Here is a 72089-nt window from a genome sequence, read left to right as displayed (position 1 = left end):
GATGATAATCCTGAGGTCAGGCCCTTTTTGGAGGCTGCTGAGGGCGGCGAGCCGGTCCCCAGTCTTCACGAAGGGGACACGACTCGCCACTCTGGGATGAGCCTGGGTGGCCGACAGCCCATCCACCTGAGAACAGCGAGGAAGGAGTCATCACTGTGATTTGGAGAGAGAGCGAGCGATAGAGACGGACCGTCTCCCGCTCCTCAGCCAGATCCATATGAGAGCCCTACGATGGCAGAGTGGGTGCTGGTCCTCGGAAGTAAGCGAGACAAGCGTGTAGAACTTTCACTGGGAAACTCTCACAGTGCTCACACTCGTCCTGGTCAAACACGAGGGCAGCATGTTCTTACCCCAAACAAACGAAGCAAAACTAGTGTGAATCGCATTCAGGCATGGGCCGTGAACACGGAGACACACACCGATTACATCAAAAAACAATCTCGCATGACCAACCTAGCCCAGGTGAGAAAAAGTAATGGAAAAGTAAAGTAATGCATTACTTTCCATAAAAAGTAACTAAGTAACCCAATTAGTTACTTTTTAGGGAGTAACGCAACATTGTAACGCATTACTTTTAAAAGTAACTTTCCCCAACACTGCTCAATTAGCCAAAAAGCCCCCAACGAGGTCCAACTAGTGCTGACGCATAAACTGGGCCGGCCAACGGCTGACCGTTGGCTTGGTGTGTCAAGGCCTTTACTTATAGTCAGTAAAATATCTAAAGTTGATATCTAATATCTAATGAATATCTAATGAAAAAAGTGTTATCAAAAACAACACTGATATATTTTTTAATATTTTCATTTGTGTTGCACAGAAGAAAGAAAGTCATAGGTTTGGGATGAAATGAGGGTGATGATGACAATGATGAATGATTTTTGGATGAACTTTCCCTTTCATGCACAAGCGCAAAACACAAGCGGAGTGATGCAGTGAAAAACCCAAGTGCTGTAGACTGTCACCACTCTTGGAACACAATTTGTGTATATTGCAAACTGTTAGGTTTTCTTTTCCTTCATATTTCACTATGTGTGGAAATAGTGTTTTTCTTGTTAGCAGAAATTTGTCAATATTTGCTTTAAACATAAATGAAAAAGTACTGGGAAGTTAAATCATTTAATAAGAGTTTAAACTGTGATATTTTTGCAAAGACAATGACAGAGATTAACGCCTCAGTAATATATTATTTGCAGAGTTGATAGAATGCTCAAAAAGTCTTGACCTGTGTTTGAAGTGTTTGTCATCTAGAAAAACACTGGTGCAATCTTGGCTGTGTGAAAGGTACGCTCACATATAATGATGTAGCTTTTTGCAGGTACAAGGTGATTTAATTTAAGGAAAATATTTCTGTAGCACCTATAATGGTCTCACAGCAAATGAGGCAGGAAAACTAATCAGTCCAAACAATATGATTTTGTGACTACAAAGTAATTTCAAAATCCATTTTATTCTCTCTGGCTGTGGAAGAAAGGTGTATAGAGTGACATGTTTTCCAAAATAGATTTACATATACATTGGGTCAAAGTCTATTTTGAGGTTGTGAAAGGAAGGACAGGACATTATGTTAAAAAGAACAGTGATAAATAAGAAAAATATCCTTGATAGTGTTTACAGACTGCAGATGTAGGATTTAAACACTCATATTCACCTGACAATGCATTTTAAAAGAAGAAGTGGTCATTTAAATTTTATAAAAAAAAAAAGAAATCACTCATTGTCACAAATTTGACAAACCAATGCTTACTATTATATATATATATATATATATATATATATATATATATATATATATATATACACTGAACAAAATTATAAACGCAACACTTTTGTTTTTGCCCCCATTTTTCATGAGCTGAACTCAAAGATCTAAGACTTTCTATGTACACAAAAGGCCTATTTCTCTCAAATATTGTTCACAAATCTGTCTAAATCTGTGTTAGTGAGCACTTCTCCTTTGCCGAGATAATCCATCCACCTAACAGGTGTGGCATATCAAGATGTTGATTAGACAGCATGATTATTGCCCAGGTGTGCCGCAGTATTGGGGGGGGGGGGGGGGTCACGAAAACCAGTCAGTATCTGGTGTGACCACTATTTGCCTCACACAGTGCAACACATCTCCTTCGCATAGAGTTGATCAGGTTGTTGATTGTGGCCTGTGGAATATTGGTTCACTCCTCTTCAATGGCTGTGCAAAGTTGCTGGATATTGGCAGGACCTGGAACACGCTGTCGTATACACCGATCCAGTGAGTATGCTGGCCATGCAAGAACTGGGATGTTTTCAGCTTCCAGGAATTGTGTACAGATCCTTGCGACATGGGGCCGTGCATTATAATGCTGCAACATGAGGAGATGGTCGTGGATGAATGGCACAGCAATGGGCCTCAGGATCTCGTCACGGTATCTCTGTGCGTTCAAAATGCCATCAATAAAATGCACCTGTGTTCATTGTCCATAACATACGCCTGCCCATACCATAACCCCACCACCACCATGGGCCACTCGATCCACAATGTTGACATCAGCAAACCGCTCACCCACACAACGCCATACACGCTGTCTGCCATCTGCCCTGTACAGTGAAAACCTCTCCAAAGTGCCAGACGCCATCGAATGTGAGCATTTGCCCATTCAAGTCGGTTACGATGACAAATTGCAGTCAGGTCGAGACCCAGATGAGGACGACGAGCATGCAGATGAGCTTCCCTGAGACGGTTTCTGACAGTTTATATAGAAATTCTTTGGTTAAGCAAATCGATTGTTGCAGCAGCTGTCCGGGTGGCTGGTCAAAGACGATCTTGCAGGTGAAGATGCTGGATGTGGAGGTCCTGGGCTGGTGTGGTTACACGTGGTCTGCGGTTGTGAGGCCGGTTGGATGTACTGCCAAATTCTCTGAAACGCCTTTGGAGACGGCTTATGGTAGAGAAATGAACATTCAATTCACGGGCAACAGCTCTGGTGGACATTCCTGCAGTCAGCATGTTAATTGCACGCTCCCTCAAAATATGCGACACCTGTGGCATTGTGCTGTGTGATAAAACTGCACATTTTAGAGTGGCCTTTTATTGTGGCCAGCCTAAGGCACACCTGTGCAATAATAATGCTGTCTAATCAGCATCTTGATATCCCACATCTGTGAGGTGGATGGAGAAGGAGCGGTTTATCTGGCCCGTGCTAGTTAAGCGTTTTTCATTGGATATTATATTTTTTGTGTGTTAGTTCACCCAAAAATGAAAATTCTGTCAGTAATTACTCACCCTCATGTTGTTATAACCCCTTAAGACTTTCGTTCATCTTCGGAAAACAAATTAGAATATTTTTTATAAAATCTGAGAGCTGTCTCACTCCTCCATAGGCTTCTATGTTATTGAAACTTGCCGGCCCAGAAAAGTTAGTAAAAACATTGTTAAAATAGTCCAAGTGACTACAGTGGCTCAACCATAAGTTTATCAAGCGACAAGAATACTTTTTTGTGCGCAAAAAACAAAGACTTTATTCAACTATTCATTTTCTTCTCTGTGGGCCTCTGAGTGAGTTCACGTAGTGTAACATGTAATGTAGTCTACATTCTGACGTACAACACAGAAGCGGTGAGGAAACGCTGCCTTCTGAGAAGCTCAACATTGAGTGGCCTGACGAGCCTCGCGATTCTCCGTCCTCCAAACTCGACGAGCGTTTTCTGAGGTGCCAATCTAATTCTCTCCCCATTAGAAGTTGGAGCAGCTATACTAGCTTTCCAGTGGTTGAGGACACGCTGGCCGCTCACCTTTCACCTTCTTCTGCTCCTTTTTGGAAGTCCCACCCTCTTCTCCCTTCTAAGTACTGTAGGACCACTTTCGCCCTCATGGGCAAATCCTACATGGCTGCTGGACAGGCAGGTGTGGCGCTTCATACCATGGCCATTCTTCAGGCCTACAAAGCGGACGTCCTTAAGGGAATGGAAGAGGGTGGGGTCCTGATACCGGAAGCATTCAAGGAGCTCCGCAGAGATACTAGAAGCTTCTGTTCTACAGCAGGAAGTGACGTCGCTGCTCCTGAAGGGAGAGATAGAGGAGGTTTACTCCTTCGGACTTGAACCGTGGCTTTTTCAGGTGCTACTTCCTCGAACCATGGCTTTTTCTTTCATTTTTTCTTCTACAAAGGAAAGTTCAAGATGCTGATGTTTAAAACTGAAGGACGCCTATTTCCACATCCAAGTCATTCCCTGGCACAGGAGGTTCCTCAGGTTCGCCTTTGGGGGAAAGGCATACCAATATCGGGTCCTTCCATTTGGTCAGGCTTTGGCTCCAAGGACGTTCTCCAAGTTCATGGATGCAGCTCTGACCCATTTGATGCTCCAGGGCATACATGTGTACTAAATTACCAAGACAACTGACCGCTTGGCCCCTGCTCGAGTTTCCAGTCTCCGTGCGTGCTCTGTGCAGGCTTGGCCATCGCGTTGCAGTGGGCACATGTCGCAGATTTCTCGGGCTCATGGCAGCAGCCTGTCCTGTGCTGCCTTTGGGACTGCTTCATACGAGGCCATTCATGTGGTGGACGAAGCTTGGGGGGGATCTCCACTTCTTGGTCAGCCTTCTGTCTACTGAGAGTATCGCGCAGTTGCCTTTGTGCACCCTGGAGGTGGAAAGTCCCTCTCTTTTTGCTTCAAGGGGTCAAGATGGGTGTGGTCTGCCACCGTGCCTTGGGCTCAGGACAGGTTTCTTTCGCTGAATGCAGTTCATGTTCCAGGAGCCTTGAATGTCGCAGCGGACTTGCTGTTGAGACATAAACTCTGGGTCTGGGGAGTGGATGCTGCACTGCCAAATGGTTGATCAGATTTGGAGCCTTTTCTGTGAGGCAGTGGTGGACCTCTTTGCTTCGCAAGACTCAACTCAATGCCCCCTGTGGTTTTCCCTTTAAGACTATATGCATTCTCTCTGCTCAAGTTGATGCCTGCAGTCCTTTGCAGGGTGAGGGAGTGCGGAATTCGTCTCCTGTTGGTAGCCCCATTATAGCCATCCCAGATGTGTTTTTTTTGTCAGAGCTGAGCTCCCTGGTGGAGGGGTCCCCGTGGGAAAATTCCAATCAGGAGATCTCTGTTGTCTCAGCTCCAGGGCAGGATTTGGCATCCTTGACCCATGATATGGAGACTGTGGGTGTGGCCGATCAGGGGCGGTCGCTAATGGCTTCTGGTCTTCCCGTTAATGTTCGAGAGACCATTGATAATGCTCGTGCACCTTCTACTAGATGGCTGTATTTTTCTAAGTGGAAGGTCTTTGAGTCTTGTTGTACGACTCGTGCAGTGGACCCAATCAGCTACCCGGTTGGTTCACTGCTGGAATTCCTGCAGGATAAGTTGGTGGCCAGAGCGGCTGGGAGTCAGATGAGGTCCCCTTAGGTAGACAACATCTGGTCTCTTTGTTTATATGTGGAATTATATGCTTGAGGCCTACACGTCATGTTAGGGTCCCCACCTGGGATTTATTGATTGTTTTGGAGGGGTTATTGGTACCTCGTCTCGAACCTCGAACCTTAATTCCTCTCAGTTGTTTGCATGCTTTGGGGCTCGCCACCTCTAAGCACAGGATCTCTCACTGTGTGGAAGCTTCCTTCACATCTGGGCATTAGAGCTCACTCTACTAGGAGTGTCGCATCTTCCCAGGCTCTATTTAGAGGAGATCCATTGGAAGATATTTGTGTGGCAGCTGGTTGGTCCTCTCCACACACTTTTATCAATTTTTATAACCTGAAATTGGATGCGGCCCCTGGTTCCCAGGTTCTTTTCGCATGAATTGAATTTGAGTTTCGCCTAGCTCAAAAAAAAAAAAAAAAGAGAGAGAGAGAGAGAGAGAGAAGTTAGTTATTGGGCCAGATCTGGCAGCGCTTACCTTGGCGTGTGGTATATCATTCCCATTGCGCAATCGCTATTCAGTGTTGAGTGAACCTATGAAAGAGAACATCTCAGGTTACCCGTGTTACCCATGTTCTCTGAATAGGGAACGAAATGCTGCGTTCACTGCCAAGCTCCTCTCGCTGCCGAGGGGGGCTTCTTCTGTTGAAAATCTGAGGAGCAGATGTTGCGTTTGCTGTATTAAGTGTGAGTGATGTAGTGCCACTGAGGAGGCGCCTGTGTCATCAGACAATGAAATGCTGTGATTCTATACAGGTTCAGACAATCAGCACCACCCAAGGGCGTTTCCCATTGCATTATAGGCAGTGTCTCAATCCCTATTCAGAGAATATGGATTACACAGGTAACCCGAGACGTTTTCTTAAAATTGTAACCACTGTCATAACAGTCTCATAACCACTCATATGTGACATGTGAATATGTAAGAAATTGATGACGGGCCGTTGAATTATTAGAAAATAATGCACACCCGAGGTGGTGATGTGGCCATGGAGTGAAGCTGAGTTAGATTTTGTTATTTATAAATATTTACCAATATACAATAAGTAGTTTTTAATTTACAAGCTTCACCTAATCAAGTCTCTCAGATTCCACATATGATCTGCAAATCACCTTGACCGTGTATCTCTCTCTCTCTCTCTCTCTCTCTCTCTCTCTCTCTCTCTCTCTCTCTCTCTCTCTCTCTCTCTCTCTCTCTAAGTGAGGTCTGTGCTGTTGGTGATTGTATAGTGGTATGTTCCTCTCATCAGGGCCTCTTGAGTTCAGGCAATCAACAGCGCCCCTTACCTGTGTTACCTGGCCCATTTCCATAGCAACAATCCTCTCTCGATCAAACTTCTATTCATCGAATGACACTCCAGTGACCTATTAGTGCATCAGTGAAATACGGACTCCTGCGTAAAAAAAGTAGTAATGGTACTTATAATGTCCACTTTATAGGCTTCAGCCACTCTAACATGGTGAAACTGAGTGGATACTATACAAAAGGCATAAAATCTGTAAATACAGGACAATTAGACCAGATCATTCCTATTGAAGATAAGTTGTTTAACTGCATTCATTGTTCTGTGTGTTCCACTATCACGCAAAAGCTTAAAGGGGTCATATAATGCCATTTTTGTACAAGTTAATATGAATGTTTAGGGTCTAAATGAAAACTTTGTAATATACTTTTATAAAAAAATTAAGAAAACACAAATTTTACCTGGTCAAAAACAGCTCTGTTTTCAGCACGCCGTTTCAGTGCATATGCCTTTAAATAATAATGAGCTTTGCTCACTCCGCCCCTCTGTTCTGCTGGCGTTTTGATACAACGCCTGTGGTGTTGCCTTGACAACAGTTGAGGTATTATTTTGGAGAAAGAATGGCAGCGGGAGTCTCTGAGGACCATGCTGAGGACACATCTGTGCAATCGTATCAGTTTGAACCGGAGTCGGACCGGAACAAGATGACGGCCGCAAAAAAGTTCGACAATTAAGGCTCGAACTGGACGTTTCTGGATGGTTGGTTAACGTAATGTTACTTTGATCTATTTTTGTATGCACTGGCAGGGTAGAGTAGCGATACGAACGCTATGACTGATGTATACGTTAGTTCATTGACAGATTGACGTTACAAATAATGGTCATGAAAAACTTTTTTCGCGATTTGCAAAGATTAATATAAAGGTTAATAAAACTTTACACTTACTTCTTCAGGAGGTGCAGCAGGAACATGAATAGTTGCCACCGATTCTTTTTTCAGGAGGAGCTTCTTAGCAAAAAACAGCTTTATACTGACCCTCGTTTATAAGCAGTCTGGTGAGAAATGATTCGCGCAAACATGAACGCATTGACGTTGCTCGTGGGGAATATTCCCTTCGAAAACAAACTCAGCCACTGCGTCTTCGGCGGTTCGGATTTAGGAACATTAAAATGACCGCTGTGTTTGTTATTACACCCAAGAACAGAACAACACAATCGCTTAGACGCCATTCTGCTCCAGCGTATCAACAATGACGGACTATGATGACAGCTCGCTCAGGCGTCTGTGTTGAAACGCTGCTGTCAATCAACAATTGTGGGAGGGGCGTCCGTTTTATTGACGTCACAAAAACGAACAGCTCAATTTGAGGCAGGGGAAAACATATAAGGAGATTAAAACAAAAACACTAGATGGATTTTCATCATTATATGATGGTTGTGTACAGGCACTGCCAACACACATTTCAGTACAATCACCTTGTAAAAGTGCATGTACCATTATATGACCCCTTTAAACATTTTTAAAGGGGTGGTATAATGCCCTTTTCACAAGATGTAAAATAAATCTCTGATGTCCCCAGAGTGTGTATGTGAAGTTTTAGCTCAAAATACCCCACAAATATTTTTATATAGCATGTTAAAGTTGCCACTTTTTGAGGGTTAGCAAAAACGCACCGTTTTGTGTCTGGCCCTTTAAATGCAAATGAGCTGCAGCTCCGACACAGTGGGCGGAGCTTCAAGAGTGTGTGTGTTAGCATCTCCGATTACCTCACGCAGACACTCGCTAAAATGCAGAGGTGGGTAGTACTAGTAACGAAGTACATTTACTTCGTTACATTTACTTGAGTATTTTTTGGGAATTTTTTTACTTTTAAGAGTAGATTTAATTGTGGGTACTTTTACTTTAACTCGAGTACATTTCTAACGAAAAAACTGTAATTTTACTTCGTTACATTGGGCGACGTTCCTCTTGTTACTTTATTTTAATGCAATATGTTGTTAAAAGCGTAGTTTATTCTAAGCGCGCGCTTTCTCTTTTTTTCTGGGCATGAGCGATGCTCAATTCACAAATGAATCACTCTTTTGAGTCGATTCTGTTCAAAGACTTCATCAAACAAGTTGGGCAGATCTGTCTAAATCGGTTCGCGAATCAGTTTGAATGATCTGTTCAGTTTCCTGCACGCACTGAATCGTCTCGGAGTCGTAACAGGAAGATTTAAGAACATCAAGAGCGTTTATGAAGTGGCGGTCCACAGTCTACAGTACAGTCTAGAAAGTAAATCTGCAAATGCATCATATTTTTTTGCCAGCGATGAAGATCTTTATTAGTTGAACATCTTCGTATGTTACTTCGTAAGCTGTCTGTGAATGAATTATTCCACACGACACATTCGATTTCATTTCATTCAGGTAATACATTTTTCAACCAAACAGATTATTACGCCATATAGCACTACTACAAAGTATGGCATTACCCTTTTTTGGACATATAAATTACTTTATACATTAAATAAGCTATCATCGTCCAGTTTATGAATGTGTGTACACACACAATGTGTGTGTATTGCGCAGTGGCGTGCGAACTCGACTTGAAAACGAATGTCTTTGCCTGCCTTATTAGACTCAGTTAAAAGATGCTTTCATAAATATAGCCTACATTTAAATACATTTTGGAGAACAGACAGAAGAAGATCCGTGTATTTGATCGTTGTTTGTGTTGGGCATGACATGACTGCGAGCATGTGAAGAGTTTTAACACTTTCTAATCCAATGGTTCCCATCCCTTTACATATGAATGCAAAACTCCATAAAGTCACTTTATTCCGACATTGTCTAATAATCCAAATGTAGTTGTATAAGTTACTATACTATTATACAAACCAAAGGACAGGCAATGGTTTTCGGGCTACAGATATACAGAAATAATGTTTGTCTCTTCTGTTTTTGTTGCAAATATAGCTTATCTAATTATGATGATAATAGTCATTTAAATGAAAAAAATATCATATCATGTTATATATATATATATATAGGTCTATGTGATCCAAAGTAACTAGTAACTAACTACTTGAGTAGTTTTTTCATTGGATACTTTTTTACTCTTACTCAAGTAACTTTTAAGATTATTACTTTTACTTTTACTTTGAGTAAATATTTCTATAAGTACTTGTACTTTTACTTGAGGACAGTTTTTGGATACTCTACCCACCTCTGCTAAAATGTCAGAAACTGTTCTGCCTTTTATGTTTAAACCGGAGTCAGACAAAGATGGAGAGACTAAGAAGAAGTGACAACATGTAGAATCCAACAGGACATCTCTGAATGGTTAGTTGATGAATTTATGTAGCTGATGTGGAGTTAACTATCTTCAATTAGCATATTCTGTCAGGATAATCTATAAATCGCTAGTATAGGAACTGTTGTGAGATGCACACAGAGTGACTTTCTATTGCATGTGAAAAGACGGATGCTACAGTTTGAGCTGACTCACAAATGTGCTCGACTACAACAGCTCTTCCTGTTCTGAACATGGACTGCGTGTTCCCGGGGGTGGGGTTTATGTAAATGTTAGGGTTAGTGATGTCACTAACCCGGGAGGAAGCTTGTGTAGTTCCTACCAGCCGTTTGTTGTAGTCCTTAAAAAACGGTTTCTTTAAAAGCAAATATCTCCCTTTGCTTTGAACTTTGAGCGTTGTAACTTTGCAGATGTTGTTTATGCTCAAACAGCAACATTACACACTAACTACAGTTAGAAAAGTGGAATCATAATCAACCACCTCTTTAATGTTTTTTAAAGAAGCTTCTTTTGCTCACCAAAGCTGCATTAAGATTTATGTTTCTTTTTTTTTTAATTCTGCAAGAACATTTAGCAGAATAAATAATTATTTGAACCGTTATTAATAATTGAGCAGCATATCAGGTATTAGAATGATTTCTGAAGGACCATGTGACACTGAAGACTGGAGTAATGATGCTGAAATTTCAGCTTTGATCACAGGAATAAATTAAGCTTTAACATACATTCACATAGAAAACAGCTATTTTAAATGGGAATAATATTTAAAAAAAGTACTGTATTTTTAATCAAATAAATGCAGCCTTGGTGAGCAGAAGAGACGTCTTTCAAAAACATCTTACCGACCCCAAATGCTATGACTGCTATATAAACATCTTTACTTCTCAGGACCTGTAGAAACAAAATGGTTTGTCAAAAAAAGTAATATGCAGTTCCTTTCTCATCAGATGCAGTTTACCCATAAGATTCCAAACATAAAAGTTAATCCTAAGAGCAAAATTATTGTTAATGCGAATGTATATGCATTTCAATTACCATGAGCTCCAAAGTGATGGTATTTTCGTCTCACAGTGAAACTTATTCACAAATTATCATTACCATTTTTTTCTGATAAAGTTGCGTAGAAGCAAAATGCAGTTCTGTTTTTTAAAGAGGACCTATTATGCTTTTTGACATGTTCAATAGTGTGTAATGTTGCTGTTTGAGCATGAAAAAGCTCTGTAAAGTTCCAAAGTCCCTCCAGCTTTAGTTATTCTCTATATCAGTGTCAGTGTTTCTGAACTCCTGAAACGCCTCCATTGTAGTCTTGAGTTTCTTCCGGGAACGAACACGTCACAAAATTCCTCATTTAAATAATTAATATGCAGAATAAAGGGGCGGGGCCTGGTTGAGTTAGTTAGTAGTGTGTTGAAACTGGCGGTTATGGAAAGGGGCGGGACATTTCCCAAACACACTCGAAGCGCTCGACCAATCACAACACACTTCTCCAGCCGACCAATCAGAGCACAGTGTGCTTTTCAGAAGGAGGGGCTTCATAGAGACAGGAAGTAAACAGAGCGTTACTGACAGACTGGGAAGAGAGGAGCCGCAACAATGGAGAATATGAGGAAAATAATCAACATTCAAGCAGGAAAACCTGTTCTAGTAGAGCCAAAAAACAATATCAAGACATTGGCATAATAGGTCCTCTTTAAATAATGAACCCGTAAACTATGCTATAGTCCGAGACTGCTGTAAAAAAAAAAAAAAAAAAAAAAAAAATCACCATGCACGGGTTTAGCTTGATGCCTTGTTCTCATTACTTATGCTATTATTTCCTTAGCATCTTGTCCTGCTAACAGATTTGTATTATGACCACACTGGTGTACCCTTCCTTCAAGACAAATGCATAAAAGAAGAAAGACAAACAGCGCCTTTTATCTCTCTACACCCCCCTGGGAAAGGAAGAGAGAGTTGGTGTCAGACCTTCATCATCTGAGGACTCAGGGGCCGGGAGGGGCCCCGCAGGAGGGACACACGTGTGTGTGTGTGTGTGTCTGTGTGTGTGTGTGTGTGTGTGTGAGAGAGAGAGACGAGACGCTGCCTGGAGCTTCAGTGTGGCGTCTCACTCACCAGAAGAGCAGTTGCCACTGTCACAGGAAGCAGCGACGCATCACTTCCCCCTCCGGCTAGCAGCTGGTCAGACCACCGGCGGTGACCCTGGCGGCAGAGATTGAGAACACCATACACTGACCTGACTGCACTGACACATTCATTACCTTCACAAATTGTGCTGCCAGAGAAATCCATAGCGTGTGTGATTGATCATTCATCACTCCATCTGTTTATCTGCAGCGCGGGCGAGATGATGCCCGATGTTCTGGCAATGTGTGTTGGGGGCAATAATGTGGAGTGGACACCATATCTTCTATAATAGCCTCTGTGGGCAGAGATGCAGCTCTAATGGGAACGGTTTGGCTAAATTCTGCAGATGCTAAAATCAAAGTCACTAATATGTACGTTTAGATTAGACAATTATAATAAAATAAACATATTAAAACTTTTAAAAACTTAAGTTTACTTAAGAAACAGTAATGAAATTGTATTCTCTTTAAAGCTACAATATGTAATTTTTTGCTGCCAGGGGTCGTATTTTCAAAACAATAACAAAGACGAAGCTTGATGACGCTGTGATGTGGAGCGATGGGAGATGTCCTTTTCACCATCCACAGATGTATGGTATAATTTGTATAATTCACAAATCATGTTCACGGATGAGGTTATACATTAGTTTTTGTATACCCGCAAGTTTGATCACACTATTTTTTTTGTCATCGTAATGAATTATCTGGAAAGAAAGGTTAAATGTAATGCTATATTATCCTTTTACTAATATGTGACTATTTGTCAAATGATTTGGTGGGTTAATGCTGCGCAGTTTTACACGTTTAAAACAATCGTACAAAAAGTAAATTTGAACGAAACCACAGTATTTGCAAGTAATGACTAAATATTTTTGTGCAAAACATACTGTATTTAATTTCACTGCCAGAGACTTGGTCGCCAGACTTGATAAAAAGCGTTACTGAAGTACAAACAAAGTGCAATATAACTGTATGTGTACATTTGCTTACCTGTCTATTAAAACACATGCGAGAGCAGTCTCTGTCAAGTCCAAGTTTGTCACGAAGTTTTCCATCCTGAAAACGCCAGGCCGATATTGATCCTTGTTTTATTTCTCTGTTTTTCCCAAAGCCTGCTTGCCTCTGTTGATCTACGTTTACGTTTTGTTTTTTCTGTACTCCCAATCAATAATCGTGAACCCTGATGACTGAACGAGACAACAGCGGTGTGCGAGATACTATATCATAGATGTATATACATATACCTCATTGATGGCTTATGTATAGCGGCCCATTGAAATGACCACTAATGAGGCATCTATGGTTTATAAGCGGAAACCGAGGATAGCGCAGATATTACGTCATTGATAGGCGTCAATGACAAGGGACGAGACATTATTTAAAAGTGGAATTTCCCTGGATTTACAAATCCTTTGGAACGTTTGGGATAATGTAAGTACACAACTGCATGAAATATATCACACTTTGAAAGTGTTTTTTTGAATATTTTTTTATAAAAATCATACAAATACCTTTAAGTGCACCTAATTGGCCTTTTTGTTTGTTATTGTTACAGGTCGAGTATATATATATATATATATATATAGTTGACTATATATATTTTTTTTATTTATTTTTTTTATTTTGGGTTAATTGAAACATCTTGATTGATTCCCAAGTAATTATACATTTTGCTTGATTGTCAACACTGAGCACATAACGCAACTGCAAACATAACCTACTGTACCTTGCAGATGTTTAATTTATGTATCCTTGTCTGTCTTGATGGCAGCATGAATTCAAAAGTCAAGTCAAGTCACCTTTATTTAGTGCTTTTTACATTACAGATTGATTCAAAGCAGCTTTACAGAGATAACAGGAAAATAATGCAACAACATTTGTTTCCAGAAGAAAATAGCATCACAGTCCAGCTTAAGGAAGTTCAGTGATGGTTCATTTTTGTTGTAAAAAAGTTATTAACTTAGTTCATTTATATATAGCCGCTGGGGATAAAACCGTGATGTCATCGTCCAGCTCAGTTCTGTTCTCATATAATGCTGTCAGTGCAGGCAGATCAATAATACTGTTGAATATTAAATGTCCCCAACAAAGCAAGCCAAAAGCCAAAGGCGAAAAAGGCGCCAGTGGCGAGGAACCAAAACTCCATCAGTAGCAGTTGCTCAGTTCTCTTCTGGCCAACGAACGAACAGTGTATGATTATGATTCAGGCAGCTTTACAGGTCAAAACAAAGCTAGACTCACACTGGGGTCTTTCTTTCCAATGACAACAGCCTGTGTCCTGGTTCATGCACAAACATGCACCACCACCAGACAGAAGAGTGAATCACAGCACAGGAGTCTCACTCTTAAAGCAGAGGTAATGCGATATGACACATGCGTTCCTCAGCAGCCCCGCAGGTCACATGTGTGTGCTGTGCCACTCCACAGTCCCTCTCATTCACCTCGCTCCTGCTGTCTGTTCAGGTCACCTATCAGTCCACCTCGGCTGGGTGTTTTAGCCCACAGTCAGGCCCGAAACCCCCCGTGACCCGTCCCAACAGGCCTCCTGACCACACTCACCATCCCAGCCCTTACCCACCAATCCAGTGTGACAGAATAAGGACCTGAGCCTGTACGAGTGCCTGTTTGTGCATGAACAAGCCCCGACAGCGCTGCTGACTAACAGAACACGTCTTCATGTAAAACCACGAGCATGGCTATTTTTGACAACGGTAAACATGGCCAGTTGACATACACTGGAGAGGCAATATTGCAAGCAAATTAAAGCAGCTCTATAATACAACTGGGAAATCACTCCTGACTTCAACTAAACTATGCAACTCGGATCCAACAATATGCTGGTGCCACAGTCGCTGCTCAATCTGGCTCCATGCCGCACATTTCCACTAAGAAGTTTTGGTTTCACTTTATTTTGATGGTCCCTTTAAAACATTCTGTTGACTATAAGTAACTTTGCAACTTTGTCAACTAACTCTCATTGAAGTGTTAGTAGAGTATTAGTAGACCGGTAGTGTTAGGGTTAGAATAAGTTGACATGTAGTTGCAAAGTTACTTATAGTCAGTGAATGTCTGTTGAGGAGCATCACAATAAAGAGTTAGCAGATATAAAGCAGACAGTCTACTAATACTCTACTGAGAGTTAGTTGACATGTAGTCACAAAGTTACTTATAGTTAACAGTTCAATGTTCAAAGGGGACCATCAAAATAAAGTGTTACCGAAGTTTTAGTGTATTTGGAAAGAGTTTTCTGTCACCTCAAAGGCAGTTGCTGGTCTGGTACATGCAAACGGGGAAAAACCTTTGCGGGAAAGTGTGGTGAAACATCTACAGTAGCCGGGTTTCCATTACAGATTTGCGCAAAACTTTCGCGATATTTTCTAAATGTCGATAAAAACTGTTGCGATATGACGGCGTTTCCATGAACTGATGTTATGCGACTAAAACGTAATTTTTTCCTCTCGCCATAAGTCATTCCAAAAATCATGGCGATGGATATTGGTAGGTTTACGTATATCCCAGTCATCGCACTAGCCATTATTTTTAATGGAAGGAGACGTAGGCGTTTTATCCAAGCATTAATGGTAAGGAAAGCCCCTTATACTTGTGAGCGGCACATATGAGCTGTTTCTCTGTGTTTCTCCCTCAATTCTGCTTCAAGCTCTTGATAAATTGTGGTATTTCTTTGTGGTTTAGAATCCAGTATTCCTGTAATCCTTTTTTCTTTTATGAATTTAATGCTGAACTCTGTCTCGTCTTCTGTCCAAACATACCGCGCCTCCTTTAAAGAATGATCGTCTTTTACGTATTTTTTTCCCGAATTGCCTTAAAAATCCCCTCATGCGAGCGTAAAACCTTTTTTGTGATATATGGGAGTTTTTGCAAAATTTACGTGTTTCCATGCGGCTTATGACACAATTACATTTTTTTTTTGCACCCTTTAATAAAATAGTTCACCCCAAAATGAGAATTCTGCCATGATTTACTCACCATCATGTTGTCAAGCCTGTTCGACTGACTCTCATCTGTGTTACACAAAAGAAGATATTTTGACGTATGCTTCATTCGTCTATATTATGAAAGTCAATGGGACCCAAAACTGTCAAGCTCCAAAAAGGAAATACTGTAAAAGTGGAAGTATGAAATTAATCAATGCGATTTATTTTATTATTTTATTTATTTATTTATTTATTTATTTATTTATTTAAGTCTTCTGAAGCAACACGATCACTTTGAAATATTTTCAATGTCAAATACAAAGACTAGGCCTACTTGTTCAGAAACAAATTTGAAATATTACTACCTACTTTGTACCCCTAACAGGTTTGTTCCTTACAGGTCCATTCACACCAAGAACAATAAATATAAAGATAACGATGACTATATTAGCATTCACACCAAGAGTTTTCTATTATAAATTCTATTATATTATGTGCTGCAGTTATGTTATGTACAAAACTACAAATCTACAGGGAGACTTTTTTTGACACTGCAAAACTACTCCAACCTGTTTGAAATCAAATTATATTGAAAACCATTATATATGTGCGTCTTGATTACAATGACTTATATTGGTTATATATTTAACTTTTGAACGTTTCATCCGAGCATGCTTGTGATGGCATAAAGATGCTGGATTCAATTGTCCTGAATGTTAAAATACTCTCAAAAGTGTAGGACTACGACTACGATGGCTAAGTCTGATTGTAAAACAAATGATGTAGTAGAATAGTTAGTTGTGTCATCGTTTGGATCTAAAGTTTAGTTTTGAGAGAGTTCAATCAGATCCTGGACTTAGAATTGAATCTGCTTATGCATTTGTACCATTTCTAAGCAAACAAACAAACAAAGAAACAGGGATCGGATGCAGATACTGCTGTGGTATATAAACTGAACACTCATATCGTACTTGGTTACTAACGTAACCTCTGTTCTCTCTAGAGAGGGAACCGCTATGGGGAAAAACTTCTTTTCCACGAGATATCGTGAAGCCAAAAATTATCCTTAATTTTTAATCAATGTAAAACGCTTTGCGGCAGCATGCAGACATAGGCGAGGCAGCTCGCGGCAAAAGCAGCACCCTATCGAGAGCGGCTCTGTGTGACGTCATGACCAATGGGGGCACTTCGCGCGCACTTCGTCACGTCCCGCCAGAAAGGGTGTGGTTTCGCCCTATAAAAGCAGGTCGATAGGCTGATACAAACTGGTTTTCATCGCCGAAGCGAACCAGAGCGTATTGTAAGCACGGCAAGATACGCAGTACTCGTTCCCTCTCTAGAGAGAACAGAGGTTACGTTAGTAACCGAGTACGTTCTCTTACGAGAGTATCTCTCGTACTGCGTAATATCTTACGCTATGGGGAACACAGTGTAACACGCCGTGCATACAGGGATCCAACACCAAAGTCCCAAGGGCAGAAGCCCGGGGCGCATGTAGTGCATAATCACCATAGACTCACAGAGAGTGAAGGAAGAGGGGCTAGAAGCATCATTCCTTATAAAGTAGCATCCAGAGGAGCTAATCATATAAATATTATACCACGCAGCCAGGGTGAAAGCTTTCAGCCTAAACCGGGTGGCCATACGTGTGTCAACACTCTTGGAGCTGCTGTATCGGTCAGTGAGCGATACACAGGCCAAACTCAGCATCTGGGCCGGCACAGCGGGGCAGATAGCACTTAATTCTAGACAGCCAAAAGCTTAGCTTGTAAGGCGGGAACCTCCAGGTTATAGTATTTTATAAATGTAGACGGCGAGGCCCAGCCCGCGGCCGTACAGATATCTTGCAGGGTAATCCCGCTAGACCATGCCCACGAAGAGGACACTCCAGAGGCCACCTCTCGTGGAGTGCGCTCTGACACCCAAGGGGCACTGCAGGCCCTTAGAGGTGTAAGCCAGCGCTATGGCATCGACTATCCATCCGTCCGCCAAACAAAACGAAAAGCTGCTCAGTCTGTCTAAAACCAGACGAGCGGGACACATAAGCTCTTAGTGCCCTGACAGGCCAAAGGAGACTCGCGTCCTTCTCCTCATTGAGAACCGGAAGGGCGGACAGGGAAATCACCTGGGCCCTAAACGGTGTGTTGAGGGATTTCGGCACGTACCCGTGCCTAGGTTTGAGTATGACCTTTGAGTCATTAGGCCCAAACTCCATACACGACGCGCTTACCGAAAGCGCTTGTAAGTCCCTTACGCGCTTCATTGAAGCGAGAGCCATAAGAAACACTGTTTTGAAAGACAGATGTTTCGTGTCTGACAAATGGATTGGCTCGAATGGGGCACCTTTCATGGCTTCCAAAACCGTGGAAAGGTCCCACATCGGGACTGAAGGGGGCCTGGGAGGGTTCAATCTCCGAGCTCCCCTGAGGAAACGCACGACTAAGTCGTTCTTCCCCAGTGACTGGCCAGACACCGGTTTTGCAAACGTTGCTATGGCCGCCACGTATACTTTGAACGTGGATGGGGTTCTGCCCTTATCCAGCAGTTCTTGAAGGAAGGAAAGCACTTCCGTAACCCTGCAGTCTATGGGTGAAAAGTCCTGAGCTTGACACCAAGCAGAGAACACAGACCATTTTGAGGAGTAGAGCCGTCTAGTAGACGGAGCTCTAGCCTGCGTGATCGTGTTTAACACTCCCTCCGGGAGGTTAGCGGGTACCCGTTGATGGCCCATGCGTGCAGGGACCACAGATCCGGGCGAGGATGCCAAATCGAGCCCCCTGCCTGAGAGAGGAGGTCTCTCCTCAGTGGTAAAGGCCCAGGGGCAGTGCTGGTCAGCTGCATCAGGACTGGGAACCAGGTCTGGTTTGTCCAGAGCGGAGCCACGAGCAGCATCCTTGCTCTTCGAGAAAAAATTCGGACAATGAGCGTTTTCGTGGGACGCGAACAGGTCCACCTGCGCTCTGCCGAACGTTTCCCACAGCAGTTGGATCGTCTGCGGGTGCAGCGACCATTCCCCTGCTGGGACATTGTTTCTGGACAGTCTGTCTGGTCCCACATTCAGGTGACCAGGCACATGCGCTGCTCTCAGCGAGAGCAGGTTGTGCTGAGCCCAGACCAGAAGGCGTTCCGTCAACCTGTAAAGGTTTCGGGACCTGATGCCGCCCTGGCGATTTATGTATGCCACCACTGACATGTTGTCCGACCGGACCAGGACGTGGTGACCTTTTATCTGGGGACAGAAGCACCGTAGCGCTTTGTCGACTGCTATCATTTCCAAGCAGTTTATGTGAAGGAGCTTTTCCCGTTCTGACCACAGGCCAGCGAACGGTCTGCCCTTGAGCAGCGCTCCCCATCCCGAGGTGGAGGCGTCCGTTGACACCACCTGCACACTCGAGGAGGTCCCCAGACTCACACCTGACTGATACCAGTCGGTTACTTTCCAAAGTTTCAGGGCTGAGACGCACTTTAGATCGACCCTGAGGCGAAACAGACCAGCGGTCCATGCCCGGGGTGAAACTCGCGCTTTCAACCACATCTGCAGCGGGCGCATGCGAAGCAGGCCCAGCTGGAGTACAGAGGCTGCTGAGGCCATCAGGCCCAGCATTTTCTGAAACCTTTTGAGCGGGACTATAGAGCCGTGGCGGAAGGATTTCGCGACTGTTCCCAGAAAATAAATTTTCTGACTGGGGGACAGTGAGCTCTTCGCCCAATTGACTGTGAGGCCCAGATTCTCGAGGTGCTCGAGTAATGTGGCCCTGTGTTCTATGAGCTCTGAGTGAGATCGAGCTAGAATCAGCCAATCGTCCAAGTAGTTCAAAACTCGCATGCCCCGGAGTCTTAGGGGTGCGAGAGCCGCATCCATGCACTTCGTGAATGTACAGGGTGCTAGGGACAGGCCGAACGGCAGGACTGTGTATTGATATGCCTGGTACTCGAAGGCGAATCTCAAGAATCGCCTGTGATGGGACGCTATTTGTATCTGGAAATAGGCGTCTTTCAGATCTATTGACATAAACCAGTGCTCTTGGCAAACTTGCGCGAGGATTTTCCTGGTTGTAAGCATTTTGAACTGGCGCTTCACAAGCGCTCTGTTCAGCTGTCGCAGATCTAAAATGGGTTTGAGACCCCCATCTTTTTTCGGTACCAGAAAATATCTGCTGTGTAGGCCCCCTTCGCTCTGAGCCTGAGATAAAGGTTCTAAAGCACCTTTGCTCAGTAGTTTCGCTATCTCGGCTCGAAGTAGATGAGATACTTCATTTTTCACCGTCGTTTCGACGCACACCGTATAACGGCGGGGACGACGAGCGAATTGTAGTGAATAGCCTCTCTTTATAGTGTTCAGCACCCATTCTGATACCCCGGGGAGCTTTGACCACGCATCTGCGTGAATAGCTAGAGGTAGAATGAAATATGGGCTCTGGCCGCGGTATGACGGCGGCTCGAGAGCCTCGGTGTGCTGAGAACTCAACGCTGTGTTTACAGCGTGTGAGGCGGGGGGCGCGCCGATCACAGCGGGCAGCCTGGCCACGCTCAGCTTCTCTATGACTGGTAGTGCAGAGAAAGCGAGCGGGGCGAACCCCTTGGGATTCGGCGTGTCTGTGAGAGAATGTGGGCGCGGGATGGCGGGCACATTTACTGCACTGAGAACACTATCGGCTCGCGCTGATTGAATGTGTGTTAGTTTCGTTTTTACAGAAACCAAGGGACACGCATCGTGTAGTGTAAGCGGGCACTGTGATATGCACGTTCACTACATTGTTTGCACAATCGACATGAGTCGATTTTATTTGTGCTAGCCCTGCACCGTGGCGGGCTGTGTCTGGGTGTGGGAATGGGCACTGGGACGTGGGCATTCTTACAACACTCATAACACCATCGGCCGTGGCTGGAACACCAGAAAATGCACTCTTTATTGGATTTATCTGGGTAGCCGTAAAAACGGCCTTTGTGTGCAGGCAAGCGGGCTCTGGAGCTGGCTTGGCCACTGCAAAATACACTGGAACAGTCACATTGCTTGGAACTGAACGAGCGAGAAGTTTTGGTGGAAAACCGGCCGCAGCGGGATTTGAACACCGTCGCTTTCCTAGAGAGGCTACGAAGGCTTTGAGACAGGCTTTGAGAACATAGAGCGCTCAGCTTCCGCTATCTCGGACAGCGTCAGCCACAAATGTCTCTAAGCCACAGTGAGAGAGGCCATATTCCACCCAACGGCCTGTGAGGCGGCTTTTGCAGCGCGTAGAGCCAGGTCTGTAGCGCTTCTTAAGTCCGCCACGCAGATCGCCTCCAGTCCTTCCTTGTCCAATTTTTGGAGAAGGTCGGCTTGGAAGATCTGCAGGACAGCCATTGTGTGTAGCGCTGAAACTGCTTGCCCGGCGGCGGTGTAAGCGCTTCAGACTCAAGGGCTCGTCCCGCTGAAAGGCTTGCGTCGACGGCGCGGCTTCTCACTCTGGATCCAGCGATGCGTGAGCTTCGCTGAAGAGATGAAAATCAGTTTGTATCAGCCTATCGACCTGCTTTTATAGGGCGAGACCACGCCCTTTCTGGCGGGACGTGACGAAGTGGGCGCGAAGTGCCCCCATTGGTCATGACGTCACGCAGAGCCGCTCTCGATAGGCTGCTGCTTTTGCCGCAGGGCAGCCAATAGGTGCGCGAGCTGCCTCGGCTATGTCTGCATGCTGCCGCAAAGCGTTTTACATTGATTAAAAATTAAGGATAATTTTTGGCTTCAATATCTCGTGGAAAAGAGGTTTTTCCCCATAGCGTACGATATTACGCATTACGAGAGATACTCTCGTAAGAGAACTGACCGTAACACACGAGATCTGCTGAGAAATCTTGAGGTGAGACACATGCAGTGAGAGATTGACACAAGGTCTTTTCTGACGAAACTGAAACAAACAAAAAATAAGAACGTTATGCACTCGTGGGTAATAGAGCAATGCAAAGAGGCAATGGATTAGGAAAATGACTTGTTTTCATCTCCTCACAGTTCATTATTTCAAAGAGAATAAGGCATTAGGACAGTTTTTCCTAATAAACAAATTCTGATTAATTTCCTTGGTAAACAAAGCCTTACAGCTCTGTTCGCTGTGAGATTATTTTAGAATTTCTGTACAATTGAACAAACCAACGAGTGATTTGTTTCTCATCTTTAAGGAAAAATAATCATTGAACTACAAAGCGACTTGAAGCGAAGGAGAAAAGAGGAAACGCCATGAATCAGAAGATGAGCGGTAAGAAGACTATGAGTGCGAACTCGCTCTGCCATTCATGGGTAATTAACAGGGTTTCAAACTGAAAAATTAAACATTTAATGCAGTGTCTTAAACACACACACACACACACACACGAGTCACAAAAGCACACCATTTTAGTTACATGCTATAGACCTTAGAGTAGAGCCATATGTTATATGACGTGAACAACAACAAGGCTGTGAGCGATGGATTCAATGTGTTCTCAGATGAAGATGTTATTGCTATGATGTTGCTTTTTCAGGAGACCTAACCTTGTGAAAAAGAAGTACACTTAAGCATACTTTTAAAGAGAAAAACATATAGTTTTGAGATTTGAAGTACACTACAATTTCATCCCAAGGACTCAGAAGAGATTTCACATATGAGGGATTTTCTTATGAGACACTTTGGGGAAACTTTGAGTCTCCTTTTACTCTCCATTTTTGTTGTCTAGTTGAACAAAAAAAAAAAAAAAAAAATCAATATTAAAGAGAAATGTCATTTGCAATATTTCTTTCTTATGGGTTCAGCCCCCAAGTAACACTGAAAACATGTCCAGGTTGAGAAAATTAGATGTGACCTTTGACATTAAGACGCTATGACATTCACGTGTTCTCTGACTAGTCTCATCTTATGAATGTCTTTGGTGTATGCAAAGCTGGCACTAAACATTGTTGAATGTCTGTGCCTTCCAGTTTCCACAGGAGCATAACATGTTCTCCACCTGTGTCTGTGTGGTCTAGAGAGAGAATATATTAAAATTTAATCGGCACACAGGACTCTTCATGCTCACAGAACTATTAAAGGATCAGACAGGTAAGGTGCAGACGAGTCAGACTCACTTCTTGATAAATTAATAAGAATGAGCCCTGTACATGTGTTCGCTGACTGAGGGCAGCTCAAACATCCTCCTGCCAAATTGATTTAATGGCATATATTAGCATCTCATCTTCTGAGGAGCTCCCGTGTTTAGGAAAGCTCAAACCTGTTCATCTCAACTCTTTGTAAAGATCGTTAAAAGGATTTGTGGAGTATTGTTAAGAATAAAAAAAAATCTAATTGGCTAATCTTAAACATGAGTATTGCAACATTGACAAAAAACTGAGTTTAAAGAACATTGAACTAACTTGAGCTGAATAATGACACTATTGTTTCCTGAGTGGCTTTACAGCTGAAATTTAATTACTTTCATAATTGGTGAACACTGTTCTCTTACGAGAGTATCTCTCGTACTGCGTAATAGCTTACGCTAGGGGAAAAACTCTTTTCCACGAGATATTGAAGCCAAAAATTATCCTTAATTTTTTATTAATGTAAAACGCTTTGCAGCAGCAAGCAGACATAGGCAAAACAGCTCGCGCGCCTATTGGTTGCTCTGCAGCAAATGCAGCAGCCTATCGAGAGAGACTCTGCGTGACGTAATGACCAATGGGGGCAATTCGCGCACATATCGTCACGTCCCGCCAGAAGGGGCGTGGTCTCACCCTATAAATATGCTCGTTAGGCTGGTACAAGCTGATTTTTATCTCTTCAGCGACGCACACGCATCGCTGGATCCGGAGTGAGAAGCCGCGCCGTCGAAGCAAGCCTTTCAGCAGGACGAGCTCTGGAGTCGCTGGCCTCGCCGCCTTCAACTGCCGTACCTGCTGCGCTTTCTGGCGTTCTATATCCTTTTATACTCTGTGTGTATTTACTCTGTTGAGAGTGTTTGCTCGCTTACTTGACGCGACTCACACTTCTCTCACAAAAGAGCTGCGTCTTTTTAAAGATGCCTTCCTGTGGCTCGTGCCGCGCCCCGCTCAGCGATGGAGACCGGCACGTCATCTGTGTTTCCTGCCTGGATGAGGATCACGCGGCTCTCGCGCTCGCTGACGGCGGATGCCCTCATTGCGAGCTTTTGCCTTTGGTGACTCTGAGGACTCGTCTGGCATCATTCTCCGAGCCTTCACCGCAGCCCGCCGTGGTGCCGCGCCGCAAGAAGCGCCGCGCCCAGCGCGCTCCCGAGCTTTCTCCAGCCCGCCAAAGCTCGCCGGTTCGCCCGCCAGTTTCGCCGGCTTCGCTCGAGTCGCTCACTGACGGACAACGGCCGCCGCCTGCCGCCGCGTCCATCCACGAGTTTGACGAACCCACCGAGGCGTGTTCTCTTCTGGCATCCGATAGCGAGGATTGGGCGAGCTCCGTGGACCTCCCCTCCGCTAGCGTTTCCCGCCAGACCACTGGTAAGAGAGCCGGCATTGAGACTGAGCTGATGCGTCTGCTCTCTCAGGCCGTGGAAAGCATCGGCCTCGATCGGGAGGCGCCCGCGCAACAGGCGAGCTCTGTGGACCTCCGCCTTCTGTCCGCGAGTCGTCAAGGAAACGGGCCAGCATCAAGACCGCGAGCCCTAAAACCGCGGCTAGCTTTCTTTACGTTATAAGAAATCTACCCCGCCCCCCATGGGCGTGCGTCACCGGCAAATGAGAAAAGAGTGTGTTTTAGTCCCCGTCGAGGCCGGACCAATCTCCATTTCTTAAACATTTCTCAGCTCCTAGTTTGAGCGGCTGAAAATGTCATTATTGCAGCAATGAGCCTCTAGTGTAGTTCTCCCTGTGGCCCAGTGGCGGAACCCGTCGCTTTCACGCGAGAGACCCGTGTTCGATCCCGGCTCTCGCAGCAGATAAAAATTTAGTCTCGCCGCGGCCACACTTCCACCAAAAACTTTTCGCTCGTTCAGTTCCAGAAAATGCGACTGTTCCAGTGTATTTTGCAGTAAACAAGCTGGTACCACGGCCCGCTTGCCTGCACATAAAGGCCGTTTCCACGGCGACCCAGAAAAATCATGTAATCATTGTATTTCTGGTTTTCCGGCCACAGCCGATGGTGTTATAAGTGTAATAAAATGCTCACAGCCCAGTGTTCATTTCTACACACAAACACAGCCCGCCACGGTACAGGGCTCGCACAAATGAAATCGACGCATGTCAATTGTGCATTAAATGTAGTAAATGTGCCCACAACCCAGTGCCCACAAACACTACCACGGTTTCTGTAAAACGAAACCAACACAAGTCTTCCTAGCCTCCTAGGAAATCGACGGTGTTTCAGTCTCGCCGTGGCCAGACTTCCACTGAAATTTTCGCTCGCTCAGTTCCAGAAAATGTGACTGTTCCAGTGTATTTTGCAGTAAGCAAGCCAGTACCATGCCCGCTTGCCTGCACACAAATGCTGTTCCCACGGCGACCCAGATAAATCACATAAATGGTGTATTTTCTGGTATTCCGGCCACAGCCGATGGTGTTATGAGTGTATTCAAAATGCCTACAACCCAGGGCTCATTTCTACACACAAACACAGCCCGCAAAAATGCAGGGCTCGCACAAACAAAATCGCCTCATGTCGATTGTGCACTAAATGTAGTGAATGTGCCTACGTCTCAGTGCCCACAAACACTACACACCACATGTCCCACGGGTTCTGTGAAAACGAAACCAACAGTAGATGAGTATCTCATCTACTTCGAGCCGAGATAGCGAAACTACTGAGCAAAGGTGCTATAGAACCTTTATCTCAAGCTCAGAGCAAAGGGGGCCTACACAGCATATATTTTCTGGTACCGAAAAAAGATGGAGGTCTCAGACCCATTTTAGATCTGCGACAGCTGAACAGAGCGCTTGTGAAGCGCCAGTTCAGAATGCTTACGACCAGGAAAATCCTCGCGCAAGTGCGCCACGGGGACTGGTTTATGTCAATAGATCTGAAAGACGCCTATTTCCAAATACAAATGGCGTCCCATCACAGGCGATTCTTGAGATTCGCTTTCGAGGGCCAGGCATATCAATACACAGTCCTGCCGTTCGGCCTGTCCCTAGCACCTCGTACATTTACGAAGTGCATGGACGCGGCGCTCGCACCCCTGAGACTTCAGGGCATGCGAGTCCTGAACTACTTGGACGATTGGCTGATTCTAGCTCGATCACGATCGGAGCTCATAGAACACAGGGCCGCATTACTCGAGCACCTCGAGGAGCTGGGCCTCACAGTCAATTGGGCGAAGAGCTCACTGTCTCCCAGTCAGAAAATTTCCTTTCTGGGAACCGTGTTGGACTCGCTGTCCATGACAGCACGCCTGTCACCAGAGCGCGGGCTAAATATTCAGCGCGGCGCGAAATCCTTCCGCCACGGCGCGATAGTTCCGCTCAAAAGGTTTCAGAAAATGCTGGGGCTGATGGCCTCAGCAGCCTCTGTACTCCAGTTGGGCTTGCTCCGCATGCGGCCACTGCAGATGTGGCTGAAAGTGCGGGTTCCACCCAGGGCATGGACAGCGGGTCTGTTTCGCCTCAGGGTCGACCTTCAGTGTGTTTCAGCTCTGGAACCTTGGAAAATAACCGACTGGTATCAGTCAGGTGTGAGTCTGGGGACCGCTTCGAGTGTGAAGGTGGTGTCTACGGACGCCTCCACCTCGGGGTGGGGAGCGCTGCTCGAGGGCAGACCGCTAGCTGGCCTGTGGTCAGAATGGGAAAAGCTCCTTCACATAAACTGCTTGGAGATGATAGCAGTCGACAAAGCGCTACGGCGTTTTTGTCCCCAGGTAACAGGCCACCACGTCTCGGTCCGGTCGGACAACATGTCAGTGGTGGCATACATAAATCGCCAGGGCGGCGTCAGGTCACGAAACCTTCACAGGCTGACGGAACGCCTCCTGGTCTGGGCTCAGCACAACCTGCTCTCACTGAGAGCAGCGCACGTGCCTGGTCACCTGAATGTGGGACCAGACAGACTGTCCAGGAACAATGTTCCAGCAGGGGAATGGTCGCTGCACCCGCAGACGGTCCAGCTGCTGTGGAAAACGTTCGGCAGAGCACAGGTGGACCTATTCGCGTCCCACGAAAACGCTCATTGCCCGGAGTTTTTCTCGAAAAGCAAGGACGCACTGGCTCATGCTTGGCCCCGCTGCCCCCTATATGCTTTTCCTCCTGTCTCGCTCCTGCCTCAGGTGTTGGAACGAATCAGGGAGAACGGATGCCCAGTGCTGCTCGTAGCTCCGCTCTGGACAAACCAGACGTGGTTCCCTGCCCTGATGCAGCTGACCAGCACTGCCCCATGGCCTGTACCATTGAGGAGAGACCTCCTCTCTCAGGCGGAGGGCTCGATTTGGCACCCTCGCCCGGAGTTGTGGTCCCTGCACGCATGGGCCATCAACGGGTACCCGCTAGCCTCCCAGAAGGAGTGTTAAACACGATCGCGCAGGCTAGAGCTCCGTCTACCAGGCGGCTCTACTCCTCGAAATGGTCTGTTTTCTCTGCATGGTGTCAAGCCCAGAGCTTTTCACCTGTGGAATGCGGGGTTTCGGAAGTGCTTTCCTTCCTTCAAGAGCTACTGGATAAGGGCAGGACCCCATCCACGCTCAAAGTATATGTGGCGGCCATAGCAACGTTTGCAAAACCGGTGTCTGGCCAGTCGCTGGGGAAAAACGACTTAGTCGTGCGTTTCCTTAGGGGAGCTCGGAGGCTGAACCCTCCCAGGCCCCCTTCAGTCCCGACGTGGGACCTTTCCACGGTCCTGGAGGCCATGAAAGGCGCCCCGTTCGAGCCAATCCAGCTGGTGGACATGAAACACCTGTCGTTCAAAACAGTGTTTCTCATGGCTCTCGCTTCAGTGAAGCGCATAGGGGACTTACAGGCGCTTTCAGTAAGCGCGTCGTGTATGGAGTTTGGGCCTAATGACTCGAAGGTCATTCTCAAACCAAAGCACGGGTATGTCCCGAAATCCCTCAATACACCGTTCAGGGCCCAGGTAATTTCCCTGTCCGCCCTTCCGGTTCTCAGTGAGGAGGAGGATGCGAGTCTCCTTTGCCCCGTCAGGGCATTGAGAGCTTATGTGTCACGCTCGTCTGTTTTCAGACAGACGGAGCAGCTTTTTGTTTTGTTTGGCGGGCGTTCCAAGGGACTCGCCGCCTCAAAACAGAGCCGATGGATAGTGGATGCCATTGCGCTCGCTTACTCTGCGAAGGGCCTACAGTGCCCCTTGGGTGTCAGAGCGCACTCCACGAGAGGCGTGGCCTCTTCGTGGGCGTGGTCGAGCGGGGTTTCCCTGCAAGATATCTGTACGGCCGCGGGCTGGGCCTCGCCGTCTACATTTATAAAATACTATAACCTGGAGGTACCCGCCTTACAAGCTAAGCTTTTGGCGGTCTAAAATTCAGTGCTATCTGCCCCGCTGTGCGGCCCAGATGCTGAGTTTACTGCAGCCCCATGAGTGTTGACACACGTATGGCCACCCAGATCAGGCTGAAAGCTTTCACCCTGGCTGCGCGTTTTATTGTCATATGATAGCCCCGCTGGGTGCTTTTTTATAGGGAATGACGCTTCCAGCCTCTCTTCCTCCACTCTATGTGAGTTTATGGTGATTATGCACTACATGAGCCCTGGGCTTCGGCCCCCGGGACTTTGGTGTTGGATCCCTGTACGCACGGCGTGTTGCATTGTGTTCCCCTAGCGTAAGCTATTAGGCAGTACGAGAGATACTCTCGTAAGAGAACGTACTCGGTTACTAACGTAACCTCGGTTCTCTCTAGAGAGGGAACGAGTACTGCGTATCTTGCCGTGCTTGGAATACGCTCTGGTTCGCTTCAGCGATAAAAACCAGCTTGTACCAGCCTAACGAGCATATTTATAGGGTGAGACCACGCCCCTTCTGGCGGGACGTGACGATGCCACAAAGACACACTCTGCAACTGACTGTGATCCCAAAGTTTATGTGTCTGGAGAGATCATCCAAGTAGTCTCGTATGTTAAATATCTGGGTATTATCATTGAATCCACATTAACCTTTAAAAAACTAGTGAAGAAAGTATTGCAAATAACTAAATACAATTTGGCTAATTTTAGGTACATAAGAAACTGTCTAACAACTACAGCAGCAAAATTATATTTAAATTCATTGAGTATCCCTCTCTCAGCATACTGTATGACAAGTTGGTCTCTAGCTAAAGGTGCAACTTTGAAGCCCATTCTCTCCTTGTAAAAGCAGGCCTACAAAGTGTTAGACAGAAAATCCAATACTTACCACCACTGAAATATTTTGGACAAATATGATATCCTTAGCTGGAAAAATCTGACAAAATACACTGACACATATTTGATGTTTAAGATCCTAAATGGAAAAGCTCCTTCACCACTTAGTATTTTTGTTAAAAAGTTAAATTCTAACAACCGATCTACAAGATCAGCACAGAGAGGGGACTGTGTAATCTCTTTCAGGTCCACCTCCTTTAGCCAATCATGCTTCTCCGTAAGAGCTTGTCAGTTGTGGAACACACTTCCGACTGAAATAAGAAACTGTGCCACATATCACTCCTTTACACAAAGTCTTAAAGCCTGGCTTCTAGAAAATCAGACATGTGATACTTTTTAATCTCTGTAGTTCAGTGCTTGTTTCTATTACTGTGTTTGTTATTTAACCTGCTGCTAATATGTTCCATGTCCTTTGCTCGTTGCCAGTCGTCCAGCAGGTGTCCACCAGTAGTCGGCTTGGATATGTATGGAATATTGTATTTTATTTTAGCTTATGGATTTAACAGTTTAGTATGTGCTGTTTTATAATTTAGATGCATGTTACAATTTCAATAACCCATAACTGTGTCTCTAATATTTTATCAAGATTAATATACTGTTGGGTGTGTTTTATGTAATGTCCTCGTAATGTACTTTTATTATTTGAAGGTTTCAAAAACATCTTGCCAAAGGACAGCAGTTGAACATTTGGAAGTCAGGATTTGGCATTCTGATTCTCCTTGAATCAGAATAAATTCTCGAATTATGTTGTACTTTAAAATCTTGAATTAATGATATCTGCAATACATTCATGTTGGTTCTGTTCTGTTTACCCTAAGGGGGGTTATTGCTGCTCTTGTTCATGCTAGGCCTCATGGATGCACAGGGAGTTCTTGCCCAGAACAGAACCCTACCGCCAATCCAAACTGTATGCTAACTGTCAATCGTATTTGACAATAGTGGCCCTGACTGAAATGTTGACCGGTTTGGTAAACCAAATTAACCAAACATGTTTGCATGTATGATGTATTTGGGAGTTTTCAGGAGGTTATGTACAGTAATTAACTGTGTTTGTTGTTGTTTAAATGTTTATGCTTTGATTAGCATTAGCTTATAGCTTATGCCCTATTTTACATGTAAACGTGCCTTATGTGTGTCTTTACAGCTATGTTTGGGATTTCTTTTAAGTCCATATATGTTTAATTGTATAAATAAAAATAAAAGAACTACACATATTTTTTTTTTTTGTACCATGGGTGTAAAGGAATAAGGATGGCACTCTTATTGTATATGTTTATTCATATTTTAGTAAATGATTTATAAGTACATCATTGTGTCATGACTTTACTTGAGGCGGCACTTCATAATTAATTAATTATTAACTCACCATAAACTAACATCAACTAATGGCTTTATTAATGCATCATGTCATGACTTTACTTGAGGGGGCACATCATTACTAACTGATGATTAACTAACCATACACTAACATAGAGTAATGGCTTGTTAATGCATGACTGTGTCATGACTTTACTTGAGGGGGTACATCATAATTCACTGTTAACTAATTACCAATTTCAGCTCATGATTTATCATAAACTTACTATCAAATACACGTACTACAACTAGTATTCAGCCTAGTTAAGTGATGTTGTGTGGCTTTTCAAAAAGTCAGAGAAGGGAGGTACAGTATCATCACGGCCTGTGTCTGGATGGAGAGTGAACTACTGATCCCAGCAAACGTTCCCCTGACCTTAGTTCATTTTTTCTTGTTTGGCTATTTTTTGGGGAACCGATTCCTCAGGAACTGTCACAGTAGGTTTAGTTTGATGGGAAAGAGAATATCACAAAACAGATTAGGACCTTTTAAGATAAATTATTAGTATATTCAGTATTTTCTATTTTCTATGTTTCAATTTCACTGATCCTCCTTATAAAACATAGAAAATGAATGAATAATCATTCATTCATTTTTATAAGGAGGATCAGTGAAATTAATGACAAACTAATCCTGTGCCTTTATCCACACAATCCTCTGTGTTTATGATGAAGCTGCTGATGTCAATAGTTTAAATTATGACTAATACATTGTCAAAATATGTCTTATTTATTCTTACGGAGCCTGGTTGATTTAGTTTACCCCTAAACGTTAATTAATGCATTAACTATCAAACATGTACTAACATGTTTAAGGCTGCTGTTATTCATGCATGAATCAGTATGACTCCTGTCGTAGATCTTCATCATGAGTTCACGTTGAAGTAACTATTAATTCAGGTATTAGTACATGGTTATTCATGCCCTATTATTGTAAAAGTGTTGCCATACAATGTAACTGTCACCTTAAAATAAAGTGTAAGCTTATATTATATTATCTTTTTTATTATTATATTATATTATATTTTAAGTTATTCAATATAAGAATAAGTTATATTGTTTAAGTTATCTGTAAAAAAAAAATAATTAAAACATTCTGAGTTTGGCCCAATTGTAAGTTCTCAGTTAGCATCTCAGTGAGGAAAAAACGACTTCGATTTAAATTAAATAAACAAATAATAATAATGAATAAAACCACAGATCCCACACTGCCTTATAACATTCTGTAAGTAACTGGCAAAACCTTTAAAGTAGCAAAGGTTACGACCCTTACATGCCTCCTCTTGTCTCACTATTGATTTAATTACAGAGCCGATACCAGGCTTACTTTAATGAACCGTTGCAGCAGAACTGAACCAAACTCTCTCTTAAAACCCCAAGAACCCAAGAGCTAAAATAATTCTGAGACCTCTCTGCTCTGACAGATTCCTGATCAGCAAGGAAAGCGATCCCATCGTCTCCACATGAGATGTCTCCAAATGCTCCAATCAAAGAAGAAGCAAACCCTTGTGCGCTCTAAAAATAGTCTGTCTTTATCCTGCTCTGATTTGTGATACGGATGTGTGAGCGTTCCCGTAGCCGCGCGGCGTGCGCTGGCTCAATGTCTGCCAGAGACTTCAGAGAGGTGTGTGTCAGGGAGAGAAATCGTTGACGGAGGCGGCATCCGAGAAGTTGTGGTTCGTGAAGGGGTGTTTACCACGCTGAAAAAGATGCAGCTTTGGAAATGGAAATTGCCTGCCTAACCACCTGTGCAACGTTAGCTTGATGAATGTAGTGAATAATGTTTCAAGCTCGCGCAACAGGGAAGCCTCCGGCACGCGGGGTGTCAAGCAGTCTGCCAGAGCGTCTTCAGCTCAATTTAAAGTCAGTAGTGGGAGGCGGAGCTTAACGCCCACTGACCTGTCACTCTCAGCTCTGCCATTAGAGTACTACCATCATTATCTGCAGGGTTTAATATGGCAATCATGTATCAAACTGACAGACAAACTATTTTATCAACACAAATAAAAACGTGCACGTGCATACACACTTTTACCGGCAAAAAGATTGCCTGGATTGTACAAGAGTTTCTTACTCTATTCATAATTTTACTGTGAAATCGATGCCACTTTATGTTAGAACAGGCGATCCAGGCGGCACAGCCATTTGTAAATTGCTGGTAAAGTCAGCTGGTAAAAATACCAACACATGAACACACATACAGCGAGTGCATTTAGCCCTGTGCACGGCATTGTTTTAGATGTTCGATAAATTCCGTCGCGAAATATACACCATAAAAGCCTTTTGTATCTTTAGGTTTGGTGTTAAAAATGACAGTATTGCACATTGGGAAAAAGTCTGGCTTCTACATTTAAAAATCAGGTGGATATACTAGTGATCTTAACATGGATCATTTTGTCCCAGTCAGTAGTGCTGGGCAGTAACTGATCACATGTAATCTGGATTACGTAAACCAGATTCCAAAAGTAAAGAAATTGTAATTAGATCATATTACATTTTACACACAATACTCATAATCATACTACAGTTAATTTTTTATTGATTACATGACGACACATTATTCACAGAACTGCAGTAAATTAATGATAATTTATTGATTATCCTTTCCTAATGGCATATTTGACTTGAAAAAGCTCTGCTAAATTTCAAAGCACAAAGTCCCTCCAGCGGGAGTTCTTCTCTATGTCAGTGTCAGTGTTTCTGAACTCCCTGAAACGCCTCCATTGTAGTCTTAAGATTTCTTCCGGAAACAAACACTTCACAATGTTCCTCATTTAAATAATTCATATGCAGAATAAAGGGGCGTGGCCTGGTTGAGTTGGTTGTAGTAGAGCCTATAAAGAACATCAAGACTTAATAAAAGGGCGTCATATGGTCTTTTTAAATTCCAGAATTACAACAACCAATGCCTAGTGATAACAGATATAGAAAACCCTGAATATAGCAGTAGAGTAAAATAATTGTGTACATGTATTTGTCCACTCAAGACTATAAATGATTTTCGTTTTCTCTGAAAGCAAACAGATAAATGTCCCAGCCGGCATATGACCGACCTTCAACGTTGAAATATGGTTGAAATAATGTCAGTTGTTGTTTCAACGGTGAAACAACGTTGATATAACGTTTAATGCTAAATGGTTGAAAAATGTTAACAAAAACACTTCTAAATCAACGTTGAAATTTTTACATGATCTGTACGTTGAAACAACGTAATGTTTTCAACGACATACAACATAAATATCTGCCTTATAAAGTATTATTATGATCATTATTAGCATTTAATGATATTCTGATAATACCGTCTTTCAATGGATATGTTAAAATATAATTATTATCTTTATAGACAACTCTCCAATAATAATTTCAACCTCAAGCTGAAACTTTTTGCTTTATGTGATTTTGTGTGGATTTACAATACTGTGTGCTTGCCTAACAGTTTACCATGCATTTTTTATTCATGAAAACACCATCTGACCAATTAAATAGACTGCAAATAAACTAAATATACACATTTCGCTACGTAACCACGCTGAAAATACTGTTATTGGTTGTTTCACCGGTGTACTTCATGATTGGTTAATCTTTCTGTCTTCCAGGAAACTAGCCAATGACAATATGCGCGCATATTTTAAGTTTAAAAATACGTCCGTTACTGATTGAGTCGGTGTGTGAGGTGAGCACGAGAGCTCAATTTGGAACATCGAAGCTTGATTGGAGGACAGTGGTTGTCCATCACACAAAGGCGGTGACTAGAACTGGATTCTATTGGCTCAGACGGTCCAGACACTTGCGCATGCGCGAAGTGGGTCTGTGTCGTCGTGAATTTGGAGGTGACAGCTCAAACGGTAAGCAAAGTTTTTAAAGCCACATTTTATAGAAAAAGAAACAAAATAAATTGAGTGTGCCTGAATCTTGTCCATATATTAATACGTATTGTGTTAATTAATATTGGGTGTATGGGCAGACTAGTTTAACCGCGAACCGCCGTTGTGTGCTTGCTAACCGCCAACCGCCGTTCTCTCTCTCTCCCTCTCTCTGTGTGTGTGTGTACGTACGGGCAGACTAGTTTAACCGCGAACCGCCGTTGTGTGTTAGATATCCGCCAACCGCCGTTCTCTCTCTGTGTGTGTGTGTGTGTGTGTGTGTACGGGCAGACTAGTTTAACAGCGAACCGCCGTTGTGTGTTAGATAACCGGCTACCGACATTCTCTCTCTGTGTGTGTGTGTGTGTGTCTGTGTGTGTACGGGCAGTTTAACCGCGAACCGCCGTTGTGTGTGTGTGTGTGTGTACACGTACGTGTACGGCAGTTTAAAGGGATACTCCAGCTGTGGGAAGATGAATGTGTATTTAATAGTGGTCATTTATATAGTAGAAATGTGAAATTATTTTTGAAATTGAAGCATTCTAGACTGAGAAAAGGCAGAAAATGTATTTTTTACTCATGTGGCTGAAAGACAACAACTCCCAGAATGCACTTGCTTTGCTGCCCTTACTAGGCCACTCCCAAATCACGCCTACCGGTTACAGGCGGCAGAATCCGAAAAATGGATACAACTAGGCTTGCTTTGATACATCGTAATTTATTTGATAAATTTCCATCGAAATGGTGCTAAATTGCGTTGTACCGGGATGTAGTAGCCTAATGTATATAACACAACTTAGACTGTCACATTAAAAATATTATGCAGAGCAGGACCATGTCAACAGAGTAGCTTATAGCTCTGCATATGAACTGTTTTCCTCCTATTGAAATCACTATTTCTCTAAGCTAATACATTCTCTAGGCTAATCCATCAAAAAAAAAAAGTGCAATGCAAAATGATCATTCCCACTAATTTGAGAATTAGACTTCATTTGCAATAACGGTCATACCAATGTCCTTTTTAATTTATGTAATTTTTTTCTTCTTTTTTTCTTTTTTTACCATATAATGTAGCCGAAGGAGTCTGTTCAAGTCACCTTTGCAGAAACGGAGGCGGAGTTCCTCTGAGTCCTTCTCATGGCGTCAGAATGCTTCTGAACCCACAAGGAGCAGTAGGAGGTGAGTGTTGTTAGGAACATATTTTGGCCTATGGGAAAAAAATACTGGAGCTCTTTAAGATACTTGTATCTGTCTTGGTTGTGCTTGTATATGATCAGTGACACCCCAAGAACGACTATCGACCGAAGCCTTAGGCAGCCTCCTGAGAAGTCTATGAGAGCTGAAAGGGATCCCCCAAATGCTGCCAAGGCGATGTCGACGCATGCACACTCAAACAACTTGAGGAAGGAAGACTTCCCGATGTCTGAAAAAAGTAATTTTATTCTCTTATTTTTGCTGATGAATAATTAGGAGTCTTCCAGTGTCCCTAGCTGTCCCCAAAGTTTCAGTTGAATCAAACTCAGCAGGTCAAAATGACACATTGCTAATTCTTCAAAATTACCTGAATATTATTATTATTATTTTTTTAAGAGCACATTTAACACATGTAAGGTTTTTTTATTATTATTACAAGCAAAAAAAATTGATCCACTCGCAGATTTTTTTATTTATTTTAAGTGAAAATTTGCGTGAAAATTGAATACAAGTTACTTTTTAGGTGTCTTATTTTAAGTGTATGAGATTTATTTTGAATAGAAATTAGACATTTAACTAGAAATATCACAAATATTCTTGGTAAAATTGAGTTTTTGCAGTGCATTTTTATTGGGCAAATGAGAACTATGATTTTGTGGTGTAGAGCGTACTCCCTACATTATAAAAATAGTAATCGGTCGCTTCTTTTTTGGCTAGAATTTCAGAAGAGAGTTCTTCAGCTCCTTGTCGAAATCAAGGATACAATTTGTGTTGCCACCGGAACATCTGGAACAAGTTATGAAGTGAAGCCGGCAAACACTGAAGAGCAGCTCAAAGCTTTAGAGAATCGCCTGGAGGACAAGAATGAGGGAGCAAAACTGGTTAAGTTTTAACCCTCGTGGTATTTGGGTCTGAGTATCCTTTCTTTCTTTCTTTCTTCCTTTCTTTCTTTCTTTCCTTTATATAGCACAAGTAAACACAACAGAAGTTGACTACTGTGCTTCACATAACATAAATTGTGCAACAATATTTAAGAAAAAAAAAAATCATTCAGACAACAGCAAAAGCACAGTCCCCTCTAGACTTAAAGCGTGAGCCTATAGAGCGTGCACGGTATGTTTTCATCATAGACAGTAAATCCTCCTCCTGTCTATATAGTAATGTCTCTATTGTGCGACAAAGTCATGTGGTTATGATGCAATTGTTAACCTGTTTTTAACAAAAAATGCTTCTACGGGGCCATAACGTAAGATACAAAGTAATGGAGCCTTTTATACATTGTCGTGTTTCTTTAGAAATAAATTACATCATTATGACAGTTGGCTTGTTCACCTTGGTGACCACTACAAACTCCTCGTCCTAATCATTTGCCTGCTTTGTGGAGGTCTGGACTCTACTGACCACTTTTTCTGGTAATATTTTTAATTTCTTGTTGCTCCTTTTCAGAGTAAACATCTGAAGAGGTTGGGAGGTGTTGATGCTGCAGACCATGTGAAAAAGTCAATGGCTGCGTAAGTAACTTTTGTTCCTTTTTTGCATTAGTTTACAGTGATTATGTTCCCTGTCATATACTGTCATGCACTCCCCCACACACCCACTTACTCGCTCTCTGCTACATTTTCATAATGAACTTGATTGCAATATAATATTCTAATATAAATCTGTTTTACCATGGCAGAACTATGACAAATAAAATGATGGCCATAATGAGCCTCAGAGGAAAAAGTGGGAAGGTTGCCTTCATGAAGACCCATCTCTATAAGATAATCTGTGGTGAGTTGTCTAACAATGTTTTAAATGATTTAATATAGTAAGCAGAATAATAATTCATAAGAAAAATCATTTTAGTTGGAGGACTCTACAGAGAATGCATTTTTTATATATATACACTAACGGTCAAAAGTTTTAGATCAGTAAGATTTTTTTGTGTTTTTAAATGAAGTCTCTTCTGTTCACCAAGGCTGCTTTATTTGATGAAAAAAAAATGACAAACAGTAATATTGTGAAATATTATGACAATTAAAAATGACTTTTCTATTTTAATATATTTTAAAATGTAATTTGAAAGCTGAATTTTAACATCATTACTGTTGCTGATTACACATCGGTTTTCAGTGTCACATGATCCTTCAGAAATCATTCTAATATGCTGATTTTATGCTCAAAAAACATAAATTATTCTTTTCAATGTTGAAAACAGTCGTGTACCTTTATTTTTATTTTCCCCCCCAAAATTCTATGATGAATAGAAAGTTCAAAAGAACAGCATTTATTTAAAATATAATCTTTTCTAACATTATAAATGTCTTTACTGTAACTTTTGATCAATTTAACTCATCCTTGATGAATAAAAGTATTTTCTAATAAAAAAAAATATATATATATAAAAAAAAAATTCTCACTGACCCCAAACTTTTGAATGGTAGTGATTAATGTTACAAAAGCTTTCCATTTCAGATCAATTCTGTTCTTTTGAACTTTCTATGCATCAAAGAATCCTGAAATAAAAATTTAAAAAACTGTTTTCAACATGGATAATAATCATAAATGTTTCTTGAGCATCATATTATAATAATTTCTTTAGGATCATGTGACACTGAAGTCTTTAATGATGTAATGTAATGATGCTGTAAATTCAGCTTTGATCACAGGAAAAATTACACCTCACTATATATTCACATAGAAAACCGCTGTTTTAAATTTTAATAATATTTCTGAATAAAACAACAGCCCAAGCACATGATTATCAATGAACTTGCACTTTGATAAATACTAATTTATATACTTGAAACATTGGCAATGCCACAAAATGTGATATTTGCAAAATATTTTAATTTGAGAGGTTAGTGTTTGCTAATACTGATCTTTTTTTTTTTTCTCATCAGACGCTGTCTTGAGCTCATTTGCTACAACAAATACAGAAGTAGACCAATACATGGCCAAATACCTTAAATATGCACCAGAGAGGATGGGTGGCGGTGGCAGAAAGTAACGAGGGAAGATTTAAAGCGATGAACTATCCCTTTAACCAGCCGTACATGTTGCCTAATGTTTGGGCCAATTTTCTAAAGTTTATAGTATGATGTGTAATAAATGTAATAAAGCCATGTAATAAAGCACTTTTCTTACGCCAGTGAAATGTCTTTATTAATTTGACCAATCTGCTTCTTTCTAGCTGGCATGTCCGGAACCAGTGTTTATGTATCCATTTCAAGGTGTTTGGTGTTACTGTTGAACACATCAATACTTTAGTGAAAACGGTTTAACAAAATAAACTGTTGAAAAGCAGGACTTTATATTGACGTTGAAATTTCAACGTTGATTGGATTTGCAAAATCTAAACTAAAATCAATGTTGATTCAATGTTGGCGAATTCACCTATGTTGAGAAACGACGTTGGAATGACGTTGCAATTTCAACGTTGATTAGATTTGCAAAATCTAAACAAAATCCAACGGTTATCCAACACTGGCACCTGACGTTGTTTCAACAGTGACTCAACGTTAAAATGCCAGCTGGGGTGGTGCATGTGTCACATTTAGGAAATGAGGTTTGCTTCTGAAAGCCATACGTCGCTCTAAACGGCCCTAATGCTGCTGTGTTTCTACACTGAGGCCAACTGATTCAATTAGGGGGCAGCAGAGATACAAGCCAAGTTACACATTCAGTGATGAATATGTGCTTTCAGTGCATATGAATATTCATTTCAGCCCGCTGGGTATGCATTCACTCAGATATAAGCGCTAAGGCAATAAATGCCATTAAGAGGAGCCTCTGTTGTTTGGCTGTATTTACAAGAGTGAGAGTAGCTGGCGGATACAGACTCCAGTCATTTATCATACTTTGTCAATGTAAATCAAGCTTTTGGGGCAGTGTCCAGTGGTGTTCCCACAGGAGGATGAACGCCAGTGAGTGGAAACCTCGGGGCAGCAGTGCTGTTCAAGTTGAATTCAGCCAACGTAACACACTCGCAGACAACATTTCAACCCAGGCTCATGAAAAATACGTGCCTGTTATGACATTTTTTTGCAAACAAAAACAAAAGAACAAAAAACAAAACAAAAGTGAAATGGTAACACTTTACAATAAGGTTCCATTAGTTAACATTAGTTAATGCATTAGTTAACATGAACTAACCATGAACAACATCTCTGTTCAGCATTAGTTAATATTTGTTAACGTTAACTCACACATGTACTAATGCATTAATTCACATTAATAGCCCCGGTTAGTTAACATTAGTTAATGCATTAGTTAACATGAACTAACCATGAACAATGCCTGTAAATAGCTTTACTGTTTTGTAAGGTTAACTTACTGTACATATTTACATTAGTTTCCGTAGCAGTTGACACACACTAAGTATGAACATTTCTAACTCACCATGTTATCCTAAATGTAAAAATACTGTTGTGTACCTTATCAACACTCTTTCATATTTAGAAGGCATTGATTTGTTGGTAAACATAATTCTACAGCGGAAAACAAATGTTAGTAACACATCAGTTAATGTTGAAATAGTGTACACTTTACAATAAGGTTCATAAATTCCATTAATAAATGCTATATTAATGGAAAGTCATGTCAATAAAGAGTCTACAAATGTTAGCAACACATCAGTTAATGTTGAATAGAGTACACTTTACAATAAGGTTCATAAAGTCCATTAATAAATGCTTTATTAATGGTAATTAATGTTAATAAAGAGTCTACAAATGTTAGTAACACATCAGTTAATGTTGAAATAGTGTACACTTTTCACTAAATCCATTAATAAATACTTATTTGAGTGCAAGTGATGATAGTAAAGTGCTTATAAACATGAACAACATATTTTTCCGCTGTGGAATTATGTTTACCAACAAATCAATGCCTTCTAAATATGAAAGAGTGTTGATAAGGTACACAACAGTATTTTTACATTTAGGATAACATGGTGAGTTAGAAATGTTCATACTTAGTGTGTGTCAACTGCTACGGAAACTAATGTAAATATGTACAGTTAACCTTACAAAACAGTAAAGCTATTTACAGGCATTGTTCATGGTTAGTTCATGTTAACTAATGCATTAACTAATGTTAACTAACCGGGCTGTTAATGTGAATTGATGCATTAGTCCATGTGTGAGTTAACGTTAACAAATATTAACTAATGCTGAACAGAGATGTTGTTCATGGTTAGTTCATGGTAACTAATGCATTAACTAATGTTAACTAATGGAACCTTATTGTAAAGTGTTACCAGTGAAAAGGCCAGTGAGTGGCGTTAACTCTGTAAGGCCCACTGTTGTAATATTACAACATCAATTTTACCTCCACTAAAATAAACCTGTAGATGTTTTTCTCTCTCTCTAAGACCACATTTACACAACTAATAGGTTGTATTGTTCAGCCTTGCAAAGCTATTTGATGGAAGATTTTGTGAAAAGGCCATGAACTCACACAACCTGCGAACTTGCCTTGAAGCACATCATGTTTTACTGGAATGAATAAATCAACATTAAAATAAGTAAAATGCTCAAAAATATATATTTTTATGTGATCAGTCTAGATCATGCAGATATTAAGGTACTGTTGAATGCTTTACTCACATTAGATTTTGAGCTTGTAATGTCAATGTTGTAATTTTACAACTGGGTAAAAGGGGTACAGGTTCATTACATGGATGAATTACACTTCTCACCTGTTCCATGTGAAATATACTAATAGAAACATAAGGTTTTTCAACATGTTTTTAATTTTCCACCTTTATTCATAAAATTACTCTAAAGTTTATTTTGATTTTATATGTTGTCGAATATGTGTAACCCCTCCACCCGGGTCCTACTCGCCCCGCTCTGTGCGGGCCTCGAACCCGAGTCTCCGGCGTGAGAGTCAGGTGCTCTAACAAGGAGGCTAAAGACTGCAGCCTCTAGCATCTGTCGCTAGAGCGCCTATTGAGATCAGAGGAGTGAGGTTTACTCGCACAGCAACTACTAGCTGGCCTCCGTTACACTCACCCCCCTAAACCTCACTCACATCCGGGTCACGGCACCAATGTGACTGTGTGTGTTTGTACGGATGGAATCACACTGGAAGCAGGTGGATGGTCACTCAAGAATTCACTTTACTGGGCCTGGGACAGACAAAACTGGGACAAACACGATCAAAAGCTGATTTGTGTAGGCTACATCAACGTTGCTCAGTAATCAGCAGCGAGAGATATGAGACTCTGCTCTTAACATTTTTACAGGGTGATCGTATAGTGGAATAAAACTCAAAATAAAACATACATTAAAGTAATAAAGTATAAATCACTGCCTCTGTTCTCATTTCTCATCAATTCACAAATACAGAGAAACTATAAACTTAAATAACCATCACTTTACATAGTTAAATGAAACACTGAAAATGAGCACAGACCCTAAATGGCGCAGTTACACAGATCAGCACGTGCGAGCACGTGTGCCGACACGTGAGATAGGGCTAACACTCAATTTAGCTAACATATTTTTACACAGAACATGACAAATTCGAATATAAAACATACCTGGGACAAACACGATCAAAAGCTGATTAGTGTAGGCTACATCAACGCATCAACGTTGCACAGTAATCTTAAATGAAATCAACAGAGATTCGGAGTTCACAAGCAAGTTAACATACACATTCATCACATTTCATCATCGCAAATAACACATTTGACTCGACTGACAGAACTAGGGACTGACAGTCAAATGAAGTAAACTTGTGTGTAATATAAAAGTCCAACCTTGCACTTGAAAACTATCTAAACTCAGTTTTTATGACGCAGCGCTTATTGATGCGACTTACCAGCAGCGAGAGATATGAGACTCTGCTGGTGGTGACGTAGCTCCGCCCACAATGTCACGCACACAAATGCAAGTGACGCAACAGCCAATGTCGAGTTTTCCCAATTAATGCATGAATTTAACAGCATTATTTAAACTCCGTTACATATGCATGACTTTGAGAAATGAGGCTATTTTATAAGCCGATCTCGCGTGGAGTATACAGTAAGTGACGTGACTACGCTGTTGAGAACCAGCATGTTTCCGAACTCATAGGCCTATGCATGTTCACGCAGTCATCAGTGATAAGTGAAAAACTAAATATAGAGGTCTTATTAAAGCATTAATCAGCATTAGGAGCCGTTCACAGAGAATGCGTTTTTCCATTCCACTCCTGCTTTTATCATTGCTTTTCTATGTGATAGAAAGCTGGACGGACGAGTTTAACCGATGCTCGAGAACTTGCGTTTTTTTCCCATTCCACTGCCGGCGTCTTGCAATTTTGCTTTGAACGTTTTTGCTTTCTGTGTGAACCAGCCCTAACGTCATTTCAGGTAAAATTCTGATTTTTTTTAACCTTTATTTAATCATGAGTTCTGAGCGTTCTCACATAACTGTGTCCTCATTCATTTGTATGTTCATCTGTACGTGTTGTTTGGGCTGTAGTGAGGATTCCTGTGGTGTCTCCAGCCCTGATGAAACAGGCGTGTTGGACATCGGCTGGAGCTGAAAACAGAGACATGAAGTCGGACGCTTTCTGCCTCACGTGGTGTTTGCATACTTTACCACAGCTGAAGTGAAATAAATGCTATATTTGTCAAATACACAGATGTTTCAAAGATGTTTTCATTTAATACTTTATGTAGGCGACTGCTTAATACAGCGTCTGTTTGTACAAGATTAAAGTTCAACATAAGCCTACTGTCAATGAAGTGAGGTCTACATTTTTTTTTCTCAGTTTTATATTATATTATCAGTTTATTTTGATAAACATGACACAATATAACATCGCGACTACATGAAAAGAGATTTTACGGTTATAAAAATGCTGATTTGTGAGCATTAGTAGAACTGAAGGTGTGAGAATAAACACGAAACGCACGTGATCGTTGTCATGCGGTGGATTCGGCCAATCGTGGAACAGCTGTGTCGTCAACAGAGCTTGTGAGTCGCTCTGGAGAAGCTGCGCTGGCTGTCCTCCGGTTGTTCTTGAATCGCTCTCGTGGGACTCTGATGGCATACGTCACAGTCACGTCGGACACAACTTCTATCCGGCTGCACTGCTTCAAGTCAGCCGCCGATCGGTATGAAGTCGAACAAGCCTAATACGTTCCCGTGGCTATGCTAAACACTCCCCTAACTGTGTGTTCACACCGCCACCGGCGAGAGCGTCCACATTCGCTCTGGCGGCCCTGCCAACAAAGCTGTAGAAAGATTCGAGGACCCTCTGGCTTAGATCGAATGCTTGGTCTCGTAAACTTATTTAAAGAGCCACAAAGCAAACAAGCATGTTGATCTTATTTGTTCAGACTGACCACAAGTAGGGTATAAGTTAAACTTGCTCTTCAGCAAAGGTTAGCCTAGCCTTTTGATTCTTTCCGCTTATGAGAGGATTTTCAGTCCGAATTGTCTTAAACGGTGAGACACTGTATGCGGAGACAGACCCCTAACCTGTTCAGCGCTGAACTGGCAAGCAATTCCAGCAGCTGAACCAATTCCCATCAAGAGTCTCCGCTTTATACGGTTCTCTCGTGCATTTGTCTTAAATGGACAACCAGCCTTTTGGGGGGACGTGAATAAATTAGTGTCATCGTAAAGCTGCAAAATTTTAGAAATCACAGATTTGGAACAACCAACTTCTCTTGCCTTCATGTGGACGACCTGCTGTCGCAGGGTTTCAGTCAGTTTGTATATAACTGGAAGTTTCTAAGGTGCTCCAATGAGTTGTTTTTCTTTGTGGTTGCCAACTTGCCCAAGTCACACATACACACACACAAAAAACATCCCCAAGTCTCAACATGTAAAATCAAGTTCTACCACACTAGAGTTGTCAAAAAGTGGTAACACTTTACAATACGGGTGCACTAATAAGCATTAATTCATGCTTAACTAATGCACAGATAATACTGAATTAATGTGTAACTAATGATTATCTAAGCTATTCATTAATGATTACCACATTAGGAACTAATTAAGAGTCTGTATGGTTAATGTATTAGTTCATACATGAATTGTTATTAATTAAATATGTAATTGTGAATTAATTCCCTAATAACTCATTTGTATAACTAATAGTGTTAATTAATATGTTAATTACCAGAATGAGCCAAAGCCTTGTATTTCAACTTCCAGATAATACAGGTACACTAATATGCATTAATACATGATTAATTACTTCATTGTTGGTGCAAATTCATGTGTAAATTACTACAATTACTAAATGACTAGTTAATAACGATGTGCCTCAACAAGTAAAGTCATAACATAATGATACCTTTGCAAATCATTAGCTAATGATTAATTAAAGCAGACAACTGGAAGTTGAAGTGCATAGATTATTGTGGTAAATAACACATTAATTTACACTATTAGTTAATAGAATATGTTATTAAGGAATTAATACACAATGACACATTGAATTAATAGCAATTCATGTATTACTTAATCTATTAATCATATCAACTCTTTATTAGTTGCTGATGCAGTAATCATTAATTAATGGTTTAGTTCTTCATGAATCATACATTAACTCATGATTATCTATGCATTAGTTAAACATGAATTAATGCATATTAGTGCACCCGTATTGTAAAGTGTTACCCAAAAAGTACCGAATTCGGTACCAAGTTGGTACTGAAAATAATGATCAACAGTGACATCTTTGACGCTCTTCATCGAGCGCTTACACATAGACACGGAAGCACTTGAAAGCGGATCCGTAATATATCCGCTGATAGACGTCGCTTTTGAACCATCGTTCCAACGAACTTTCGCAAACAGCATCGAAAGTGGCGAGTTTGGAACGACAGCCTTCGACCTGTGGTTAGAGTCAGAGTTTCTTATTTGCATGACATGTGAATCCTTATCTTGAGCAAAATAAGCAAGCTGACATTCAGTACAATCTATAGATGTTATTCAGAATACATACAAATGTCATTTACGTCTTTTAGTTTGTCAAGAGATTTAAAGCGTCGTTTTTGAAGAGTGTGCATGTGTGAACGAGCTCTAGTGCGTAAGAACGAGCCTATGATTGAATCTGGAAATAAAGCAAAATAGATTACATACACAGATTAATATAAATTGCATTTCGTGGGATTTTTATGCCGTTCACACTTGCTAAATCTGATTGGATTCCAATCGCGTATGCACAAAAATCGTATTTGGAGTGGCAGTCTGAGCTTGTCTGTAGTGACTGTGATAGCGTCTCCTACCATCTTGGCCGACCGGCTCAGACCCCGCCCAAATCGGCACGTGACTCCTCACTCTCAATAGTGACTGTGAGGTGTGTGCTCTTATCCTGGTGGAGACGGGAGTGCTGATGAGAAACAGGTGTGGGTGATGGCTGAATGAGTGCAGGTGAGGGACAGAAGGGATGCTGGGAAATGTAGTTTCTGACGGGATGACTGGACTGGTGAAGATGGGCAGATGGAGAGAGACCTGGGTTAATAAAAAATGAGATTAAATACATAAATAGGCCTACATTTGAGTAATAATTTAATACATTCAATAGGCTTTATGCCGAGCGTCACGTGACCAAGCCGGAAAACAGATCACATCGCTTCCGATTCAGGTCTTTTGTGTGCTTCATGAATTTTTTTGTGGTTTTACTCAAGATAACTTAAAAGGAGCAAGCAAAAATGAGCACAACCAATGTCCCTCGCATGTGCAGATCGATTGCAAAAGTTTTTTAATTTTTCTTCTTCACACTAACGTTTAGATATTTAAATAGCATAAAACACCAATAACAAAGTGAACTGAGTAGGTTAGCTGATTACCTTAAAAATCCATAGATATCGTAGTTAGTTCTTACGGTCGTTAACACTTTCTCTGACAAGCGGATGCAATGAGACCCGTTTTCCGGTTTGGTCACGTGACGCTCGGCATAAAGCCAATTATTGCAGGTTTGCGCGATATTCTGATTTTGCGTTTCACTGTTTTTATTAATGCACAATACTGAATCTGTTTTTGGGCAAGTGAGATGAGTAAATGCTCACATTTATTCTAGAACTACAATAACCATCATGTTCAAACACAACTTCAGTTACTTATTTGAAAAAAAGTATTTTTTTTGTAAATTTAAAAGTAATGCGTTACTTTACAAGATACTTTAAAAAGTAATTGATTACATAACTCACATTACTTGTAATGTTTTAAACAAAGAATTACATGAGGTTGATGGAAGTTATCTAAACCTCTCATCGTCGGTCACGCATATCCGCCATGTTTTGTAGTTTTTTAACACTTTTTTTTACTTGTGTTTGTAGTTCTGAATGGAATCCTCCTCCAAAGAGCAATGGGTTGTGGGCAATATTAGCCTTTATAGTGAGCACGGATCCACACTTCGAAAATCTACCAGAAATATAATCTGAGGACTTTTGACATACTCTTTTCAACATACTAGAGACGCATCTATTCTAATCTCACATGCTATTTAGGATGGATAGTATGGACATTAGGATGCAGGGATAGCCTTATGTCTATTTTTTGCAGGTTTTACGGAAAATTCAAAATGGCTGAAAAAATTTCATGAGGGAAAATTAACAAAAATAATTTTGTTTCTAGCACAAACATAAGTCAAACTTTGGACAGCTGTTAGTGCTAGAGGGATTGATTTAGAGACTTCAAATTTGCTATGGTGAGAGTTCAGATTGTTTTCTATCAGTTTGCCAAATTTCACAACTTTCCTGCAAGCGGTTCTATGGGCGACCATAGACTTCCAGAGCGGAAGAAGAAGGAAAAAGAAGAAGAAGAAGAAATGGAAGAATAATAATAACACCAAAAATTACAATAGGTGCCTACACATTTTCGGTGTTTGGCCCCTAATGAGGTTGATGGAAGTGAAGAGAGAGAGAGAGAGAGAGAGAAAGAGAGAGAGAGATAGAGAGAGAGAGAGAGAGAGAGAGAGAGAGAGAGAGAGAGAGAGAGAGAGAGAGAGAGATAGAGAGAGAGAGAGAGAGAGAGAGAGAGAGAGAGAGAGAGAGAGAGAGATATGGCAATCAAAACTCAAAGAATCTGTCACGTGTAGAATACTTTTTTAATATCCAGTAGATTTGATTGTTGGCCTCTGAAGGATTAATTAGCTTGTGATGGACATTAATTTTCAGGCTGGCAGCATTTTAACTACAAATAAAGGAAGGTAAGCACCAGGGCCCTGTTGAGCATGTTTAATACACTTTCCCAGCGGTGTGCTTTAGGAGTCGGGAGGGAGGGACGGGTCAACCCGCAAATCAACCAGTTTGACCTGCAATTTATACCAGAGGAGATCGGCAGCAGTAAAAGCTAGCAAAGCCACATTTCTCTGACGCTCGCTCTTTATTAGTCAGCCTTTATTGCTGGGGAGAGCCGGCTTTGTTAAGGAGCGTTTCTCAACGTGAAGAGCCTCCTGTGGGGATCAGTAAACGTGCCACCCTCCTCTGTCTGCTAAAAGAGACGGATGTAAAGAGCGTGGAGCTCACATCTCCAGGCACAGGGAATACATTGAGAGAGAGACCAACTTAAAAGTGCTGATATACTTCAGTAACCTCTAACTAGCTGTGGTCTGTCAGTCAAACCCTACACATAATCACAGACAGATCTGAGGTGCCAGAGAGCCCGGCTTTATAATTAATCAATAGCTGACGTGCATCTGAACTCAGTCTGCTCTTTATGGGGTTTAAATTAGTGTATGTTCACTGTATACAATTGGAGAGAATGAGTATAAACACTTGTGGGAAAAGAAGTGTTTGAATGTGCACTTGCAGTATGTATAAACTGTTCTTGCAAATAGCATAATATTAATCAAACAAAAGGGCCACTTAGGTGTAATTGAAGAGAGTAATTTTATAAAAATTTAAAAGTGCACTTTGTAATATAAAACAAAAAATCTCATAATTGTAAAATCAAATTAAGATACTTCAATGCACATTTTAAACTTTAAACTTTCGACTTTATTCTCGAAATCTTTTCTCGAAATTTAAAGAGTTTTTTTCTCAAAACACAACGACTTTATTCTCGATATTTAATGAGTTTATTCTCAAGATTGTATTTCGACTTTTTTCTCGAAAAGTGAAATTGAACCATATTGGCTGAAGGCTGTTTCTGTGGTACGTAATCTGAGATTAATTGAGATCTATATATAGATCAAGAGGTTTCAAACAGATACGAGAGAAAATATCTGAGATTAATTGAGGTCTGTGACAGAACAAGAAATTTCAAGCAGATAAATAATCTGGGATTAAGTGAGAACTGTAACAGATCAAGAGATTTCAAACAGATAGGTACCCTGAAAATTAGTTGTTCCACCACGGAGCAAATTGTTTTTAGGTGCTGAGGCTAATTAGGGGGAACCAGAAAAGATTTTTTGGTAAACCATAATTAGGAGGGCACTAATAGTGCAACCCGACCGATTTGGGTTAAAAGAAAAATCGGGTCTGGGAGGGACGCCTTTCAGACCAAGAGAACGCGCGTTGAAGAGAAATCCACAGAGAACAGAGAAGCAGCCAGTATGGGGATGTCTGAAAAGCAAGCTTGCGAAATTTGATACACCGGTTTTCTGTAGAACTAGGAAAGTATGGGGGAAAATGTATGTTTTAGATATTGAAAAAACTGAGAAAATACCATGATTTCCGTAGGGAGGGAACACTGAGCACAAATAGACTAAGAGTGTGCGAGAATCAGTGGAACAGGGCAGCGGGACAAAAGGTTGTTGTGGCTGCGTTCAACATGTGTGTAAAAATGTGAACAGATAATGGATGCATGACATGGGATGTCTATAGAACTTAAATTTATATGACAAGGATTGAAGTAGCAAGAAGCAATAAGCCTGTCTGTGTGAAATAGAGGGAACTGAACTGTAAGTGAGACTTGGTGGAAGAGGGAAGTGAAAAAAAAACAAAAGGTTGAGACACGTGTGTGTGGGGATTGTAAGCAAACAATCATGTACTGGTTAGATAATGAAGGAACTGGCATGTAGGGAAAAGAAAGGAGAGGATAATGAAGGAACTGGCATGTAGGGAAAGATTGAGAAGAAATATAGTAGAAAACTATATGTGATGAAAATAAAATGTCTGACAGAATTTATAGAAGTCAAATTAACTGTTTAAATGATATGAAAAGTTTTAGAATAAAATAAGGCATTGTATGATTGACAGGGATTAACATGATATGAAGAATGTTTTAAGCAGAATGGGGAACAATTCTAGATTCTGATAAAATAATGATTGAAAATGATGATATATCTGCTTTATTTTATTCATGTTAAGAAAATAAGGGTATTGAAGCAAGTAGCTATAATGGTTGTCTGTGTAATTTACGGACTGAGTAATATAATCTGTTTTGGAGAAACAGTAGAGATAAGACTGAGACAATAATGTGATGGAAGGAAAAAAGGCTTCAAACCAGTTGTACAAATTGTTACACTTTATGAAGAGTAACGGAACAGTCCGGGAAAATAAATAAGTAAATAAATAGTGAGACAGAAGAGAGCAAATGCTGTAAACAGCTCTGCTCTGAAGATCTCACTTTGAAGAGATTTGCAGATGATGTTTTGTAAAAGATAAGCTGGGATAACAGCAACAGTACTTGTAATTAGTGTTGTTGATGATAATACCAAATTACTAAGGTAAAGACAGAAAACAAATTCGAATATTTTGAGCATTTTCTGTGCTGCTCATGAAATTATGTTCTGCCAATAATAATGATGAAGAGTATGATTTGGCTATTGTGATTGAATCCGCCATTGGTGGATGGTCAAAGGAATACAGAGAACTGCTTATCAGTGGGTCTGTTTACATTCCTGAATGGGACACACACTGCTTCAAGGGCGTGTTAAGTTGAAGCCCTTTGGAAGCTCACAGTGATCAAACTGCAAGGTGTCTGATGGTGTAGTTGAGGCTGATGCCGGCAAACACACGGAATGACACGGGGGAACAGTAGACAAAAGAAACTACGTACTTTACTATCTGACAATAACCTCGAAATTTGTTTCTCTTTACAGAGAGCATGCAGGATTGGGAGACAGGGCAAAATATGCCCAATAAAATAATGGTTATGGATGAATTTGGCTAACTGTCCTGGCCTGGGTTATTATTGTGGCAGAAAGGTGGTACACCTGCGCAGCGGATAACATCTCGAAATTTAACGAGTTTAATTTCGCATTATAATGACTTTAATCTCGAGATGGTTTTATTTTTTTAATTATTGCTTGACCCTAATCCTCTTCCGTAGATACTTCAATGCACAGTTTAAATAGTAATATTTTAATAATCTTTTAGCATGCTTTAAAATAGTACACTTATTTTGCTGTTGACTAACAAACTAAAGCACTAGATTATGATTGTAAACTGCAGTGTTACCTTTAAGGTATTTTTTAAATGTAGTAAATTTGACATACAAGGTTCAGTAGAAATGCATTAAGGTCTATTTTAGTTTACCGCAAATACTTAACAGTAACTGTAACCATATTTCAAACACAATAGAAGTTATGATGATTTTATTAAATGTACTTAAGTGGTCTAAAAAGCACTGTATATTAACACTGTAAAATGAACTGCATTAAATATAAATTTAAACTATTTAAACACATTTAACTGTAAATAACATGATATTAAGCGGCTGAAAACATTCATTCTTACGTTCAGTTCTTGTTCAGTATATTCGTTTAAAGTGCATTATTTCTGTAACGACTATTTTTAAAAGCAAACGGAAGCAATTTTTTTCACAAGGGAGAAACTCTATAGTTTGCATCATATTTGTCACTCCCAAAACCTTTCAGTGTGTATATACTGTATGTGGCCATTGTGATGCATCATGATTTCGTAATTGGGCCACAATTAAAAGCTAGAGAGACAGTGCACTTTATACAGGCATATGCTGATTATATATTAGAATAGAATATATATCAAATATACACTGATAAAATAGCTTGAATAAACTGTAAACGCTGGATAAAACGCTTCAAATAAAATAATTGATAGGGTTGACGAAAGCATCACTGGTTTTGCTCTGTATGCTGGAGTTAATGGCTGTTCCTGCTGGGAATGCATGGATCACGGCTGTTCAATATCAATGATTACCCATGCTGAAATCCATACGCCGATTATCCGCCGGTCCCGAGCACTGATGAGTCTCGTCTGCAATACACACTATTCTCAGCTCCTCGTTCTAATGCGTCATGTCTCTAGGATTGTGTTGCATAAAAGCTTCACGAAATCACAACAATGCAAAATTGAAAAACAAGCAATCCATATAAAACATTTAATAAAAAAATAAAAAAAGATGTTTACATGCATGTCACGTGACCATTAACCAACATCAAAGAACTGTGTGCATGACGATATGTTGTTAAATATTAACTGAGACTCTCACACACATCTTTAGAGAATCCCTGGACTAGACCATTGGCCCTGAAATAAAAACCACGGGATCGATAGGGTTGGATCTATTCAAAGGCTCGTCCTGCAGGTCAAACGACTGCTCTTTATTTGTTCCGAAGGTCTTGATGGGCCGGCGAAGTGGGATCCCACAAATCAAACAATCCACTTGATTGTATCCTTACAGGGAATTGATTTCCGAACTCGGACGTCACAGCCCTCGGCTGATTAAACCTTGCAATCCTCCCTCCTCTCAGAAACTACAGTCAAATCAGTCTGGGGAATCAAGCACATCTTGCATAAACAGATGGAGCACAAGTCTTAACCTGAAATAAAACCTTTTGCTTGTTGCTGAAGTGATGAAGCATGACACGACAGAACGTCACATATCGCAGCCTCAGGAATATTGGAGCATGACTGTAAAATGCTGCTGAGTAATTGTAAATGCTCTCTGATTTGTTATTATTATTATTAATCATCAGTTGTGCAGTCTGACCATGAAGTGTTATGATTTGAGCTAACAGGGAACGTTCTCAGATCTTTGGCACGTTCTGGAAAGGTTCTCTGAAGGTTATGAGCAAACGCTGCTGCAACATTAATATAACGTTCATTCAAAGTTGTCTTGAACTCTTTTACCGACAGCATTTCTGATGATTTTCACAAGTTTCTGGCCCCCAGAATATTTTGTTTTATGAATATCCGAACATGCATCCTCATTAGAAAGAACAGAGCCTCTACTTTTAAACAAACAAACAAACAAAAACTGTTTCATTCTAGCTTCATGCATTATTTTTTTATCAACACTTGAATGTTGGTTTCATAAAAAAAGGACAATTTTGAACAAAAAGCTGAGAAAATCGCTGAAAAAGTACAAAATGCATAAGCAATGCTTTTATCACAAATTTTTTTGTGACATTTTGAACATTTAAAGAACATTCTGAAATGATGATTTAACAATAGCAAAAGTTCTCTTTTTTGTGTCAGTTTTACTAGATGTTTTAATACTAAATAAAACACATACACTACAGTTTCCACATAAATATCACACAGCAAAAACTTTTCAACGCTGATAATAATGAGCATCAAATCAGCGTATTAGAATGATTTCTGAAGGATCATGTGACACTGAGTAATGATGCTAAAAATTCAGCTTTGATCACATAGCTAATAAATTACATTTGAACATGTATTATATAGCTATAAAATATTTCACAATGTTGCTGGTTTTATGTATTTGATCATTTAATGTAGGCTTGAAGAGCAGAAGAAACTACTTTCAAAAGCATTCAAACAAATCTTAATTACTCCAAACGTTTGACCTGTAGTGTGTGAGAAAACATGCATGCAATATGCAAATAAAGCTCAGAACATTTTATATGACATGTAACTGATGAGAAATGTTTGAATTAACATTGACATATCTGACTTTTAATTGCATGAGATGTTATTTAGATCTCCATCTCTAGAGACCGTGTTCGTAGGCGAGAATCTGAGATTCAGAAGTCACAATTTGCTCTCAATTTAATCACACTGTTGTCTAGAAGGAACAATTGATTCGCTAATGAGATCTCTTTTGTGATTTTTCTTGCCAACTGTTCTTTCTAGTAATTCATCTACATTCCAATTACAAAAAATGAACATCAACAAACATGATTTGTGCCTTTATGTGTCCAGTTCCACTGGCAAGGACTCAAAAAAGATCTGTTTTCCATTCATGCATCAAGACCTATAGATCAAACCGCAGTAGATGTGAGAGAAAACAAGGCTTTTCATCCGCTCTCCAGGATTGCTGGTGGGTTTCTCCCGCTGAGGTTCAGGCGGATTTGGGAAGTCAGTAGAGTCTAACTAATCAGGGGCTGCTTGGGGGAGCATTGAGACAGACATGTGGAGGGGAAATGTGACACCTGGAAATTACACAATGTAATGGAATCAGCCAAGTGGTAAATGTAGCCTTTAAACGGGTTTTGTGTTCTCCATTAACTGCACAGACAATGATTGGTTCTGACAGTGCAGAAAGTGCTGGTCAGCATGTTCACTAACTCCTATCGCTCGCCACAACTTCTCCAAGTTACTGAGGCCCGGAGACAATTCACCTGGAGTAATGTGAGGAGAACAGGCATCAGGTACGCTTAAATCCGACACCTAACCCAAAATGTGCCCCATTATAGTCAAATCTTCGTTTTTTAATTGAGTTTAGAGAATGTAGTTCCTTTTAATTGATAGGTTTATAGGAACAGTGAAATATGAACATTTTGAAAGTATACAATTAACCTCGTATTCTTTTACAATTATATGCTGTTATTATTGTTTTTTCTTCTTCTGTGGGACACAAAATAACAATGTTCCCGCAGATCTTTCCCAGGCAATCATTCAAAATGGCCATCGCTTTCAAGCTCTGAATCTGGTACGCCGGCGTTTGGTATGTGACTGGATGTCAGGATGCCATTTCTGAATCTGAATGCAAGAGAGACAGATTTTAGCTAACAAGATTAAAGCGTTTCGATAGAGAAGTGGATTATCAGTTCCTTTAATTTATAGTTTTTAGTTACGTTTATAGGAATAGAGAAATAATATGAACATTTTGAAATTATATATATATATTATTTACAGTTATACGCTGTTATTAGCATGAACCAACGCTACAATTTTCTATAAGTCATAATCATTTGTTAAAGGTGCAGTGTGTAGATTTTAGCGGCATCTAGCGGTTCGTTTGCGAGTTTACACTAATGGCTCAGCCCACCGCTCACCCCTCCCTTTCGAAGAAGCTACGGTGGCTAAAACGGGACAAACATATCGTCGTCTGAGACAGCAGAGAATAGCAAGAGTAAGCCAAGAGTGTGTAACATTGTCACTGTTTCTGTACCACAGTCCATTATAAACCACATCATGGAGAAAGTTTACAAAGCCATAGTCAGGTGAGGACCAAGGGTCTTAATATATAATATAATAATAGTAATCAGCTGATTGTCTCACGAACGTAACCAGCACATTTCTCCCCATAATACAGCGAGGGAGAAGAACCACATGAAACTATGCAATTATATATTTTTTCTAACAGGGTAGTAAAGGTTTAGCTGGCTAATATGAGCTGTTACTGTGGCTGAGCTGGTTAAAGCTTAAAGCCTTGTTTAAACTCGACGCGTCCGCATGAGCCCAAAGGCGCGCGCTGTTAAAATCAGGTCATTTTTGCCGCGCGCGCCTTTTGGCTCATGCGGACGCGTCGAGTTTAAACAAGGCTTTACGCTTTAACCAGCTCAGCCACAGTAACAGCTCATATTAGCCAGCTTCCGCATCTCCTAGACACCATTTACTACACACAATAGGCTTTCTTTCTCTGATTTTGAAAACTATTCGCGATCGACTTAAAATGCTTCCAAGATGGACTTGTCGACTGCGATCGACGGGTTGGTGATTCCTGTAACGTTACTGTTTTACGGTCAATGACAAGAGTACTAATCAGCTGTCTCACGAACGTAACCAGCACATTTATCCCCACATAGCAAAGCCATAACACAGCGAGGGAGAAGAACTAAGTTACATGAAAGTTACAATCCAACTACATATTTTACACCACTGACCAGGGAAAAGTCACTACTCACGGTAGCTTCTAGCTTTCTGCTGCTTCTCTTTCAAGGTAGTGACGAAACGCGCTCTGTGTGTTCACTGTCGGCTACGGTAGAAACATGACGTCACAATATGTCGACCTTCATAGAAGGGGGTGCCCGCGGTTATGTAGATATAAATGTCTCATTCTCAGGTAATAAAAACATTACGGTTTATTAAGTACGTTCTTTATACACCACTGAAAGCATAGTTATAGAGTTGACTGCATTTCTGTTAATAGATACTCAAAATTTTTACACATTGCACCTTAACAAACACGTATTCATTACTTCAATTTTTAGTATATGTGTGATTTGTACATTTCTGAAATACATAACTAAGACAGTTACCTCTCATAACAGATCACTCTGAATTGTAAGACTCATGCATTTTCTGAAAAGTGCTATACAAATAAATGTGAATTAAATTGAATTGAATTATCTGGGTCAGAAAATAAAAAAGTTCCCGCAGCTCTTTCCGATGCAACAATTCAAAATGGCTATTGCTTTCAAGCCCCGAATTTGGTACGCCGGCGTTTGGTACGTAACTGGATGTCATTATGCCATTCCTGAATCTGAATGCAAGCAGTATAATGAGATGTAAGCGTTTCAGTAGAGAAGTGGATTATTAGTCAATAACTTTAATTTCAGGCTGGGTCTGACACAAAACTACCGTACTACTGCTGCCACTATCTGTGAATTGGTATTTGATGGTAAAGAGCCTTTAAAATAAGAACAACACAGCTTCATTGTGAAAATGTGCCTGTGGAGACATTTCTACAAAATGATATTCTTGTACGTTTCACGGCACTTTCAAAGAGAAATGTCCAGTGAGTGGCGCTAAAAGCAGGGTTAGTTTTCTCTTTAACAGTTGAATATGGTTGTATTATGCTGGGTGTTGTACGCTGGTCATGCTGGTTTGTTCACTGAGGCACTAAAAGGTTAATCGCGTTCAAACATAACATAGCATCTACACTAAACCTAACAGACAGTGAGAACAAAAGCAACATACAAACTCATTTGCTAAAGCAACCATGCATTTGAGCTTCTTCTACAAGTCTTTGAGCTCTTTTATTGGGATTCGTGTTTCATCGGACTCGTACTCGAGCGCTTCATATCACAAGTGCCCTGCTGTATCACCTGAGCAAGTTTACTACATCAGAAACATGGAACATCACAATGTATCGGTTTACAAATCATGCACTATGGTTGTAACGTGCTGGAGAAAGCAGGCGAAGGCGAGGATCTGTCTGCAAGGTTTTAATGAAATAACACATAGAACAAATAATAAAGAACTCCAGGGACAAAGAAATAAAACCACGAGAAGGAGAACTAGAGAAGAACGAGAAGAACTAGAAGCAACCATACAACAACTGACAAAGTAACAAGTGAAACACAAGGGATATAAATACACAGGGGCAAACAAGCTTAACTAGATAATGAGGAAACAAGATACACCCGGGGAGACAAATCAACATGACAAACGCATAGGACTACAAAACCACAAGACAGGAATCATGACAATGGTAAAAGTGATTTGAGGACATATTAGGCCTATTGCAAAGGAACAATACTATGTCAAAAAAGTAATAAATTGATAATATGCCCTGTAATCATCATTTGTGTAACAATGAATACCTCGTTGGTGTTTTGCTGCCACTATTTTAGCTGGAAATTGCAGTGAATTGCATTTATAGGAAGGTTTTTGGAGTTTTCAAAAATATAGGAAGTAGTGATGGCCGGTTCGTGAACGAATCGTTCTTTTGAACCGGTTCTTTTCGAAACAGTTCGCGTCTTGCGTCAGTGCTGATACACAAGTTACTAAAGTTACTCACTTTCAGACATGCCTGACAGTCCCTCTGACTCGAAATAAACCAATATCCCGGAGTATATTTCACTCCAGTAAATCCAACAGTTGTTTTTGAGAGAAGTGATGAGCACGAGCAGCTGATACTGCGCATGCGCGTACTACCGAACGCATATGTACAGCGGTTATCGGATCACCAGTACAGAACCGAGAACTGTTTCTTTCGGACAAGTTCGACATAATGAGAACAACTGATCGATGAGCTGAGCATGCGTGCAATTTTTTTCTGAGGGACGAAATGTACGTTTCTTAAGTATTTATCATCATTAGAACATCAGTAAGTGTAATAAAAAAACATGTTGGAAACATGTATATCACATAATTACTGTATTATCACTGTATTATTTTAAAGTTTGGAAACACAATGAACGGATTGTAAAACTGTCAAACTAAACATTTATTAAAATTATATTTTCAGGAACAGCTCATTTCATTTCTAAGTAAGTTGATATAAATATTTGATGTAAACTCTTGCCAAAGTTGTAATGGTGCACACTGCACAGTACTGCTTAGTAAATGTTTATAATGTGTTAAAACATAACGTATTAAACATATTGGAGAAGAAAGACATGCATCGATTTTTTTTAGTTTTGTCGACTGTATATTCAGGTTTCAGCAGTTCTCAGCTCAGCACACAGGCCTATGCTACGGTTCTCGAGTCAAGAACTGGTTGTTGCAGTTCTTGAATCACCAGTACAGAACCGAGAACTGTTTCTTTCGGACACGTTCGATACGGAGAACCGATGAGCTGGAGATACTGAGCATGCGTGATAGCACCGTCTCTAAACAGAACTTTCTTTCGGCCAACTGATGATGTGCTGATACATGAGCACGCAGCACGGGTGAACCGAGGACTTAAATGAGGGGCCGAATTCGGCTAAATGTAAGTTTATTACAAATAAAATGATGAAGACCACTTATGCACTTTATATATTTAAGACATGTTAAACATCTGCGTTTGCACATCGCCTGTAGGCTACTAGGGTTCGTTTGCAAAATGTAAATGTAAGAAACTTATCCAAGAGGATTATGACGATGAGTACTATTATTTAAGTGAAGTTATGATTATAAATGCCTTTAATTTAAAGTATTTTTATCCGCCGGGATGATATAATTGACGTCATTACGCGAGGACGTAAAAGAACTGGTGAACCGGTTTTTTGAACCGGTTCATTGAAACGAACTGTCCGAAAGAACCGGTTCGCGGAAAAGAACCGAACTTCCCATCACTAATAGGAAGTCACGTTTTTCCAATGTTTGTGATTTCTAAAATGTTTAGAATAAATTATGACATAATTTTGGGGTGAATTACAATATTAGAGTTTAAACGAACACAGAATATGCATGTAAAGTTGACTGAACTTCTAAAATGGCGGTGTCCTCTGGCAGTTACCTGTGGTACTGCATTAGGCCACATTTACACATAGCCGCGTATTTAGAGAAACGAATATCCCCCCCCCCCCTTCGTTTTCAATAATAACATCATGCACACAACATCGTTTTCAAAAAAAGTTGTCATTTACATCAACCCGCATAAATCCGCCGTCGAGCGCCATCATAACTCTGCCAAACTGGGCGCTCACATGACGTGAAGCATTTTCTGGAGCATAATGTGACGTTTGAGATAACACAGTCTCATCCCAAGACGTCATATGACTGACGCTTTTGACCATATGTCAACATCCGACGTTTTAGGGTACCCTTTAACGTCAGTTAGATGACGATCCTAGGGCGTCATATGTCTGACGCTTTACCTTTAGCGTCAGTTAGATGACGCGGGTAGGTTTAGGTCTGGGGTAGGGTTAGGATTAGATAGCGTCATCTAACTGACGCTAAAGGGTACCCTAAAACGTCGGATGTTGACGTATGGTCAAAAGCGTCAGTCATATGACGTCTTGGGATGAGACTGGGCTGTTTGAGAACCTAAAACCCCGTTTCTCCCAGTCGACACGGCGACACATAACCGGCGTTATCAGAAATCTCCACTTTGGCCTGAGTTTTTAGAAATCATAGTTTTCTGTGATAAAAAAACAGGGTTTTCGTGTAAATGAGAGGCCAAACCGCAGGGAAATATCTGTGTCTTCCCTTCGCGTAAACGGGGCTTTAGAGACCGAATACACGTCCAGTCGAACACCAGCCTCTATAACCCCACACCTCTGATACGCTGTGAATACACACTGCATGTTGATTGAATTTTCTTGGCATTGTAAAACATGTGCGGCAGGAGGGAACCCTGGTCACTGGAGCCAATCTGTGACAAGGATGAAGTGAGCTAAGGCCTTTCTAAGAGACATGCACCATCTCCATTGCAAATGAGCGAGGACGCCAGTTGCAGAGGTTTATGCATTTCAAATGAATAAATGACAAAACCTTCCATTCTGCCAGTGCACGCATTCAACTTTTCTGCTTCTACTAAATTCGTTTCCCACTTCAATAATCAGAGATGTTTCTTTTTAAAAACCTCATGATTTAAAGCATTGTGTGTGTGTGTGTGATCCTCAACTGCATTAGCTCAATAATCCAAAGCATGAGAAGTTAAATTAGCCCAAGGGATGCTGATGTTAAAATTGTCATGATGGCAATTAGCTGCATTGCCCGAGGTACATTTGTAACTCGCTATTAACATAATGGACTAAAACTTGAATGGCATTGCAAAGCCCTACAAATCAGCATCAAGTCTCAAAGCACTATCTAACTGAGCATAAAATCCAGACTGACAGTCAACGAGCACCTTTGCTTTTTTTAGCATCTAGGTCATCTCTTTAGCATTGGCACTGTGCTTCGCTCTGTGTGGCTGCCCAGTCGTCTGAAGGGCAAGATTAAATATGTTCTTTGAGCGCTATTGACCCCTAACTGCATTGTCACGTGGACATTTAATGAAGCTTCAGTACATAGTTACACTCTCTTGTGAGGAAACATTACTCTAGCAACTTCTGTCCTGATACCACTGGATTCTTCAGCCTGGACAACATGGCATCATGACTTTGCGTAAACATACACGCCACTTTCAAGTCAAGTGGCGTGTTATCTACACGTATTTTAAGCTATCCGCGTGTATGTCCACGCCGAAACGAACCGTCATCTTTTGCGTGTATGTCTACGCCGTTAAATGTCAGAGCGAAACGAAGCAAAATGTAGATCTACATCTGTGGAGCGATATTTTTTTTCCTAGGATGGTAGGGGAAGACTCATAAATGGTATTAACCCCAGTGACGGGTAGGTTTAGGGACGGGGTTGGAGTAGGTCATATATTTATTTATACAGTAATGTAACGTTAAGTCAACGGCGTTGATAAACACGCTGAAAAGCGATTATGCGTGTTGATAGCACGCCAAAAATGGAAATACGAATTGGCGTGTCATACATACGCCATTTCATGAGATCAGTCTGGCCTGGAACTGGATTATGGCTAAATTTTAGCAAAACGCAAAATAGGTTGCATCGTGCACGTTTCGCGACAGTTTCAAAGTGAAATGTCCAGTGAGTGGCGCTAAAACCGTGTTTAGTTGTTTTCCAGGACAGATGAACGTGAATATGGACACGTTTTATTATGTTGGAGTTTGTACGTATCACCCTAGTTCTGAATTGAAATGTCCGGCGCTAAAACATTAATGGTCCATCACATTTTAAAATTGCGTACACCTACACTAAAGCCTAAACCTACCCGATAGTGTTAACAAAAGCAAATGTGACATAAAAACGTAATTGTAACCAAGGCATTTTAGCTTGTTTTTGCTCTTTTATTGTGACTCGTAATTCACAGGATTCGTGCCCGATCTCTCCACATCACAAGTGCAATTCTGTACCAGCTGAGCTATCGAGCAAGCTTAATACATCAGTAAAACTGGACATGTTAATAATGCGTTTACACTGTTCTTTTCAGTGTGTATGTGAACAACATCTGGATACAGGTCGCATGTCAATGTAAGAAAATGTAGTGGTTTTTGAGGGATAATCAATGTACATTTTTATTTAAAATTATAAAACAACTATTTCAGACATTATTAGTCATTTGACAGACATGGTGTCTGAAGAATAATGTTTTAGTGGTAAAATATATGAAATTTTCACCTGTGATTTGGCGGTAGCATATGGTCACAATTAGTTTATATCTTGCAATTCTGACTTTATAACTCACAATTGTGAGTTAATATCATGCAATTCTGAGAAAAGAAGTGAGAATTGCTAGATATAACCTCGCAATTCTGAGAAAAAGTATAAAAATTACGAGATAAAAAGTGGCAATTATCTTATAAATTGTTTTATTCTGTGGCAGAATTCAATTTATGCCATCTCATTTGTTTGTTTGCTTACCATCTGCTAATCTGATCATTATCGCTTATGTTCCAGGGTGAGGTTTAGGGTTGCACCTTAATTTTTTCTTTCAAGAGTTTTGATACGAAATTGCTACCTTGTAAAATAATTAGGTTTGAAACGACTCAATTTAAAGTCCCACTGAAGTGCCTTGAAACGCGTAGCTTTGTTTGATGCATTGGCGTAATTTCCTCTGAAACAGGAAGTTAAGGCGGGACATATTGAATGGCTCCTCCCCCTTTTCAAACAGCCAATAGCATTTAGTTTACCTCACAGACTGCAATCGTACTTGACAGCACCATGGAAGCGAATCCGAGCGCTGATGATATGCTGGATTCAATAGTAGATGTGTGAATAAATTCTAGCCATTTCATTCTTAACCAAAGCGTTTGAGCAACCGAACACACACTCCAACACATATTGCTCCGTGTCAACGGACGCTTTGGCCAGGTGGTATTTATAGCATAGGGGCGGAGCTTTAGATTCTAGAGAGCATTTGATTGGACAGGAGATGTGATGAGAAGTCCATGGTGATGTCATAACAATCCGTGATCCATTTAAGCGGAAGTGAGAGACTATAAGTTTGGAATGCTTATATCTCCTAAATGCGAGTTTTGTCGTTGTTTTGGAATACACCAGCTTATGCATAACCTTAAGGCTTAAATATTCATACTAAAAGCTAAAAACTTACATTTTGATTTCAGGGGGCCTTTAAAGATTCGGTAGTGCAGTATTTAGTTGTCATGGCACAGCACCGGCTAATCTGAAGGTTTGGTTCTCCCATCCATCAAACTTAAAAGATTACCACATGGACAGAAAAGGGTGATTTCATTTAAATCATTACATTTTGACTTTCAGGCTTATTGTGCACATTGTTAAGAACTGCTAAATGGGAAGTGCCTGGCAGGTTATCAAAATACACCAAGAACGGATCCTCCAAATGTGCAACAGATGGAATCAGGGCGGTGATGAACAAGAACAGTCTGTCCATCAATGAATGTGTGTTCAACGGTGAAACGCTTTTGTTATATTAATGTGCTACTTTTGAGTTTGGCCATTCCTGGAAAAATGTTGAAGTTACAGTATATACTAATGTATTTATTTGTATCTCCTCCGAGTTGGTCATTCTTGTGTTTTTAAAAGCAACAAAATCTGGGACACCTGCATTAATTATTAATCAAGCCTTTATTTTCTCCTTCATGTGATTTGATTATATTCTTTTTGAAGTGTCTAAGCCGGATGAGGTTGAATTATTAATAGCTGACAGCATAATGCCTAATCACAGACAACGATATTTGGACATTTCTGTGGATTGCTTGACTTCAATAATCATCCGTGAACCACTAAAATGCTGTTATAAAATTAAGAGTGTTTGGGGATCAGGGAGGGCCAGAGAAATGCAACCAAAAAAAAAAAGAAAGAAAAGAATCAGAAAGACATAAATATCAGATTAACCTTTTGTTCTGTTTGCACTTTCTCTGAATGGCTGTGTAAGTACCACAGGCTGCCAGCTGAGACTGTTTACTTCAGCAAGAAGCCTTTAACCTGAGAAAGGACAGTTTCCATACTCTCTGTCATTCATCTGTTCGTCAGCGAGTCCAGCGGCCGCAGTCGTGCCCATCCGAGTCCCAGCTGTTAGAAGGGCACTGACCCTGATGCCATCCGAAGCGCTGTCACTGTCCGCCTGCCATTTCAGAGGACCACAGCACAACAAAAAGATCAGCTCATTAACATATTTTCATATTTTACAAGGCTTTGCACAGCTCCTGCTGCAAACAAACACGAACGATGAAAACACTGTCGATTTTGAGGTGATATAATCCATGAAACTAATAATAATAAAACAAAGCTTTTATAATCCATTGGTAAATTGACTTCCCCAAATGTAATTTAATTAATTAATAGTACTTTAATTTCTGAAAACCAATCATAGAATTTGACCTATGTCTAAGTTTGCCATTTTACGGACATCAAATCTTTGAAAGATATTCAATATTTGTTGCAATTTATAGCAAGTACACTTTGTTGGTTTAACAAAAAAAAAAAAAAAAAAAAAAAGTAAGTTACCTTTAAATTTTGAGTTAATACAACATTTTTAGTTAATACAATGTAGGAGATTGGTTTAATCAACTGAAACTCAAAATATGTGAACCACATTAATTAAGTTGATTTGACAAAAGAAAAAAAGTAGTGATAAATCATGAACATATTTTTCTACAGTGAGAAATGCAGGAGAAAATATGTATTGTATATAATGTCTTGAGATATGCATGAGAAAACATGTATTGTATATATAATGTCTGAAATATTTATTTCATTCTGCACCATTAATTAAATGCATTTTTTCCCACACTGATCTGTAGTTGTAATATAATCACTGATCTGATCAACGCTGCTCTAACAGGGACATAAAAACAAAACGAGCAGTGACTGATCGCTTTACATGTCAGTCAGACAATTCATCCTGTCTAAGTGGGCGGTTCTTGGCCAGATAAACTGCAATGTGGACCAGAGCTGATTTCATTTAGTCTAAGGCGCACATCTACAACCAATCAGCTCTCTTGCTCTGTAATTCAAACTATTAATATAATCTTTAATAGTACTGTAGCCAACCAACTGGAATACAATGCTTGACTCACCAATAAAGTTTACTTATAAATAATGCGATCGCAAAATAATCTTTACTAATGTTTTGTATAATTTACATAACAAAAAAACAAGTTATTTTGCAGCAGGGTCATAACTAGGGCTGTCACTTTTGTAAAAAAAATCCTGTTCGATTTTTGAGACATTTGTGTTCATTGAATCGATTGAAAAAATCTATTTTCCATGTCTAAAGACGTTTCCATTTTCAACACCAAATATAGACAAATCCACGGACACCTAACAGGCGTTAGGACGAGCGTAAAGAGGCGCTTGAGACGCACAAGTCAGCAATATTTCTGATGATTTATTAGCGTGAAGTTCCAGCACAATGACAAACAGGAGCGCAACATTCAGGGATTGAGATTAACACCCGCTAACTCGCCAAATGCGGGTAAACATGAACTTTGGTGGGAAACGCTGTCAAATCACGAGCCAATCTGGCGTGTTTCTGTTACTCACTTTGCTGGGGAAGTTCGTGTAAGCCAAATCTGCGCGGATTTAGCGCAAATGTGCAACTCGTGAGTCCTCATGATATATTAAAAACAGCGTATTGCGCAGAATCTGCTCATTTCTGGCTTACTTGAACACACACGTCACTACACAACAGAAAACGGTGCGCTTGTTCACTTGCATTGAAGTAATAGCGAATATTAAAAAGCATTTGATTAACAGAAAATACATTATTTTCCCAACATCCTACATGTTCTGTTCTATTGATCTGTCCACGCAAAACACATTTTTGGTAAAAATCGATTCAGCCGTTTTCGACACTTGTGTTGGTTGGTCCGATCGATTGTGCAATCGATTTCCGAACGTTAAGTGACAGCCCTAGTCATAACCACCATAGACACTGAGGAACACAAATCACCTCCAATAATTAGAAATGGCCAAAATGAAAATATAGACCCCTTTTCAGGCCCTGTCCACACGGACACGGGTATTTTTATAACCGTGACTTTTTTTACGCGGTTCGGCCGTTCGTCCACACGAAAACGCACTGAAACCGAACATTTTTGAAAACCCCTGCCAGGGTGAGGATTTTCAGAAACGCCGGTTACAGTGTTGTCGTGTAGACAGTGAAACGGGGGTTTTTGCCTTGCGACGTCAGAGTGTGCGCCGTTATCAGCTGTGTTTGACATCAGATTTGCGCTTCTGATTGGCCAACGTGGCTTTAGGGTTAAGGTTTATATCGCCGCCTGCTGGCGTGGCATGCTCTTGACCGCGCTTGATAGCGTGTTTTTACGTTTTCATGTAGACGGAGACCGAGCATGTGTGGACGGGATTTTTTTTAAAAACGCTGTAGGAAAAACTCCGGTTATAAAAATACCCGTGTCCGTGTGGACATGGCCTAAGTCATGGTGATGTGTTTTTGTGGGCGGAGCTTAGGTGGAGGCAGAACGATTCCTCTGGCTGCTTCATTAACGCTAGTTAGCAAGTTTTGTTAGCTTGTTTTTTAACAATGACTGGAGAAAATACGATTTTATCTTAATGTGTAAGGCCACTCACTGTCCAGGACCGCGTTTGTTATTTGCAAAAGTAAACTTTAACGGATAGAACCAGATTGGCCGACCCGTACACACTCACTCGATGGATAATCTGACAGGATTAACGTTAGCACTACCTCGGTTGAGTGGCCTGACATCTACACCTGAAAGAGAAACCGAGCATACAGGGAAACTGAGGGGGTATAACTCTTTAGATGTCTATGACTGTTTGCTGAATGGTCACGTACACGACTTGTGTGGTATGACCCGCAGTTCTGCCTAGTCAGCGCCAAGGCCAGAAGGCGACCATGTAAAGACTGACATTACAGTGCTATTTTAATGATGTGAATATTTTCTAGTTATAAAAATTCCAGATACAGCAAAAAAATTTTTTTTTAACTTTATGTATTTGATTATTCTTTCTTACCAGGTTCTTCAAAAAGTCTAGTCACAATCAATCCACAACAATGTATACAATCATACATGATTCAAAAATAATCACATTAGTTTTGAAAACATTATGGAATAATATTTCAAATTTGAGCCTGTACTCCGTCGATTCTTGCACCCAACAACACAACAAGATGACATTGTAAACTCCTAATGTAGCCGAATCTGTGCTGGTTTGTATCGGTTGCCTCCAGTTTTCCCTTTGTTTTGCCTCCAGCTAACGCTCTGACGTAATTTTTGACGTCGACACAAAAAGGGTCTATTCAATCAATTGAGAGCAATAGATTCTATTTACACTGAGTGCAAGTAGCAAGAGATTCACTGTATGGCGGAAGACCACAGCAAGTGCTTGGGAGCACTTCGACTCGGCGCAGTAATATCATCACTCGTGAAAAGTCCTCTCCCTCTCCGGAGTGATGATATTACTGCGCCGAGTCGAAGTGCTCCCAAGCACTTGCTGTGGTCTTCCGCCATACATTATAGTTATCCACTTTACACGCAAGCGCAACGTTTTATTTTGTGTCACCATTCTTGGTCGAGTTACACTACTCGTGTAACTGTATTTAAATAGGGAAAACGTGGAGGTGTTTGGTCGCTTCTCTGCTTGGATCCTAATGAATGAACTGGGCTAAGCTAAGTGCTAACAAAGTGTCACCGCGCGCCGGAGCGATTGAGTGCACGCACTGAGACGAGAGAGGTATGTATCAACTCGTCTTAGTTAAGGGAATAACATAGTTTAATATGAAAAAAACGGTGGAGTATCCCTTTAAAATAGTAGTTAGATGCTATTTATACTTATAAAAAGTGGCAGATACTATTTGCACCTCAGTGTTGTTGCACATTAAACGGTATGCAATATTAATAGAGCGTAAATGGTTATATTTATTAAAATTATTAAATTGATGCCGCCTTTTGGGACAATATAAAACCCGCCTTACCCCTATTCCAAATGTCACGGGGTGACCTGAAACAAGCGGAACTAAAACTTTGCGGCAAATGTGTAACACCCGGCTGGTTCCGGCCGCTTGCGAGTCATTGGAAGCGCAGCCATTGAGGAGGAAATACAAAACAGGTGTGCACGAGAGCCCCGCGATCAATGATCGGGACACGTATGAGGAATCCGGCGGATAAAAAGGGATCGCAGAGACTGAAGAGGGTGTTTCAATTCAGCTGGAGAGACAGGGCGATACGGTCGGAGTTGTTGTTCACGGGCAGGCTATTGGAATTTTTTTTCATTCCATCCAAGGAAGATCATTGAGGAGTGTTGTTCCAACTGGAGGGAGAGGAATTGGGTGAACTGGAAAACATCGATGCACTTGAGGAAGATAAGTACTCATTGACTTTATTCAAGCCTTCAGTACTGCTGTTATATGGATATGAGGAATGGAAGATGTGTTAATGGAGAAAGAAATACTGTGTAAAATCCAGTCCTGAGGATAACTGGCTCATGATCTTTTGCTCTCTTCTCCCAGTATTTATGTGTGTGCATCACCTCTATCCCAGATCGCTGTCTCAGTGTGCTTGGACAAAGTGCTGAAAATTAACCCGTTAATAGTGTGTCTCCAGTTCACCCCTCTGACACCCAGACCTCGTTCAGGATTGTGGCAGAGGAGTCAGGTTAGAGTGTGAGCGATGGCCTTATTTCACCCAGTGTGCGAAGTGCAGTGTTGATGTGTATCACGGAAGTTTTGTTGAAGTGAAGAATTATTGAGTGTGGAACATAACCTTGCTGTTGCTCACAGTTCTGACCCTTACAGTGCTGTCCAGTCAAAGGGGAATGGAGAGGACCAGCCCAGCTTGAGGGTGTGTCCGCTGAGGATCAATGCACCCTTCACTGACCGGAGCGGGTCCATTCAATTGTAAGTCTCTGTCCATTTAGCTGTACGCCCCTATCTTGTCACTTGAAGTTCGTCTAAAGAGGAACCATACCGGCCTACTCACCTCGTCTGGCTTGAGTTTGTCCATCCAGTCGTAAGCTCCGTCTACCATTTCTTGGAATTACTCCAACGAGGGGCTGTCCTTTCCCCCTCATCTTGTTGGGTCGAGAAGAGCCCTGGTGTGAGCTGGAGCTCGACCCTGCTGGACGGGGCTCCCCCTCCTCCTCCCCCTCCCCCTCCCCCTGTTTCGCTGCTGGTCAGGAGACCTGGAAGACCCAAGGGAATTTTAGTTAGGACCTTTTCCTTTTTAATAAATAAAAGATTACTTTGCACTTCACTCGGTCTGTTGCCTCGTCTGTCTGGTCTCTGTCAGCTCCTTGAGGTGGTACTTGGTCCTAGGGGTGGGCGCGGTCTCAGTCGACCACCCCGACCTGTGACACTAACCCATAAACACTTTATTATTAAACACACATTAGACACTTTATTTCCACTTTTCGAATATTTTCTACATTTTTATTGAAAATAAATGCCTTTCCGATCTGATATGTGATGGGAAAAGAGAGTAGAGGGAGTTTGGTAAAAGGCAGATTTGCGTCAAAACGTTCTGTCACGTGCCAAACCCTACACTATTGCTACTGTTGACAATCCAGCGTCTTCCGTAATTCTGTCTGGCCCAATCAGACGTCAGTGGGCGGAGTTAGTGTAAATTGCCTCTTCCAACAAAATATATTTTATGATTTCAAAAGCTTTCTAAAAAGGCGTTTCTTTGAGCCTCCTGATCAGTCAGCAGAGCAACATCTGCTCATGCATGGCAGAGTTATGGGTCGGGCGATCTGCTTCTCCAACCAATAACAAATGGAGTAAGTGAAAGCAGATATTTTTGTAATTTCATTTAGTGTCACTAGAGGCACAGAAATGACACATTACACATTTAAAGAAACTTGCAAATGAACTATAAATATGATCCGCCACATGCCTGTATCTCATTCGCCTTTGAGAAACATAATTATCCTTTCTTCAAAGGATTCCACTCTGGGTTTTTGAGAACGGTCTTTTTTCTCTCTTCCATATAGCGCAGTTTATTTCAGTGTCTGCATTCCTCTTTCATTTCAGAGGACGGCTGAGAAAAGAACAGGTGTGTGAGTGTGCGCCCCGTCTCTCCTCAGAACTGGTGACGGTCTATGTATCATCCTCTCGGATGACTATGTGACTGGAAATTCTATTAAAGCAAACATTTAACCAGATTCAATCTTTAATGAGACCGTCTCTAATTTTATCACATTTCCTTTCTAAAGCATCTCTCCGACTCTCGCCCACGCTTGCCGAAGAGCGTCTCAGCGCCGGCCTCCCTTATCAGCAGTGACAGATGGGATTGTTGATAGTTGACAGACATGCTGATAGTTGATCTCATTTAAAAAAAAAATCAAAATCACTGAGAATGCACTGGGAATCTAAATCTTCAAAGTGACTAAAAGGCCAGTTACACAAGCAGGCATTTTTAACATAATGTTTACGCCATTGAGTCTTTGGCTGCACTAAAGACATGAGACAATTACAAATGTAGCTTCATGTCTTCAATTAGTAGTAATATTTGTACGCACATTGTCATTTTTTTATTTCAGGTACATTGGCTACGTTTACATGCAACCAAATAATCCGTTAGCAATGGGATTGACGGCTCAATCGGACTGGAAAGCCTTCATGTAAACGCATTAATCAATCCGATTGAGCTCGATCTGAATGAAATTTCGATCCGATTGAAAGGGGGGTTTATTCCTTTTGTAATCCGATCGAGAGAACATTTAAACACTTGATCGGATTGAAAACCGAAACTGAAAGGACTGCACATGTGCAATGACGTAGAAATAGCGTAATGGCGTATGACGCGCTGAACGAGCTGTTCTTCCTGTTGAAGTATAAATGAGTGTCCCGTCATTCTAAAATCCTCCTTTCACAGCGTCAATGAAGTGGAGCAGGACAACGGCCCTCCGGCCCTGGTTTCAGACTCTCATCCACAGACGACTGGTTTTGGGCATTTGTTCTGCGTGATCAATATAAGCAGCGGCACAACGGTTCATATGCTCTTGTCTCCAAATTATGATCAGAAATAGATAAATAGTAAGTCTGCTGTTTAAAACAAATAAAGAACCAAATGTAGGAGAATAGTTATTATGCGCAGACAGCGGGAAACTCTGTATATTCCTGCAGTGTGCGCATGTCAAAAAAATGTATTCCCGATTTGAAGCTTGTGACATTATAAACGCGCACATCGACCCAATCACATGTTTATCGGTCATGTAAACACTACTTTCGGATTCATCAGTCGGAATGAATTCAGTCCGATTGAAACAAAAGTTGTGCATGTAAATGTAGCCACTGAGAAGACAGACCTTTAAAGCCAGGTAGGTGTGTTATATAATGCATAAAGTGGCGTGGGAGGATTTCAACTATTGTTTTCAGAGAGCTCAAATAGTGCTCATTATTTCTCCCAGATTATGAGTGCTCATGGTGTTAACACTGAATTGCACGGCTTTTGCCTAGAGTTCGGCTGTTAAAATGGTAAAATCACTGTTCATAATATTGGTATGATATACAATAATTACCTTTACTGAAGAGTTGAAGTGATTTAAACAGTTCCTAAGGAGTTCCTATGTAGTTGCCAGGGTGTTCTGGGCAATAGCTGCATGGTTACAAATGGGTTCGGAGTGGTTTCGAGTGCATCGCTATGACTGTTTTGGGAGGTTTCTAGCTGGCCCAAGTCAAAAGGGTCCACTTCAAAGTCTCAATGATATTCTGGGCTCTAAATATAATCAAGATCCCTTCTTCAGTGTAAGTCTATGAGATGTTTTAACATCCAAAGCAAAGATCGTTCCTCTGATTGTTTAAAAGAAGTGCACCAATCCTCAACAAGCTACTGTACCATTCAAATCTGTAGCACAAATGGTGCGGGACGAATTACACACCAAAGGTGAATACTTAGGTTAGAGGTTTAAATCCCAGAATCTGAGTATGAGCAATAGCAATTAGTGATGCATACTTTAGCAAACATCAGTAAATAAGCTGTTATGTTGATGACTCGAGGCAATGTGTTCTCACTGGGTCAGATGTCATTCAGTAAATGTTTTTTATTCAAACCAACAGCAGTACAGTAATTACAGGAACAGAAGTTTCTTTGGAGATATTTGTGGTTAAATACCCTCTTCAAGGTCAAAATCGTTATAAGTCAGGAGCAGTGTTTCAGTAACTCTCATGGGCTTCAGCCTCGATCCTTTGACCCACACATTAACATATCAGATTCTTAATCATCAGGCTGCCCTTATCTCACTCGCCTAATCAAATGTTGATACCTGCCTTCAACGGCAATCTATGAACTGGCAATGCAAGCCTTTAAAATGTGGCAATGGTGTGTAGTGGTTAAGGCTCAGTTATGTAAATGACAAATGTTGAGACAATTCTCTAATCTAACAATTGTGATGACAGAAAGGCACTTACAATGGATGTACACGGATCAGGCAGTCAACTTAAAAATTCACACTGTTTCAAAAGTAGCCACAATGGTCACTTGGGCCAGTTACAGATTTTTTTCTTTTTTAGAAATATAGTTTAAAGTTGCGACCGATCTTTTCTGAGTGTAACAGATTATCAAAAATAAATCAAATGTAGGGCACGGACTTGATTCAGTCCATCTGTTGACAGATTGGCTGAATGTGACCTTACATTCGACTGAAAAAAAATGGCCAGGGATTAAGTGAAATAAATGATGGGAGATTTCCTACATACATAACCCGTCATTTCAC

Source organism: Rhinichthys klamathensis, unplaced genomic scaffold, assembly GCF_029890125.1.
Source record: "Rhinichthys klamathensis goyatoka isolate OS25496 unplaced genomic scaffold, OSU_Roscu_1.1 h1tg000087l_1, whole genome shotgun sequence".
Classification (NCBI taxonomy): domain Eukaryota; kingdom Metazoa; phylum Chordata; class Actinopteri; order Cypriniformes; family Leuciscidae; genus Rhinichthys; species Rhinichthys klamathensis.
Note: the sequence above shows the minus strand (reverse complement) of the source record.